The 72089-nt window shown below is 38.0% G+C and overlaps 2 protein-coding genes and 1 long non-coding RNA gene across 4 annotated transcripts; 1 reads left to right on the top strand and 2 right to left on the bottom strand.

Annotated features, from left to right (window-relative positions):
* Positions 1 to 13769: 13769 nt before the first annotated feature.
* LOC110915495 (thiosulfate sulfurtransferase 16, chloroplastic) lies at positions 13770 to 17374 on the top strand. Its single transcript, XM_022160209.2, has 7 exons — positions 13770 to 14015; positions 14090 to 14182; positions 15667 to 15783; positions 15896 to 15969; positions 16736 to 16806; positions 16890 to 16943; positions 17139 to 17374. The coding sequence occupies exons 1-7, from the start codon at positions 13945 to 13947 to the stop codon at positions 17211 to 17213; spliced, it is 555 nt and encodes a 184-aa protein (XP_022015901.1). The 5' UTR covers positions 13770 to 13944; the 3' UTR covers positions 17214 to 17374.
* A 24539-nt stretch (positions 17375 to 41913) lies between these two features.
* LOC110915496 (serine/threonine-protein kinase STY17) lies at positions 41914 to 48264 on the bottom strand. 2 transcript variants are annotated; one of them, XR_002579002.2, is made up of 16 exons: positions 47802 to 48264; positions 47022 to 47136; positions 46685 to 46782; positions 46347 to 46466; positions 45554 to 45608; positions 45359 to 45469; positions 45222 to 45272; positions 44962 to 45143; positions 44773 to 44880; positions 44583 to 44656; positions 43431 to 43606; positions 43270 to 43365; positions 43036 to 43132; positions 42672 to 42725; positions 42297 to 42431; positions 41914 to 42210 (listed from the first exon to the last, which is right to left on the bottom strand). XR_002579002.2 is itself a non-coding variant. In XM_022160210.2 (16 exons), exons 1-16 carry the CDS (start codon positions 47990 to 47992, stop codon positions 42133 to 42135), a joined length of 1725 nt encoding a protein of 574 aa, XP_022015902.1. In that variant the 5' UTR covers positions 47993 to 48264; the 3' UTR covers positions 41914 to 42132. The 2 variants fall into 2 exon arrangements, 1 of the variants encoding a protein (XP_022015902.1); XM_022160210.2 differs by having other exon boundaries at positions 43036 to 43116.
* Positions 48265 to 50135: 1871 nt separating this feature from the next.
* Positions 50136 to 53352, bottom strand: LOC110915497. Its single transcript, XR_002579003.2, has 4 exons — positions 52238 to 53352; positions 51473 to 51641; positions 50834 to 50957; positions 50136 to 50418 (listed from the first exon to the last, which is right to left on the bottom strand). It is a non-coding gene; the product is annotated as an uncharacterized LOC110915497 (long non-coding RNA).
* Between the last annotated feature and the right edge of the window lie 18737 nt (positions 53353 to 72089).

Below are 72089 nucleotides of genomic sequence, written 5' to 3'. Positions count from 1 at the left end.
TTTCCCCAATTTCCATTTGCTTAGGTTTTGGTTTCTCGAGAGGTAAAGCGTTGAATTTTATAGGTTCTTCTATGTCTGGTATATACCTATTGAAATCTCTGGAAACCTCTATTTTTACCGGATAGAGATTTAAATTCTGAAGGGCGTCAGACAAATCACTCATGCTGTTTAGCAAAATACACAGAATTACTAAGTTGAAATTTATAACAAAATTTAAATATTATTTTATACTGGGTAACTATCAAAACAACTGAAATTTAAATCATACTAGGTTTTATTTGTAAATTTATTTATTTACTGAATAGGGCTTCTAGACTGTAGATAATAAAGGTACTAAAACTTGGATCAAATTATTTAAGATTTTGCATTAATTGCTATATTGGCTAGCTTATAAAGATCTGCCCATACTGTTCACAATTAGTCAGATAATAAAACACATAATTACAAAATAGCAGTTAATAAAAATTGAGTATTTTCTAAATACTTAATTGGCTTAAATCAGTGGCTTGATCAGCGGCTCTGATACCACCTTTTTCTGTCGCAGCCCCCGGCCCGGTTTGACCCGTTCCAGGAGCCGCGGGACAGAAATCCCGTGGTATTTAATTTAGGCGACAACGGAAGTCTTTTTAAAACAGGATCTTTCAATATTTAAAACTTCACGTTTACATAATTTAGGGATAAAACCCTGTAATTTACAATAAGGTGATTTCACCGGGAAATCTTTATTTTTCAAAACATGTTTCTTTATTTATTTACATTAAGCCACTTCTCTAAGCTGGTAGTGCTCCACGACACTTTTCTTAGCTCACAACAGATCACCTGAAACATGTTTGAAAACGATTTTGTCAGCGGGAAATACTGAGTGAGTTCATTCCGTTTTATAAAATGACCCTTAGTTATAAATTACAGCATAAGAGCGATTACAATGGTTTATATCTTATTTTTATCTGGCACCGTGTCACAATGGTGACATGTCACAATGGTGACGATGGTCATACCACTATTAGGTCAATGAACCCAAATAGTGATGATTATCCCTAGTAGGTCAATGAACCTAACTGGGAGAAAATTAGTAATGTGCATAATACCCCACTAGCCAGTGATTCAAGATATCCATGACTTAGTCCCTGTAATTATAACATTTGAAAATAATTTGGAGTATTGTAAAACAGTTGATAAAAAGAGAATGACTCACTTTGCAGATTCAACGAGCAGTGTATAAGCCTACTGATTAGCCTTGATTAACCTAATTTAAATAATAGTGCACACACACAAACGGGTTAGTAACTAATACAGCAGTTACGACAATTCACGAGATTAAACCCTCACAACGATTTATAGGTGCAATACTTTAACAATTCAACGGATTCACAACGAATAACAGAGCATAGTCCGAATTCGAACAACACTCAAATATTCAAGTCGAAATCACGACGAATAACAAAGTATAAGCTCAATTTGAGCAGCACTCAAACAATCGTTGGATAGTTACAATCGATCGGACATTGTATCGTAATAGCGATCGAGTTATTACCCTGATTGCGGCAGCACTTCGTGAATTTGTGTGTGTTGTGGACTGATTCTACTATAACTCGACGTACACAGAGAATTTTTACGTCGTTTCAATCACAGATTTCAAGTGCCAATGTCTGCTATTTATACACGAATTTGGACATGCTTACGAACCGTAAGCCATATCCCTTACGGTCCGTAAGGGAAGCAGTCTATTTATAGGCTAGCTGGTTTTGGGACTAGCCTTGCTGACTTGATGATTTTAACAAATAAGATTTAAACAACGTTTTATGTTGATAATCGTTAGCTAGGGTTTACCCCCCTTGAGTTTTAGGGGCCCTGATCCTGATTCTGATTGTTCTGGAAATTTTAGGGTTTATGCAAAATCACTTGGGTGTCTCAATTATAGTTTTCTTAATAGATAATTACCATCCTACTTATTAATTTTCATGAGAGTTGTTACAGTTAAATAACGAGTAAAGGTACTAGCTTGTCATGACAATAGTTGGCTTTGGACAACCCTACATAGTTTAAGCGCAAGAATAAGTCCCATGCCTATACTAAAGTCAAGTCACCACCTAATGCCTACCCTGACTATGATCTAACACTACTCTAAATATTAGGCCGCATGGTATGTGTAACAACCCGACTTTTCGGGTCATTACCTGTTACTATCATTTCTCTCGTAATCGCTTGTACTCCCGAGATTTCGATTATCGCTATGGGTTAACTATTTTAAACTATGTTTTTAAACACATTTTACAACGCTTATTCAAAACGCAGTTATCGCATTTAAACGCAGTTTATAACGCTTACTAGTTAACGCATTTTATCGCATATCACATCGCTTCTTTAGACTAAATGCTATCACAACGCTATCGCAACGCAACGCAACACAAACTCGAAACGTGGATTTACTTTATGCCTTTACCTATGTTATGTGTGTTATTTGTGTGATTGCTTGTTTGATGTTACGTCGTTATCCCAACGCAACGCTTATACATTCAACGCTCACTCGCAAGTCGATTAAACGCAACGAAACGCTTAACACACGAAATGAAAGTTGGAAAACTAACAAAACGCAACTCGGCTGATCGAATGAGCAACCGATCGAATGGACTTCCGTCCGGATGACCATCCGCTCGGATGGCCATCTGACCGGGTGGCCATTTGACCGGGCACGCCATCCGACCGAACGCCACTCTCCACTGACTTAACCCTCCCTCTCACACTATAAATACCACTCGTGCACTCCGTTTCACTGATTTGGCACCTCCATCTGACCACACGCACTCAAGTCGCTCTCAGTCACTTTTTATCGAGATTCAAGGCTATTTCGTAAGTATTTTCTCCTCAAATCTTGTACAACCATCATCACTAATCACATCTACATCATCTTCTCCATCAAAATCACATACAAACACTCACTATTTCTCTGAAATCACTGATTTGGACCTCTTGAAGGTGGTCTCCACCCGTTTTGCTACAGTTAAGGATCATCTCTTCAACAAGATTGGTTCAGATCTAAAGGATTTCCACACATTTTAACTCGAATCTCAACAAGATCTCAACACTTTTCAACTGTTTTCAAACTTTTCTTCAATTTTCTTCACAATACCGATGGAATCTGAGCTCATTCTGACTCTCTACTCATTTTCTAGTTGAGAGCCGGCTTGAAAACGGACTTCCACCGGAGAAATTACCGATTAAATTGTTGAACATGAAATTCAATCACGAACAGTGAGTCTGACCGAATGAGCTGAGACCATTTGATCGAATGAGCCGGACTTGGTGTGTTTCCGTTGTTTGACACGTCGTCACACTATCTCCGTTAAACTCAAAACTTTTACTTAGAAGATTTTACAAGTTTATAAATAACAGATCACTCACTCGAATGATCATCCGATCGGATGACCATCCGATCGAATGACCATCCGTTTGGTGACCTGTCCCTTTTAACTTCCAATGTTTAAAATGTTTTGATTAAACTTCAAACTTTAACAATTTTTACAAACACCACACACTCATTCGAATGGCCATCCGTTCAAATGGCCATCCGCTCGGATGACTATCCGTCCGGATGACCACCCACTCGAATGGATGCCCATCCGTTCGAATCAGCATTCGAACACTTACCCATTCGACATTCCGTTTACGCACTGTTCAACGCTTATGGTACTGTTCTCATGCTCAGGCTAACTCCCTTGCGTTCCCTTCAATCCAATCAAGTCTGTGTTTACTAGCTAAACACGTACTGTTAGTATACTCGAACTCATTTTCTTTTAACACACTTTTGGGTGTTACATATGTTCTCTATCAAAACACAACAACACACAACGCAAACACTTTAAACGCTAATTGTTCCAGCATGCTATACGTGATCTATGAATGCTTGTACTATGTTTATACAGTGTTACACTATACCGCCTCTAGCAACGATAGTACTATAGTTTGGACTCAGCACCTGTCGTGGACAGGGGTTGCTAGGGATCACATCACTTTACTTCACGTGTTCGCTGAACATGTGTCGCGCATACTCTACAACGCAGTCTCGTGTTTAAGTTGTAATCATTGTGTGATAGTTACTTGCTTCGCCCATTATGTGATACATGCTGGTTATGCGTAAACGCTTTCTATACTATATGCTATGTAAACTTGTGTACTCACCTTTACATTTTATGTATTGACTTTATTTTAACGTATGTGACATGTTGATAGGATGCTATGCTGTGATGAAACAAGCTAGGAAGTCTAGGAACTCCACTAAATAAATATGAGTTGTCGGAATAGTATTTGTTTATGAGACTCGCTATCTGTAATGACTGTTATTGCTTTATATGTTAGTAGTATGGGATACTAACGTTAAACATATCGTCACTTAATAGTTGTTATGGATTCTCTTGAACAATCTGTTTCGCTCAGTGCCACGCCCCGATGATTCCGCCATCGGTTGGGGTCTGACAGATTGGTATCAGAGCCATAACTATAGGGAATTAGGTCGAGTCTTAGGAATGACCTAGTCAATAGTCTAAGTGCCAACAAACCTGCTTCGTGCAAACCCAGTAGGGGTTTTTGCGCAAACCTACTTTTAATACTCTCGCTCGAACTCGCAAAACTACATCTTTGTGCGAACACCGCATACTACAGCTTCACACAAAGGCAGCCTTTCCTAAGGCTAAAAACGCACTTTTGCCTTTACTAAGGCTAACATAATACAAACGTTTTCGAAAACACTCGCATAACACAAACGAGTGATTGCATCAAGATTAGGTGTGAAAACCAAGAACTCTCGATAAGATCGCTCATTCTATGCGTATTTTACTATCAGCATCAGGACTTTCGTTGAGTTAGGAGTGACATCCGCATCTCAATGGAAATATCCCTCTCCCTCTATCTATTGGAACTCTCAAATCCATTTGGTAAAGGAGTGTCTTGAGGCAAGTTGTTAAGTTAGGGGTGGAACCCGCACCTTAGTGACACGTTCCACTCTCTACCCTTATTTTTCAAACTCTCACCAAAGTCTCGACTGTTCCAATGATTCGAGTCACGTAGTAACTGGAAGGATGCGTGTCGTTCGTCGTGCATCGGCAAGAGCACAATCTACTAGGCCAAAGCGTGTACTCAAGGTCGTTATGAATGGTTGAATCACTTTGGGTAGTCGATGCCCAACACCCAGGGCACACTCTGTTTTGATTCTGAGCCCGCAGCCGCTGATTTTACGCGTTTATCGATTTTATGTGTTTATATGTTTCGATTTTGGAGATCTTACGCTTTATCGCTTTTTGCTTCCCGCTGAAATAAAAAGCACACTAACACGCCACTCCCGCAATCTCAAATGCTAACTAATCGCAAAACAAACTGAGAACTCTCGTACGTTATACTACACGTTGTACTACTCGCTATGATACTTGCTACGGTACTCGCTATCTCTCGCAACTCTCGAACGCGAACCGCGACCATGAAAGATAGGTGAATACGTGCAAAATATGTAGGTGAATACGTGCAAAATATGTGCTTATGTGGATTATGTGCTCCTACGTGCTTATGTGGATACGTGCCTATATGGTTTATGTGCCTATGTATTATGTGCCTACGTGTTCTTGAGCTTTACCTAATAATAATAAGTATGTTGGTTAAACGCTAAACTTTTCCAAACCCGATATAATCAAATCTCGTCTAAATCATATGACGATGTCTGTTGCAGACAATGTCGTCATTTGGTTCCCATACCCAACGCGCTGCTCGACGAAACCATGCTGACAAACGCATTGCTTCACTAGTAGCCAAGGAAATGACTAAGGTTATACCTCAGATCGTCAGTGAGATCAACGAGGTCAGCAGCAAGTCCTCTGTTGAATCGAAGAGCGACTCTCCAAAAGCTTCTTTCAGCTTTAAGCAATTCAAGGTCTGCGGTCCTGCTAACTTCACGGGTGAAGATGGACCCAACGCTATGTTCCATTGGTTTGACTCTATCGAAGTCACCTTCAAGCAAAGCGGATGCCCAGAAAATCTGCGTACTGTTAATGCTACTGGAGTTTTTCAGTCCGGGGCTCTGGACTGGTGGACTGCTGAGCGCAACAGGCACAACAATGATTCAGCTTATGGCCTTTCATGGGAAGAACTCAGAGAGCTTATGATGAAGGAGTTCTGTCCTCCTCATGAAGTTCAAAAGTTGGAGAATGAATTCTGACATATCAAACAAGATGGAGGTGACAACGTCGGTCTCACCACTCGCTTCAAGCAGCTTAGTATCATTTGTCCTAGTCAGGTGGCAATGCCTGATATGACAATCAAGAAGTACATCCGCGCTCTCCCAGACTGTGTAGCTGACTTTGTTCAAGCAGCTAAACCTGCTACTATTGAGGAGACTTACCAACTCGCAGCTGAGATCAACGACAAGCGAGTCTTGCCTGGGTATTTCAAAACCTCAACCAAGAGTCTCAATCAAGTCACCGCTACTCCCGCTACCGAAACTGCAGCATCACAAGTTTCAAAGTCTTCACGCCAGAATCGCAAACGCAAGGGTAACAACAACAAGAACTATGCTACTACCGCCGCTCCTCTAAACGATGTTCCCGTACAACCCAGCAACCAGAACCGACAAGTTGCAGCTCCTAACACCAACGCACCGCCTGCTAAGCGTGCGTATACTGGTGTTCATCCTCTCTGCCCTACTTGAACCGACCATCACCCTGTAGGGGTGAAATGTCGTTTCTGTGCAAACTGCAACGTCTATGGGCACTTTACTGCTCACTGCCGTTCAGGCCCGCGTCAACAAGTTGTTCAAGCTCCAGCACCACCAGCTCCACTCCCCGCACCTCAGGTCAACCATGCAGCTCCTGCACCCGCTGTTCATGCACGAGTATGCTACTCTTGTGGTGACTCAAATCACTTTGCTAACGTCTGCCCAAATCGAGTTGTGAAACAAGAACCATAGCCACAACCACCGTAGCAGCAACAACAACAGTAGCAGCAGAAGCCTCAGTAGCACCAGCAGCAACCACAACAAGCAGCCCGCAGAAGAACTTTCAACATCAACGTCCGCCAGACTCAAACTGACAACAATGTTGTCAATGGTACGTTCCTAGTTAACGGTATTTATGCTTCGTGTTTATTTGATACTAGAGCTGATAACTGTTTTGTGTCGTTTGAATTCAAAAAGCTCCTAAATCGTAAACGCGCTAATCTCCCAACGACTTTCGATGTAGAAATTGCCACCGAAAGAACCGTCACCGTCAGCTCTGTTCTTCGTGATTGTACTCTTGAACTCAACAATCATGTTTTCCCGATCGACCTCATTCCGATGCAACTTGTTAGTTTCGACATCATAGTAGGCATGGATTTTCTTCGTGAAAATCGTGCTGAAGTCGATTGTTTCGAAAAGATGATTTGTTTCTCTCTTCCTAATGGTGACCAACTCTGTGTCTATGGCGAAGTATCCTCGAAAGAATTGAAACTTATATCGTGCATTCAAGCAAGCAAGTATCTCCGTAAGGAATGCAAGGCTTTCTTGGCTCACCTCATAGTAGCGGAGAAGGAAAAGAAGCCGATGGAAAAGGTACTTGTGGTTCGTGATTTTCCTAATGTCTTTCCTGACGACTTACCCGGTCTACCCGCGACTCGTGATATCGACTTTCGTGTCGACCTCATTCCTGGAGCTAACCATGTCGCTAAAGCCCCTTATCGCCTTGCACCGTCCGAAATGTGTGAACTTTCTAGTCAAATCCAGGAATTACTTGATAAAGGCTTCATACGCCCTAGCACATCACCATGGGGTGCACCTGTCCTTTTTATGAAAAAAGAAGTATGGATCGTTCCGAATGTGCATCGACTATAGGGAACTCAACAAGCTTACTATCAAGAATCGCTATCCTCTACCTCGAATCGACGATTTATTTGATCAATTGCAAGGCGCTACGTGTTTCTCTAAAATTGATTTACGCTCTTGTTATCATCAACTGCGAACTCAGGAACAAGATATCTCAAAAACCGCTTTTCGTACTTGCTATGGCCATTATGAATTCGTGGTCATGCCTTTTGGTCTTACAAACCCACCCGCGGTTTTTATGGATTTGATGAATCGTGTGTGTAAACCCTTTCTTGATCGCTTCGTTATTGTGTTTATCGATGATATCCTCTTCTATTCGAAGTCGAGAGCCGAACACGCGCAACATCTCTGTTTAGTTCTCGAGCTTCTCCAAGGGGAATCGCCTCTACGCCAAGTTCTCCAAGTGTGAATTTTGGGACTGTGAGATACACTACCACCCAGGAAAAGCAAACATCGTTGCCGATGCTCTTAGCCGACGAAGATATTTACATAGTGTCCGTAATGTTCAAGCCCAACACGACCTCGAAGCCCTCATTCGCGACGCTCAACACGCCTATTTTCTCGAGAACACTTTGAAGGAAGAAAGAATTCTTGGAACTGAAAACCAATTAGTGAATAAACCAAATGGTATCTTTCACTATCTCGATCGCATTTGGATTCCTAGTTGCAATGATCTCCGAGAGATTTTGTTGAATGAAGCCCACAAATCTCGATATTCTATTCATCCCGGTGCCAACAAGATGTACCAGGACCTTCGTGCCAGGTATTGGTGGCCAGGAATGAAGAAGGATATCACTCTTTACGTTTAGAAGTGCCTAACTTGCTCCAAAGTTAAGGCCGAACATCAACGACCCTCTGGCTTACTCGAACAACCCGAGATCCTGATGTGGAAGTGGAAGAGTATAGCTATAGACTTCATTACGAAACTCCCTTGCACACCATCAGGTCACGATAGCATTTGGGTTATCGTTGATCGTCTTACGAAATCCGCGCACTTTTTACCGATACGAGAAGAATATAAAGTTGAACGATTAGCACGAATCTATACTGACAAAGTCATTTGTCGACATGGGACACCTCGTGACATCATCTCTACGCGCGGTGGTCATTTTACTTCGCGTCTTTGGGAGACATTCCAATCCGCTCTCGATACTACTCTTAATCTCAGTACCACATTCCATCCCCAGACCGACGGTCAGACTGAACGCACGATTCGCACCCTGGAAGACATGCTTCGTGCGTGGGTTATAGATTTTGGTGGTAATTGGGATTCGCATTTACCTTTAGTCGAATTCTCGTACAACAAGAGTTATCATGCTAGTATTCAAATGGCATCTTTTGAGGCATTATACGGTAGGAAATGTCGATCGCCTATTGTATGGCACGAGATCGGAGACGCTCAAATCACCGGTCCTGATTTATTACAAGAAACGACTGACAAGGTCCTCCAGATACGAGATAATCTCTTGAAAACTCGGAGTCGTCAAAAGAGTTACGCCAATAAATGCCACAAGCCCCTTGAGTTTGAAGTTGGTGATCACATACTCCTAAAGGTTTCACCTTGGAAGGGGGTGATCTGATTCGACAAGAAAGGAAAGCTAGCGCCACGATACGTGGGTCCCTTTAAGATTCTGGAAAGAATTGGCAAAGTAACCTACCGACTCGAATTACCGGAGGAACTCAGCAACGTACATCCGACTTTTCATGTCTCGAACCTCAAGAAATGTCTAGCTGAAGAAAATCTTCATGTTCCTCTTGAAGATTTGCAAGTTAACGAAACTCTACACTTTGTGGAAAATCCAGTAGAAATCATGGATCGAGAGACCAAGAAACTTCGACGCTCTCGCATTCCTATAGTGAAGGTCCGCTGGGAAGGCATACGCAGCGCCGAGTTCACTTGGGAACTCGAGAGTGATATGAAACTATGTTTTCAAACGCATTTTACAACGCTTAATCAAAACGCAGTTATCGCATTTAAATACAGTTTATAACGCTTACTACTTAACGCATTTTATCGCATATCACATCGCTTGTTTAGACTAAACGCTATCACAACGCTATTGCAACGCAACGCAACACAACCTCGAAACGCGGATTTACTTTATGCCTTTACCTATGTTATGTGTGTTATTTGTGTGATTGCTTGTTTGATGTTATGTGGTTATCCCAACGCAACGCTTATACACTCAACGCTCACTCGCAACTCGATTAAATGCAACGTAACGCTTAACACACGAAACGAAAGTTGGAAAACTAACAAAACACAACTCGGCTGATCTAATGAGCAACCGATCGAATGGACTTCCGTCCGGATGACCATCCGCTCGGATAGCCATTCGACCGAGTGGTCATTCGACCGGGCACGCCATCCGACTAAACGCCACTCTCCACCGACTTAACCCTCCATCTCACAATATAAATACCACCTGTACACTCCGTTTCACGGATTTGACACCTCCATCCGACCACATGCACTCAAGTCGCTCTCAGTAACTTTTTATCGAGATTCAAGGCTATTTCGTAAGTATTTCTCCTCAAATCTTGTACAACCATCATGACTAATCACATCTACATCATCTTTTCCATCAAAATCACACACAAACACTCACTATTTCTCTGAAATCACTGATTTGGACCTCTTGAAGGTGGTCTCCACCCGTTTTGCTACAGTTAAGGATCATCTCTTCATCAAGATTGGTTCAGATATTAAGGATATTCACACATTTTAACTCGAATCTCAACAAGATCTCAACATTTTTTAATTGTTTTCAAACTTTTCTTCAACTTTCTTCACAATACCGATGGAATCTGAGCTCATTCTGACTCTCTACTCGTTTCCTAGTTCAGAGCCGGCTTGAAAACGGACTTCCACCGGAGAAATGACCGATTAACGGGTTGAACATGAAATTCCATAAGAATAGTGAGTCTGACCGAATGGACTGAGACCATTCGATCGAATGAGCCGGACTTGGTGTGTTTACGTTGTTTGACACGTCGTCACGCTGTCTCCATTAAACTCAAAACTTTTACTTAGAAAATTTTACAAGTTTACAAATAACAGATCATTCACTCGAATGATCATCCGATCGGATGACCATCCGATCGAATGACCATCCGTTTGGTGACCTGTCCCTTTTAACTTCCAATGTTTAAAACGTTTTGATTAAATTTCAAACTTTAACAATTTTTACAAACAGCACTCGCTCATTCGAATGGCCTTCCGTTCGAATGGTTATCCGCTCGGATGACCATCCGTCCAGATGACCATCCGCTCGAATGGATACCCATCCGTTCGAATCACCATTCGAACACTTACCTATTCGACATTCCATTTACGCACTGTTCAACGCTTATGCCACTGTTCTCATGCTCAGGCTAACTCTTAATTATTTTAACACGATGTTTGTATGTGTTGTTTTTGTGGAGTTTTGTTTTTAATATACACGAAAATGTGTGTTTGCTTTACAAGATGTAGGGATGGTGGCTTCACTTTAATGGTTTGGTTTAGTTGAATCAATTCATGGTGGAGGTGATAGTGGTTAGTGGGGTCGATGGTGGATCGTATGTTAATATGCTAAAATTAAAGTAATTGGCCTATAAAAATCTTAATATCATTATTATAACATTTAATATTAATATACCAAATAAAAGACAGCAAAGGTGTAATTGTTAAATCATCAGATAATAAAAGTTAATTGGACTAATCAAAGCTTATTTTGCTGGCCATTAAAAAAAAGCACAAAGCTGCTTTTGGAAGGATCAACTACCAAAAAGTAATTATAAAAAGTCGGTGGTTATTCGTTAATCAATTAGTGGCGGACCCAGTAATTATTTGCTGAGAATGCGAATGAGTGGTTCAAGCATATTTTCAGAGGGTGCGGTCAGATTTTTTTGCCTAAAAAATACACTAATTTATTTTCAAGGAGTGTGTCCGCCCGCCATGGGCTTCACCTAGGTCCGCCCCTATAACCAATATATTATCTTCAATGATAATTAAAAACTGATATATGATATTTAAAATAACCTTTTTAACGGTAAATTTGGACCAATGACGGACTACTGGAGTATCATCGTGTCACCAGCGGAACCACTGATCATATCTATCTTCACTAGACAATAATGTCTGTGAACTAATTCTGGAAAAAAATCCAATAAATCTAAAAAAATCTTCTTGTAGGAATTAAACCAGAACCCAATAATCCCTAGTACTCATTCAACTCCTAAAATATCACTAAACTATTAATTAACTAATTCAAATGACGCCATATTCAATGATTCATAAGAAACTATTGTTGGGGGCTTTCAATATAATAATGATAAATGAGTAAATAAACAGGTTTGCAAGCTTCGGCGGCCCAGTCTCTATTTTTTTCTTTGGGCCACAGCCCAATGATCACAGTTACTGAAGCCCAACTTTGTAGGTTTTGGACTGCATTTTCTAACCTTTCCTCTGCACTAATTACCTAATTACCTAAATAGGTTTAAAGTAGATAACACAATGTGTGCAGATTCAATTAGTTTTGAGTATTTTCCATTAAGTGATATTTTCACTTCTTAACAATTAGTAATCACCAAGCAATTTGAATCAATTAGACCCCAAGATAAGATTGTACCTTCTGTTTTGTTCAAGATAAGATAAGATTTTCACTTCATACAAAGATTGAGCGGCGGCAATGGCTAGGGTTTCGTAAAGAACCGGTCCAGTTCCTCAAATTGAGTCTGATGAAGCGCCTTAAGGCTTCAATCGTCATCGCTTCGTCGCTCGTGTCATGAGGTTTATTATACGAAGTGGATGATGATGAAGAAGATGTTGCGTTGACTGATAATGGAGTTTTGAGGGGGATATGTTGTGGACGATGTGATTTAGGGTTTATGGAAATTGAATTGGGGGGATTAGGGTCTATGCAAATGTTCCAACTGGATAGAATGCCGCCATTGGAGATTTGGAGTGTATATGTGTTGAGCTTAATTCTGAAAGAATTTGAGTATGTTCCAACTGGTGAAAGCATTTCCATACAACCAAACTACAATATCTTATCCAATTATATATTAATAAATGAATTTTAGAAATTAATTAAATACATAAATATAGAATTACCATAATACCCTTACATTTAATAAACATTTTAGACAGAGTTAGAGACGGAGAGTGAAACGAAGATAAGTTAAATAGATCAGGAAGTAAACTGGCTATTTTTAAAGGTTTGGGGTAAAACCATTAAAGTGGCCAAACTACAGGAAGCAAAACCAAAGTTTACTTTAGTAGTAATAGTAATAGTAATAGTAATAGTAATAATGATAATAATGATAATGATAATAATGATAATAATAATGATAATAATAATAATAATAATAATAATAATAATAATAATAATAATAATAATAATAATAATAATAATAATAATAATAATAAGGAATAGCAGGAATTGTGTGGCAAATTGCAATGGATTTTTATTGTCGAAAATGAGTTGAAAGGAGCGTAGGAAATCCATGTTTGTAACACAATTCCGACGCAAAACTCCCGCCGTACCAAACCAATGGATATTGACCGAAACGTTGGTGCATAACGCGGATAGGTTTTTTGCATTTGTGAAAATTAGTGGAAAATTAATTGACACATTGCGAGAAAAACTTAAAAAAAAAAAAAAACTTCATTTTAATCAATTTAATTATTTAATAAAAGTTAATTTAACTTTATAAATAAAGTTAAATAAAAAAAGTCAACAATAGCTATTGAACAAATTTAAAGGACTAATCTAGAAATTTTACACCTTTCTTTTTATAAAATGTTAATTTTTACATGATGCAAAATAGAAAATAGAAATGTGGAATCCCAATGAGGATTAGAAGACACGTGTGAAAGAGTAGAAAAGAAGTGGCAAGGAGATCGTCTCTAGAACTTATCTACTCACAGACTCACCATCACCATGATGAGTCACTCCAATTATCCTAAATATCCTCCCATAATCACCCTCATGCGTCCCATACCTCATCATTCTCTCTATATATTCCTTCATTTCACACCACACAACACAATACTCCATTCTTCAATTATTCATATACATACATTATATTACATCTTTCAATTATTATAGATTGCGATCATGATGACTCATACTGCTCCGATCTCCTCAGTTCCTCGTCTATCTGCTTCTAAATGCGTCCCCAGCCAAAGGTAATTTGATTGGTTTGTATGAAGTTTCTTTACATTGAATCGATGATAATTCGATTGCATGTTGGTTTTTATAGAACTCAATTGGTTAATTCCTCCAAGGCTCAGTTGTCTGATCAACGCAGCCGGAGAATTGGGAACGGAATCCGCACCAGAAAGCTCAATTTCAGGTACGTTTAGAATTTTAGGTTCCCGCAAACACAACCGTAACCAGAATAACCAGACGTAACTAAACCGTAACCAAAATAACCGACGTAGTTACGAACTGAAATAACCTGAACCCAATGAAAAACAGACGGTTTGGGGTTTGGTTATGTTCTTTGGAGCATTCATATCCACTACAATTTAACTATAATCATAACATAATTTTTAAAATATTATTTCTTTTGTTTTTATACGAGAAAAAAGATTGATGGATAATGAACAGTGTGAAGTAGTGGGATGTAGTGAATTTTGACTAGCTTAAGAAATCTTTGAAATATTATATCAAGTAAATTGTCAAAATCGGTTTGGATACGTTTGTCAGTTTTATCCAAAATAACTATTTTTTGTATTATATTGTCTTTACTTTTGGGCTAATTTGTTATTTTTAACCAAACGTCAACTCTTTTGCGAAAATTGTCCATGAGGTTTGAGATTTTTTTGCCATTTTTATACAAATGTATGCCAGAAAATTAACTCAAATTAGACGTTCGGATGAAAATTGGAAAAAAAAAATCTCAAAAGTAAAGAAGGATAGGGTAAAAAAAAGTTGTTTTTGGATGAAACTGTCTAACATGCCTAACCTCACGATGATTTTGGTGATTTACTCTATTATGTTTTTTTTTAATTTTTAATACTTTTATACACAAAATAATTTGATAGATAATGAATGTGTAGGTATTTTTCAAAATATAGGGTAGGGTAGAGAAACTATAGATGTGAGAGCATTCACATCCATTCCATCAAATTTTGTGTGTGGACTTTTTATAATGTAAAGAGTATAAAAAGTGGTTGTGAGTAGAGAAGAGAGAAAATGTTAATGTTTATATGTATATTTGGAGGAAACTTTTCACCCCTATAATTTTTTAATATATTTTGAAAATGGTTGTGAGTGAAGGAGAGAAAATGTAATGATAAAGATATAAAAAAATGTTATTTAATTGAAAAGGAAAGAGAAAATGTAGTAATTTTTAGTGTAATTTAGGGTGAACATATGGTGGAATGGATGTGAATGCTCTGTAATGAGTTTTTAGTGGGTTTTTATAAAATTTTAAAAAATACGGGAGGGGTTGATGGATGGGATAGAATGTGAATCCGTTTTTTGCTATCAACCAAAAGCCGAAAAACCGAACCTAACCGAAAAAGCCTGAAAAAGCCCAAATTGGGCTTTTTTTTGTTTTTTTCTAAAACTTGAATACAGAAAAAGCCTGAAACCAGCGGATTCGTTTTTGCTATTAACCGAAAATACCGGAAAAGCCCCAATTCATTATTTTATTTTGGGTCCAAAATTTTCAAGCCCAAGTGGCAAAACCGGAAACTGACCCAAACCCATTTTTTTCCTAAAACCCAAAACCAATAGTTTTAGAAAAATACAAAAAAAAACGATTTGGTTCGAGTCCATTTATATGGACAATAAATTTACGAATATTTTGGGGATGGTGTTATGAAACAGTTGGATGGCTACAGTGGGGGAGAATGTCAAGCCAGCAACGCCAGTGACGCCGACATCGGTGCCAGTGCGTGTGGCGCATGAGCTTCATCTAGCGGGTCACCGTTATCTGGATGTCAGGTACTCGAATTGAAAGATCGATCTGTCAATTACATTGTGGGGGTCTATCATTCATTACTAGTGGTGAATTGTAATATGTTTGGTTTGTATGACATTGGCATTGTGTATATAGGACTCCTGAAGAGTTTGCTGCTGGACATGCAGTTGGGGCCATCAATGTTCCATATATGTTTAAACTTGGATCAGGTTTGAAATTTAGTACGTTTAAAATCTTAATTATTTAAGACTAAATTACAAAAATCGTCCTTTCGTTCTTTATGTATGTCACTTATTGCAAACTTTCTTTATGTATGTCACTTATTGCAAACTGTCTCCTTTTTCTTTAGTAATTACAGGAAACGTACTTGATGTTTGCAAACCCTTGCAAGTTATATTCTTTAGCCCTAACTCAGTTAATTTTTTGTGGTTAAATATGACCAAATGGACCCCACATGAGGGTATTTTGGTCATTTTACTCTCATGTGAGGTTCATTTGGTCAGATTTAACCACAAAAATACCCTCTTGTGGGATCTATTTGGTCAGATTTAATCACAAAAATTAACTTAGTTAGGGCTAAAGGACATAATTTGTAAGAGTTTGCAAACATTGAGTACGTTTTCTATATTTATTGAAGACAAAAGACAAAGTTTGCAATAAGTGACATACATATACATAAAGGACAATTTTTGTAATTTACTCTTTATTTAATAAAAAATTGTAACAAAGACATTATGGTTTAGAAAAATGATAAGGAATGATGTGATTTATTAATCTTGATACCTTTTGGTTCACGAAGGCTAGTTGAAATAATAGAGGACTTGAATTATTTTAAAACCTATGAAGCCATACAACCCCTAGCTAGCTACTTGCTTGTTATCAATGCACCACATGATATTTACCAAAAAAAAGTTCATGGTTACCTAATTCTGACCAAACTGGTCATAGGTTTATAACGAGTTGTTTTTTGGGCAGGGATGACAAGAAACCCGGATTTTGTGGAGCAAGTATTGTCCCATTTTGGAAAAGACGATGAAATCATCGTTGTAAGTAGTAAAACCCACCCTAATTCCACTTTGTAGTTATGAATCTTGTGATGACTTATAACATACACATGATGAATAAATAGGGATGCCAATTGGGAAAAAGATCTCTAATGGCTGCCACCGATCTTCTTTCTGCTGTAAGTAGAAATTTTCGTATATAGGGTTAGGTTTATTTGTGAACAACTCCTTGATTGTGAACACTAGTGAACTAATCCTAACCCTTGATTATCAATACACAAGTGTAAATCAATTGCCAAGATTTGATGATGAAAATACACGATTGATGAGATAAATACACAAGCGTAAATTAATTTGGAGTTGTGTTTGTGCAGGGTTTCACGGGTGTGACTGACATAGCGGGTGGATATGCCGCATGGAATCAGATTGGGCTTCCTATAGAGTCTTGATTAAAATTAAAATATATAAGTAATATGAATTGAATAAGAGGTTTTTGATGCAACTGTATTAAATTTGCATCAAAGATGGTTTGTAAATATGGTAAAATTTGGAACATAATCATGTACATAAAGCTAAGCTAATGAAACCATTGCGGTTGTAGTTCTTAGTATTAAGTTAAATATATATACTAGCCTATATCGAGTGGGGATTCTACGGAAAGTGTGTTTTTCCTAAAAAGTGTAAAAAGTCATAAAACACAATAATTTCAGGCATAAAACACACCTAAAACTCACAAATAATAGAATGAATATTACTAAAACACCGTATTCAAACTTTAATAGTTCATAAAAACTTCAAACACACCATCATAGAATTATGAATATAAAACACACAATGCTAAACAACATAAAACACAATAATATTTGTCATTCCATAATCAAAGCCTTAACATCTATAAGACAACACAAAACTCACATACATGATGTTTTAGTAATCTTCATCATATTATTTGTGGGTTTTTGATGTGTTTTATGGTTGACATTATGGTGTTTCATGACTTTTTACACTTTTTAGGAAATTTGGACTTTATGGCCAACTCCTAGCCTATATCTATCTATACTTTCTATAAAAGGGGAAATCTAAATGACATAAGAAAAGCTGATGTGTCAGCTATTCTTATGTCACTTTTATATCATAATGTCCAATATTAAAAGACTTTAAAATTCAAAGGTGACCCATTTTCACCTTTTGAAAGGCCTGCCCATCAAACTATTGCCATCAAACCACTGCCCATCTACAAATCTTTTTCTACTACTGATGATTCCAAAACACCTTTTTTACTCTTTGTTGAATTCTAAATGAGATGTTGATCAGAAGTCTAACAGATGTTTACCAAAAGTCAAACAGTTGTTAACTAAAAATCAAACAGATGTTGACCAACAGATAAACAGATGTTGACCAAAAGCGAAACAGATTTTGAACTACTAAGAATCATAGTTTTGCCAACAGTGGTTTGACTTTGGTCAAACAGAGTTTTTGAAAATAGTGGTTTCACTTTAAGCAATCATCAATGGAATTGGTCAACTTTATTTGCAAAAATTAGTTTTAACTTTATTTGAATTTAAATTACAAGTACCGTATATTTCTCATTCTTATTGCAAGAATTGTCTTCGATCTAAAGTTAATAAAATATAGTATCTCACATGGTTTTGAAAACAGTGGTTTCACTTTAAGCTATCCATCTGGTAAGCTCTGTTGGAGATAATGGATAACATTTTTTAGGAAAATCTGTTGGAAAACAACTGGAGTTTTTAACAGTTAATAGACAACAGTAGTTTGCTATCAACATAATGGAATTGCTGTTGAATAAATCTATTGACCATTAGTGTATATCTATTTTATAAGTCTGCACTAATTATTTTTTTATTCTCTGTCAATATGGGCTATGCATAGTTTTCTAAGAAACGACTCTGTTTGCACAGGGGTCTTACCGCTAGTACTATATAATAAAAGAAACCATTTTGAGGACACTTGTCATCATATTAGGCCATGTTTTATAGATAAATGTTATTTTAGTTTAATCTTTTCTAATTAATTATAGATAATCCTCCTACTAAATATTATTTAGTTTAATTTCTTATGGATAATTATTATTTAGTTTAATCTCCTTCTCATTTATAATATTATTTATTTAACTAATAGAGTAAATTACGATTTTAGCTCATGTAGTTATATCACTTTTACTCTTTTAGCCCAAAAAGAATTTTTAACATCTGAGCCCCCAACGTCTTTTTTTCCAATCTTTTTGGCCCCTAACGTCTTTTTTCTAACCTTTTTGGCCCCTAACATTTAATGGATGGGGGTTAGTGTTAGGGGCCAAAAGGGTTAGAAAAAAAGACGTTGGGGGCTCAGATGTTAAAAAATTCTTTTTGGGATAAAAGGGTAAAAGTGATATAACCACAGGGGCCAAAATCGTAATTTACTCTAACTAATATTATTTATCATTTATACATTTACGGAGTTTTAAATAATGGGATAAATTTATTGAGACTTCGTTAACAAATTTGCTACAACAAAATAATCTATTTATATCAATCTAAACTTTTATCTATACTATACTATATAATAAAACATTAATGTGTGACACATATCGTTCATTGTAGGTATTTATTTTATGATTTTCTCGCCTCACTTCCAAACTTATCTTATATTAAATAAATAAATAAATAAATAAATAATGAGCTAATATTAAATTTTATCCTACTTTAAATTTCGAATACCATTCTTCTATTTTTCTAATAAAATATTATCCGAAATTGTAAATTGTCAGTTTAAAACATTTGAAATAAAACAAATTATTTATCACAAAAACCAAACTTTGTATTAGTATATTAAATATTTTTATTTTCACTATACAAAATTACATTTACTAACTTTTTTATTATTTGGTATATAAAATCACATTTATTTAACTCGTGTAGTAAATGAGGTTTTTAAAGATGTATTATTTTATTATTTGGTAAACAATATTACATTTATTCAACCCGTGTAATCGATGTGGTTTTAAAGATATAATTTTTTTCTTTGGTATATAAAATTACATTAATTCAACCCGTACAATATGGTTCTTATATATATAACTTTTTATTATTTAATATATAAAATTATATTTATTCAACCCGTGCAATAAAGAAAGTTTTTAAATATATAATGTTTTATTATTTAGTATATAAATTTATTTACTCAACCTGTGTAACATACGGGGTTATAACCTAGTATAGAGATAAAGAGAAGTGTGTGAATCAAATACAAATACAAAAGCTAGGCTAATGAAACCATTGAATTTCTTCATATGTTCCCAACACTTAGGTAGTTTTTAGACCAAGTGTAGTGGTGAGTGTAGGGTTGTAAACGAATTGAACGAACACGAACAAAGCCTTGTTCATGTTCGTTCGTTAAGGATATAAATGTGTTCATGAACGGTTCATGAACACTTACCGAACGAGATTTTATGTTCGTGTTCGTTCATTAAGGAAATGAGAGTGTTCACGAACGGTTCACGAACACAAATAAATTTGACCAACGCGACGAAGGATAAAGATGGCCCATAGAGTAGCACTGGAACTTGAATCCCTTATTGTGGAACGGGGGTCGATCGTATTCGTCGATGTAAATAACGAGAAAGGAAAAGGAAATGGCACATAAACAAAGTGAACTAAGGTTTCCTAGTTTAATTGTTATGGTAATAAAATAAATAAAAGTTTAATAATATAAAAAGTATAGATAAAATATATGAAAGTACAAAAATCTATAATTAAAACACAAACATACGAACATAATCGAACGCATATAAAATGAACGAAAGTTCACGAACACCTTACCGAACGTTCACGAACACAACTGAACGAACGAGACATCTGTTCATGTTCGTTCATTTAACTAATCGAACGAAATTTCTTGTTCATGTTCGTTCGTTTATTAAATGAACGAACATAAACGAACTTCCCGCCGAACGGTTCACGAACTGTTCGCTGAACGTTCGGTTCATTTACAGCCCTAGGTGAGTGAAATAAATGTCTCATCTTTGGGCATGAAATGATATATAGCTGCCTAGTTATCAAAGGGGCATTTGTTAAAAATGGGTGTAGTGGTATATTGTCCCATAATATCCCAACAATGATTACCAAATTATTATGCTTTTAGAAAAATAAAACAGATAAATGAGTTGGAAACGGCACATTGCTGCCTAGTCAGAAAAAGGGCCTTTGTTAAAAATGGGTGTAGTGGTATAATGCTCCATAATGCCCCAACAATGATTACCCAATTATTATACTTTTTAGAAAAATAAAACAAATAAACGAGTTGGAAATATGTTATTGGTCAAACTTTGGAACTTTTGAACAATCCGATGTTTTAATCAAAACGCCCAACAAAAAATGCAAAAAAACACTAAGGGGGTTGTGCGCAGGCGTGAAAGTGCGTGAATGGGAGAAAACGCCCAAAGTGTGTGAATGGGAAAAAACGGCCAAAGTGCGTGAATGGGAAAAAAACGCCCAGATTGGACGCCACTTTAGTATTGAATTAAATATTATATATATACAGAGAGAGTGGATCAACTAGAAGGTAGATTCAAGACGCTAATTAAATTGGTGGTCATCTAAATTCGCATTAAAAGTGAAAATATTATTGATTTTTTCATCAAAATACTAGTTTGTCAATACTTTTAAACAAAATTACCTATATATATTGGCAAAAAATCATTTTAAGTGAGAAAACTTGACAAACTTAAATACTTGGACCTTAAGCCTTCGCATCATCTGTTTCCTATTAAGTGTCAAATGACATTATAGACAATTTAAAATATCTTACTTTTCTCTTTCCTTACACGTATCACATCATTCTACCCACACTCCTTTGCTATCTCTCATTTCTCTCTCTTTCTCTATAGAAAACATCTATCAAGAACTAGATCTAGATCTTGCTTTCATTCCTTTCTATTTGGAAGCCACCAGATTTAAAAATCGAAGCCACCATCGAAGCCCTCAAAGAAACCACTATCGAAGCCACCACATCTGAAGATTGAAGCCCTCATACACTGGTGGTTAACGGTGGAGGGCAGTTGTTGTGTTTCGGTGGTTTTGTTGTTGTATTTTCGCTAGTGTGTTTGGGATAATCATGTATGTTTAGTATTAAGTTTTATTAAGTAATATTTTATTTATCCCTATTACCCTTTCTTCAGTAAGTTAATAGCGATAATCATGTATGTTTAGTATTAAGTTTGAAGAATTTTAGTCAATCAAAGGACTGCCTGGTTTGCCACATCCTTTTTAAACTCCTAGTGTGTTTGACACTTTTAACCTCCCAAACATACATGATTATCGAAACCACATCCTTTTAACTCCACTTCAGAATTTTAACAAGATCGTTCCGAATGTGCATCGACTATATGGATCGTTTGAAGAAAGGATGTGTCATTTATATGGCACAGGTGACTATCGGTGAGGAGAAACCCAGAATTGAAGACATCCCAGTCATCTCTGACTATCCTGAAGTTTTCCCGGAAGAACTGCCTGGTTTGCCACCAGATAGGCAAGTGGAATTCAGTATCGACATCATTCCGGGAGCCGCGCCTATTGCAAGAGCACCTTATAGATTGGCACCCACGGAAATGAAAGAATTTAGGACGCAGCTAGATGATCTGCTAGCCAAAGGATTCGTTAGACCAAGTTCATCTCCTTGGGGAGCACCAATCTTGTTCGTCAAGAAGAAAGATGGTTCGATGCGTCTATGCATCGATTACCGTCAGCTGAATAAAGTTACAATCAAGAATAGGTATCCTTTGCCCAGGATCGACGATCTGTTCGATCAGTTGCAAGGAGCGAGCTACTTTTCCAAGATTGACCGAAGGTCAGGGTACCATCAATTAAAGGTCAAGGACGAAGATGTGCACAAGACTGCATTCAGGACTCGATACGGTCATTTCGAGTTCCTAGTGATGCCTTTTGGGCTCACTAATGCACCTGCCGCATTCATGGATCTCATGAATCGCGTTTGCAAGCCTTATTTGGATAAATTTGTCATTGTCTTCATCGATGACATCCTCATCTATTCAAAAAGTCAAGCTGACCATGAGAAACATCTTCGATGTATTCTCAAACTGCTCCATCAAGAAAAGCTTTATGCCAAATTCTCTAAATGTGAATTTTGGCTACGAGAAGTTCAGTTCCTTGGACATGTAGTCAGCGAGCGTGGTATCCAAGTGGATCCCGCCAAAGTTGAAGCCGTCATGAATTGGCAGGAGCCGAAGACACCTACGGAGATTCGCAGTTTCCTAGGTCTAGCAGGATACTACAGACACTTCATCGAAAAATTCTCAAGAATTGTTGCACCCCTAACTTCTTTAATTGGGGCCCTAAGCAGCAAGAAGCTTTTGATATCCTCAAACAGAAGCTGAGCAATGCTCCAGTGTTGACATTGCCGGAAGGAATGGAAGAATTTGTCGTATATTGTGATGCATCGCACACCGGTATGGGTTGTGTGCTTATGCAGAGGGGCAAGGTGATTGCCTATGCTTCGCGACAATTGAAAGTGCATGAAAAGAACTACACCACCCATGACTTGGAGTTGGGTGCCGTTGTATTTGCACTAATGCTTTGGAGGCATTACCTTTATGGCATTAAATTTGTGATCTATTCTGACCACAAAAGCCTTCAGCATCTGTTCAATCAGAAAGATCTGAATATGAGGCAGCGACGTTGGATGGAAACTCTGAACGACTATGACTGTGAAATAAGATACCATCCAGGCAAGGCCAACGTAGTCGCAGATGCCTTGAGCAGGAAAGAAAGAGTGAAACCAATAAGGATCAATGCCAAGAGCATTGAAATCAAGAACAGTCTGAATGAGAGATTGTTAGCTGCACAGAAAGAAGCTGTGTTAGAAGCTAACTATCCAAACGAAAAGTTAGGAATAACTGAAGAGCAGTTATCCTATGGCAAAGACGGAATTCTGAGATTGAACGGAAGGATATGGGTTCCTGTTTATGGAGGTCTTCGTGACGTTATCCTCCAGGAAGCCCACATGTTCCCGATATTCCGTTCATCCTGGTGCTAATAAAATGTACCGGGACTTGAAGGCAAATTTCTGGTGGATAGGCTTGAAGAAGTCTATAGCCACCTACGTAGCAAAGTGTTTGACTTGTGCGCAAGTGAAAGCTGAACACCAAAAGCCGTCAGGCTTGCTACAACAGCCTGAACTTCCCGAGTGGAAATGGGAAATGGTGACGATGGATTTCATCACCAAGTTACCAAAGACAAAGAAGGGAAACGATACAATATGGGTAATAGTTGACAAACTGACTAAGTCAGCACATTTCCTACCCATAAAAGAGACTCATAGCTCCGATATATTAGCCCAGTTTTTTGTAGACAAGATTGTAGCCCTTCATGGCGTGCCTGTGTCTATCATCTCCGATAGAGATACCAGATACACGTCACACTTTTGGAAAAGCTTCCAGCAATCTTTGGGTACACGTTTGAATTTTAGTACGGCTTACCACCCTCAGACAGATGGACAGAGTGAGCGTAAAATCCAAACGCTAGAAGACATGCTTCGTGCATGTGCGATCGACTTAGGTGGCAGTTGGGATAACCACCTACCATTAGTCGAATTCTCCTATAACAACAGCTACCATACAAGCATCAAGGCTGCACCTTTTGAAGCCCTATATGGTAGAAAGTGTAGAACGCCCGTTTGTTGGGAAGAAGTGGGAGATGTCCAGATGACAGGACCTGATATAATATTTGAAACAACAGACAAGATTGTCCAAATTCGCGATCGATTGAAAGCTGCCCGAGACAGGCAGAAGAGCTACGCAGATCTGAAGCGTAAGCCTTTCAATTTCGAAGTAGGCGACAAGGTTTTGCTTAAGGTATCACCCTGGAAGGGGGTGATGCGATTCGGTAAGAAAGGCAAGCTAAGCCCGAGATATATTGGACCCTTCGAGGTAATCGAACGTGTCGGATCGGTTGCCTACAAATTAAACTTACCGGAAGAGCTCAGTGGTATCCACAACGTGTTCCACATCTGTAACCTGAAGAAGTGTTTCGCTGATGAATCACTGGGTATACCGCATACAGATGTACACATCGACGAGAGCTTAAAGTTCGTTGAAAAACCTGTGTCGATCGAGGATCGACAGGTCAAGAAGCTTCGCAGGAAGTATATACCGATAGTGAAGGTAAAATGGGATGCCCGTATAGGTCCCCAATACACGTGGGAGGTAGAATCCACGATGAAAGAGAAGTACCCTCAGGTATTTCAATAAATCTTGAGGTCGAGATTTCTTTTAAGGGGGTGAGGATGTAACACCTCGAAATTTTGCGTCAAATAAATAAACGATACGTGTCTCTTGCGACAAAAGTATTGTAAACCCGGATCTAATTAAAAGATGTGTGGTAGGATTTTTGACATGTCGACATGTTAATTTATATCTCTGAACGACTTCTTCAATATAAATCCCAAGACCCTAACATGATTAACAAACAACTATACCTTAATCCAGTGCTTACTAATGATAAAGGATGTCCAAGTTTACTAATTTGAATCCTAAGAAAAAGAGGCCATTTAAACCTTGTTCATGAATCTCATCTTTATGCAAGCCAATAATCTTCATGATGGGTTGGCACACACCTGATCAAGCATGGGTTAAAAGGGCCTCATACTGACATTTTCCAGACTCAAAATCATGCATTGCAAGTTGTCCGTTCAAACCATGAAAGGTTTTTTTTTTTTTTTTTTGCTTCTGACAAAGGCTTACGGACCGCAAGGGTCCTGCCTTACGGTCCGTAAGGGGCGAAAGGTTAAAATTTTTCTCTGTCAAAGGCTTACGGACCGCAAGGGCCTTGCCTTACGGTCCGTAAGGGGTGTCCAGCGACAGCAGCTTGGCTGTTGGCTGTTGTAAACGGTAAAACAAGCATGGTAAGATATTTTCAGAGACATGGGCGACCCCTAACCCATCCTAAACATTAGGAGACACTTGTAAATGATCTGGACATAATCATAGACCTAGTTGTCATGATCTCAATGGATTAAATTCTCTATAAAAGGCCAATGAGTTGCACATTGTGTTCACTCATCACTTCTGCATTCCTGGAGCTTTTCTGGAGCACAAGTGCCATTCCTAAGCCTTCCTAATCTTGCATTAGACTTCTGTAAGTATGCTCCACCCTTCCTTGGTTAAGTTTTGCTTAGTTTTAGCCTAAAAGTCAAACCCTCGTAATTAACGATTGACTTAACGATAAATCACAAATGGTCCAGTGGTTTGTCGAATCAAAGGTAGTTATATGTTGGTAATCATGTGGGCATTACACCCCTAAAAGGGCACCCTCTGATTCCCTCTCTAACTAGTCCGAATGACGAGTCAAACTTGCTTAGAAAAAGTCAACAGAATGCTAAATTGCGATTTTATGCATAATCAGTAATGTAGATGGTGTATAACCTATTTTAACACTCATACAACATGATAATAAGTATATTATCTAGTCTAAGCTTGTTTGATCCGTTTATCTACTGTTTTGACCCGGTTCGGAACCGAAAGTCGCAAAACTTTGACTTTTGCTTTGACTTCAGTTCTGACCCGTTTTGGTATGATTTAGAAATGCCTTAGGACTCTCTTAGGACCAGGTTACATGATGGTATAACCCTCTGTGACCGGTTCATTGTTTGTCCGAGTCTTTAGCACATTTCCGTTAAACGCCTAAAAGTTGACCATAACGCCCTTTTTACTTTAAAATGAGAATTTTGGACATGTGAAAGGACAATAACCTTAGTTGCTGATTTCTAAGCATGTCCCTAAAATTTCACGTCAATCTGAGGTCTAGAATAGGAGTTATGCTAAATAGCGCAATTACGGAAACTTTAGTAATTAAACGGCGCATTTAGCATAAAGCCTATCTAAACCCAAATTTCGACACCAAACCTTCTACACACTGATGTAAAATAATATTTTGAGATTTTTAAAGATTTTTAATCATTTTTAACCTGCTCATAACCGGCGGTTATGGCATCGGTTCTGTAAATACCGAATATACCCTTTTGGACATAACTTGAGTTCTACAAGGTATTTCGACCCGATTCCAGTTGCTACTGATTTTAAATAATAAATAGAGTATTTTGACTTTATAAACTGTTCGGAAAACTCAGATTTCCTGTAGAACTCATAAACCTCTTTTGTAATCTTTAAAGTGACCGAAATACCCCTACGGGGCATTTATTGGATTTAAACTCATTACGGGCATTATGGAAGGTATCCTAATGATACCACAACCTCTTTAGAGCATATTAACTTAGAAAACCTGTGTAGGACTCTTACGGTTACCCGTTACGCCTTTTACGCGCACGGTTCGGTTTATGTAACTAGTTTACATAAACTAGCCGAAACGGGTCAAACCTTATCGTTTTCTCTTCAAAATCCAGAGTGTGGTTATTTTACCCATATAAAACAGGTCTTCAAACTTGATGGGTCCAAACCATATTCCATTCCCGGTTTTCGCCTTTTACGCGACTAAACCGTATACATCCTTTGAAACTGACCGGTCCAAGCTTAAGCTAAATTAAAGACCCGTTAGGATTTTAATAGGTTATTTAAACCTTCGTTCCAGAGTAGGAGACCAGTAAAAGAAACTTGCATTTGTTTAATTGAGGATTATTACTTGCTCAGGTAAATACTTTTAACTTATTTTCCGTTATACGGGCTTGGGTTACGGTATTTAAAATACCGCTTGGTCGGGCAATTGACCCCAACTCATTAGTAGTTGGGTATTATCAATGCGACCCGTTTAAAAAAATTGGTTTTGTTGGCTTTACGCCTTTGGGAGCTTAATGACCATGTCCCGGATATCCTTGGCATCATTTTACGAAATGGCCACGACCTCGACACGCGGGTGTAGGCGTACACCCGGAAATGTGTCTATATTAATTAAAGGTATAACCGTTGGTTTTCCCGCCACGGCTTTATGCTTTGTGGCGTGTCTATTAACCTTAAACCCGGCACGACCCGGGCGACCGAACGCATAGTGAACATGTAATTCTTTTACAAGATTTAATTGATAAATTATCCCAAGTTATAAAGAGTTTGTGCCTTGTGCATTCAAATCAATTTTATTAAACATTTTACGAAAGTGTCGGTTGAATGTATTTACCAGTGTAAACTGACGTATTTTCCCCAAAAGATTAAATGCAGGTTCTGTACGAAATAGGCTGGCCACTCCTTAAGCATCGTTAGAGTCTCGCAAGCTTGGGATGCCATATCTGTTGAACAATATTTATATTTTTTATTTTGATCCCCTGTGGATTTGTTTTCGACTATTCGTAATACTTGGATATTACAATCGATGGTTGAAATATAATCTATTATTATGCTTCCGCTGTGCATTTGAATATTGTGGTTTGACTATATTGTTGCCAACTATGTCACGGTAATCCCCCACCGGGCCCAGCGGTGAAACACGTGGAAATCGAGGTGTGACAGGACCCATGAAAGATCTTCGGTATAAGATCCCATTTGACAACTAGTAGTGCAAAGCCTTGTGTGGAATCTTTCTTGCCTCAGTTTTGTCTTGCGGAAGGGTACATGATTGGAAATAAGCTATGATGGGGTCATCTAGGACGGTGACCCCATTTCAATGACGTTCACTTGGCGTAAAGTAACCGAGGGATTTTTAGGACCTTAATGTGTACGTCCTTTACCAAGTGTTGGAAACTTGTTGATGCAAGCTTGCTCATGGCATCATCCGGATTGTTCTCGTTTCGATTAATGTGTATGACTTTGAAAAATTCGAACTTCTGGATGAGTTCCTTGGCTTGATCCAAGTATAAAGCGATTGTTTCACCCTTAGTATTATACAACTTGTTTATCTGACCTACCACGAGTAGTGAATCTACGTGAGCTTCTAAATTCTATACCCCATATTGACTTCTAAATGCACCCTGACGAGGAAAGCTTTGTACTCCGCCTTATTTCTAGTGCTTTTAAAATCCAGGAGGATTGCGTATGTGAATTCTTGCTTTTCTAGGTTGACTAACCGGAGGCCTATGCCTGTGTCATCTTTGTTTGAGGCCCCGTCAATGTAGAAGGACCAAACGTCAGTAGATGGCACAACATGCGTGAATTCTTGCTCAGCTTCACATTCCTTTTCTTTTCTTTTTTTTTTCCGGCTACTTCAACGATAAAATCTATGAGAACATTACCTTTATTAATGGGTTGTGGCTTATAGATCAGGTTATGACCCCCTAATTCTATAACCTATTTTGCTAGGTGACCCGAAATCTCTGGCCTTGCCAAGATTTGTCCTATCTTGTAGTTCGTGAGGATGTTGATAACATGACCAGTGAAGTATCGGCGCAAGCGCCTGGATGCATATACGAGTGCTAGGACCAGCTTTTCCATGATTGAGTATCGCATTTCAGGGTTAGTGAGCATTATGTTGACATAGTAAATTGGTGTCTGAACTCCTTCCACGTCGACAAGGAGCATTGCGCCTACTGCTCTCTCTGATGCGGATAGGTACAAGATCAATGGCTCCTTATCGCGTAGAGAAGTAAGGGTTGGGAGCTTGACCAGACATTGCTTCATCACTTGGAATGCGCATTCCGCTTCAGACGTCTATTTGAATTGATTGTTCTTCACGCAATTGCGAACAATGCTGATAAACTAGAGTGGCCTGGCAGCGTGGTTAGCGAGGAACTCGTTTAATGCTACAAGACGTCCTACGAGGGTTTGCATTTCCTTGATAGTGGATGGAGAAGGCATGCACTCTATGGCTTAGACTTTCTCTGGGTTGACCCGAAATCCATATTTGGTGACTATAAACCCCACGAATTTGCCTTCTTCCATTCCGAAGGAACACTTGCTCGGGATGAGCTTCATGTTGATGTTGCACAGCCTCTAGAATGTCTTTTCGATATCTTGAAGCATCAAATCCTCTTCCATGCTCATGATTACCAGGTCATCCATGTATATTATATATCTACATACTTGCTGATGTCATCTCCGAACATCTTGTCCATTAACCTCTGGTAGGTTGCCCCGCATTCCGCAACCCAAAAGGAATTTTTGTATAACAGAAAATACCAAATTAGGTGCAGAAAGCATTTTTGTCTTCGTCCTCGAGGGCCATCTGGACTTGGTGGTAACCGTTATAACAATCGAGGAAACATTTCCACCTGAAGGGCACGAGAGAATCCACTATCTTGACGATGTCAGGATGAGAGTAGCAGTCTCTGGCACACACTTTGTTCTGATCTTTATAATCGACGCACATGCGCCAGCTGCCGTTTGACTTTCGGACCATTATAGGATTGGCGACCCATGTTTTATATCTGACATTGCGAATTGTGTTTGCCTTGAGGAGGTCGTTGACTTGCTCGTTCATTGCGCGGGTTTTCTCTGCGCCGAGGCTTCTTTTTCCTTGTACTATTGGTTTGACGGAAGGGAAAGTTTTAAGCAATGCTCTGCAATGTCCCTTAGGACCCCCACCATATCCGCATGAGTCCATGCGAAAATATCCATGTTTCTAACAAAAGCTTTTTTAGGTGTGCGCGAATGCTTTCAAATATGGCGTGACCGAGAGTGACCGTCTGCTCTGGGTACTTGCGATGGAGGACCCACTGTTTCGGCTTCATTCGAGGCATGGACTTTGTTACTTTGGTTGGAAGTGCCTCTCCAAAGCCGAGGACTTCCTTCTTCACATAGATGATCACCACCCCTGTTTCCGTCGGGAAACCTATAGCAGTGTGGGCTGTTGACGTTATTATGTTAAAATCACATGATGACCCCCAAGCTAACATGATGTCATGGCGGGAGTGCACAGCCAGGAGCATGAAGTTTATGTCTTCCGTTCTTAAGTGCTTCCCATCTGTTATTGTGTTCGGGTAAGAAATCTTCCCCAAAGGTAAAATCGGTTCAGTGTTGAATCCTGTGAGCGGATAGTAAATCGGTTCAAGGCGTGCCATGTCTTCAGGACCGAACTGGTTAAAACTATAACAATCTTCAATGAAACCAACCCCCGCGTAAGGTCACACTTAACCTTTACGCGGGCCGCGACAGCTTGATGATCAGGCGAGCCACGGTGCAGCCACGTGTCAGCATCGTGTCAAGCCTATACGCTGACCCAGCTAAGCTATCGCGTTGAGCGAGTTTGACGCGGTCCGCGTAAGCCTTAGCATACTTTTACGTGGGCCGCGAGAAAGTCCAGTATCAGCACTATAAATAGAAGGCACCAGCTTTCGTTTTCCGTCGCTCACAATTTCAATCTCAAATCCCAATTTCTGTAGGAAGTTATTATACTCGGGTATTATACCCCCTAAATAGCGAGGTTCTGCTACGATGTAAGTATTATAACCCCTGGAGACGTATTAGAGACTCTGCCCGATTGATCTAGGGTTCCGTAACGCCTGTCGTGGTTCTGCCCGACGTAGTCATTGGAATGCCGTCTCGGGGAGGGTATTACTAATGTTAAAATGGGTTATTATACTAACACACGTGCATTTGTGTGATTTATAGATTATTCCCAGGAAATCCTTACTAAAAACCCTAAAACAGCAATGTGAGTTGATCCACTTTTTGTTTACTGCTTTTACAAAACCTTAAATATCTTTCCATGCGAATAACAGTTATTGAGTATTTGTAAGAATACAATTACAGTCGGTAAATTTGGGGTTTTGTATACAAAATTTGTTACCACCTGGTAAAGGAGTAACATGACCATAAGTCGGAACGACATTACCGTGTGGTGGTAATTGATATAACTTGGAAACAAATGTAATTGCGGATGCGCCCTCAATACTGTTCACTGTGACTTTTTATTTAAACTTGATTAAACTGGGATTCACTCACCAGTATTTCCCACTGACAAAATGTTTTTAAAACGCGTTTCAGGTAACAAAATGTGAAAGCCAAATAGAAGCCAGCTGGACAGCACTGAAGGCTTGGAAAAGTGGCAATAAAGTTACCTAAAAAGAAATAGATGTTTTTCTTAAATAAAATAGGGTGTACCCCTATGAAATTATATGTACTGAAAACTTGGGTTTTACCCATGTGTTTAATGTTATAAAATGTGGTGGTTTACTCTGATAACATATTTCCTAACTACGGTCCTGATAAAAATTTCCGCTGCCAAATTAGTTAATAACGTGATACCACCGAAACTGGCTCGCGGCCGCCCGTTCTCGGGGATTTGGGATCGGGGGCTGTGACAGAAGGTGGTATCGGAGCTATGCCACTGATTCAGCCACAGAAGTGTTCTGCTGACATCAAAATTCAAAGTGTTAGGAAATAAATTACGAGAATACGTGCATAATTGTATTTTCTTGTTATGTGTTATCTGACTATCTGTTAGTTTACGGTATGAGCGACCAAGGACCATCTGACGCGTATCTTCAATTGTCTGGTTCGCCTAGGAGCGAAGGCACCTCCTCTTCTCAGCCTGCCCTCTCAGGGTACTCTGCTGATACGGAAGAAGGAATCTTTGTGTTTAAGGCTCAGTCTGAAGAGCCATTTCCTCAGAAAAAGAGGGGATGGTTCAGTAGGAGAGCACATGAGCGTAGAAAGCGTATGAAAAAGTTGCAGGAACAGCAAATGTTAGCCGCAGCTAAAAGAGAAACTGATGCCTATGCCCAGGATATGCTCAATAGGGGTATAGCCAATATCCACATTTTAGCAACCACTGCAGCTGACCCAAACCTGGAACAAATGCTAGCACCCCAACCACAACCACAAATTCCTGATCAACCCATGGAAATAGAAAACCTTGGAAATCAAGTAGAAATGCATGATTTCAACCCGGAGGAGATACCTAGGGTACCTGCACCAAATCCACTAGACCCAAACGATTACGACCCATGGTGGGACGATGTTAGGGACTATGTGCAACAAAACCCGATACAGGAAAATGTGCCAATACCCAACTTAGGAGCCTACCCAGGGTTAGATCCTCAAGATCCCTATAACGTTAGTGATGCATATCTTAGAGAGATCTTAGAAAATCCCTACCCATACCAGGCCCCGTACCAGGAAGTCGCACCCCAGATTCCAAACCCAGTCCTAAAACCTGCACCCCCAATGAATGCAGAAAACGTACAAGAACTTAGGACTTTCGGTGAGGAAATTTTAGAAAGCAGTGAGAGAATGCGGCAGGTGGGAGAGCGTCTCATATGGAAATACGATGAGCGCAATATGGATTTTTGGATGAATCCACATCCGTGAATGTGATGGGAGGAACGGTAGTAATAATATAATATAATAATATATGTGTGTACGTGTTAGAAAAAAAAACACTACGAATGCATACTACTAGTATTGTAGCTTTACATTTCAGTTGGTATTGTAATTTTAATTTCAGTACTGGTGTGTAATAGATGCATAATATATGAATAGAGTAAAAGTCGCAATGCTCGACGCTTTTGACTAAAAGTGTGTGTCATGTGATTGGCTATATTCAAATATTATTTGTGATATTAATATTTGGTAAATGTTTAAAATTCAGATGGCCGACGAGGGAAATCAAGATAATCTGAATAACGATAACCAGAGTAACAATAACGTGGTTAATGAGAATCCAAACAACAATGACCAAATGGATAATAGTGCCGTTCAACACATAGTGGCACAAGGAATTATAGAGGCAATGTCATTTATTATTCAAAATGTTCAAGAAGCGAATAATAAAAGTAAGCATAGTAGTAAGCGACCAAGTGAACCAGAACACAGCGTGAACAATGAACCCATACTTCAAGCGCCCATTCCCAAAAGAAGAAGAACCATGCCATATGGTTGTTCTTATAAAGAATTCTGGTCCTGTAAACCAATAGAATTCTCGGGCAATGAAGGACCCATTGCAGCTCTACGCTGGATAGAGAAAACTGAGGCTGTTCTGAAAATAAGCAAGTGTGCTGAAGAAGATAAGATAATGTTTGCTTCGAATCTGTTTAAAAATGCAGCCCTAGAATGGTGGAACACTATCCTCCAGTCAAGAGGAAGTGATAGGATTTATAACATGGAATGGGAAGAATTCAAAAATATGGTAGAAAGGAAATTCTGCCCTCCCAATGAAAAGGAACAGATAGCAAATAAGTTCCTGAATCTTAGAATGACCGGGGTAGATAGTAAGGGATATACTACCACATTCTTTGAATATGCTAGGATAGTACCAACCCTTGCATCACCTGAACCGGTATTAATTTCCCGTTACATCTGGGGATTAATTGAGGAGATTAGACATGTAATCAAGGCAGCTAGACCTCAAACCATAAAAGAAGCTGTAGAACTAGCCAATACCTTGACTGATGAACTAGTGCGAACTAGAGAAGAAGACCAGAGAAGAAACCTATCCCAAAGGCTTACTCAAGAATTCCGTTCTAGGAATTACAACCGTAGAAATGTAGGTTCTACCTCTGCACCATACTGCAAAGCCTACAGAACGAAGCATTCAGGAAGATGCTCTACTTACTGCAATTTCTGCAAAGCACCAGGAGATAAGGAAGAAACCTGCAGAAGGAAACCAACAAATGGATTGTGCTTCAACTGTGGAGAAAAAGGTCATATCAAGCCAAACTGTCCAAAGTTAGCTCCAGCTGCAAACAACAAGAACACTAAAAATGCTAGAGCATTCGTTCTAACTGCAGATGAAGCCAGGATGATTCTGGACGTCATAGCTGGTACGTTTTTAGTTAATGATATTTTTGCTAAAGTATTATTTGACTCTGGTGCAAACCAAAGTTTTATTAATACTTCGTTTTGCAAACTTCTAAATCAATCATTAACTAAACTACCACAAGAATGTCTAGTAGAGACAACAAATGGAGAAACCGCTAGGATCTCTGAAATCTTGCAGGGAGCAAGAATAGAAATTTTTAATCAAAAATTTATTGCAAACCTTTACCCAATGAATCTGGCTGAATTCGATGTCATGTTAGGAATGGATTGGTTAATAGCCAATAAAGCCAATATTTTATGTGATCAAAAGTCAATTCAAGTCAATTCACCAAGGGGTGAAAAGATCACAATTAAAGGAGATAAACCATCTAGATCCACTAAATTCATCTCTGTGATGAAAACTGCAAGTTATATAAGAAAAGGATCTATAGTGTATTTGATTTCTATAATCACTAACACTAAAGGAAAAGAATTAAACGACATTCCAGTAGTGTCCCAGTTTTCAGATGTCTTTCCAGAGGAATTGCCAGGACTACCGCCAGACAGGGAAGTTGAATTCAGAATCCACCTGCTAGCAGGAACAGCACTGATTGCCAAAGCACCTTACCGTTTGGCACCCGTCGAAATGCAGGAACTGAAGAAACAATTAGATGAATTGCTAGAAAAGGGATTCATACAGCCCAGCTCATCGCCATGGGGAGCGCCGATTTTATTTGTTAAAAAGAAGGACGGATCAATGCGTATGTGCATTGACTACCGTGAATTGAACAAGGTCACGATTAAAAATCGGTATCCATTACCAAGGATCGATGATCTGTTCGATCAACTTCAAGGAGCTCGATTTTTCTCTAAAATTGATTTAAGATCAGGATATCATCAATTAAAGGTACAGGAAGAGGATATTCCTAAAACCGCATTTAGAACAAGGTATGGTCATTATGAATTTACTGTCATGCCATTTGGTTTAACCAATGCCCCAGCCGCATTTATGGACATGATGAACCGAATATGTAAGCCATATTTGGATAAATTCATAATTGTCTTCATAGATGATATTCTAATTTACTCAAAAAGTAAAGAGGAGCATGCAAAGCACTTGCACTTACTTTTAAGTCTATTAAGAAAGGAAAAGCTTTATGCTAAGTTTTCAAAGTGCGAGTTTTGGTTAGAGCAAGTACAATTTCTTGGACATTTAGTTAATCATGAAGGAATTCATGTGGATCCAACAAAGATCGAGGCAATTACCAAATGGAAAACCCCTGAGTCACCAACCGAGGTTAGAAGTTTCTTAGGACTGGCCGGTTATTATAGAAGATTTATTCGAGATTTTTCTAGAATAGCCATTCCCTTAACCAAGTTAACCTGTAGATCTGTTAAGTTTGAATGGGGACCAAAACAAGAAGAAGCATTTAGAATCCTTAAGCAAAGATTAACCCATGCACCCATACTAGCATTACCAGAAGGAACTGAAGACTTTGTAGTCTATTGTGATGCTTCTAAGTTAGGTTATGGATGTGTGTTGATGCAACATCAAAAGGTTATAGCTTACGCATCTAGACAGCTTAAGAATCATGAAGAAAATTATTCAACCCATGATTTGGAATTAGGAGCCATAATTTTTGCCCTTAAGATTTGGAGACATTATCTTTATGGTAGTAAGTTTACCATATTCACAGATCATAAGAGCTTAAGGCATGTTTTTGGGCAAAAAGAGTTGAATATGAGACAAAGACGCTGGATGGAAATGCTTAGTGATTATGATTGTGATATCCAGTATCATGGAGGAAAAGCAAATGTAGTGGCTGATGCTTTAAGTCGAAAGTATCACGAAAAGCCAAAAAGGGTACGTTCTCTTAAATTAAATCTACAAGTAGATTTAAACAATCAGATTAGAAAAGCACAAGAATCAGTAATCAAGGAGGATACTGAAAAATTAAAAGGAATGATTAAGGAATTAGAACAAGGAACAGACGGAATTTGGAGGTTCCATAAAAAGAGAATATGGATACCTAAATTAGGAAATTTACGTCACCGTATATTAGAAGAAGCCCATAAATCTAAATATACGATGCATCCAGGAAGTGATAAGATGTACCAGGATTTAAGGAAATATTTCTGGTGGATAGGAATGAAAAAGGATATAGCAGCATATATTTCTAAGTGTTTAACTTGTTTACAAGTCAAAGCTGAACATCAAAAACCCTCAGGTTTGTTACAACAATTAGAAATGCCAGTTTGGAAATGGGAATTGATAACAATGGATTTTGTTACCAAGTTACCCAAAAAAAGAAAAGGTAATGATACAATCTGGGTGATTGTAGATAGGCTAACCAAGTCAGCTCATTTCTTACCAATGAAGGAAACTTTCAGTATGGAACAATTAGCCAAGTTATATGTAAATGAAATTGTTTCATTACATGGAATACCTTTATCAATTGTTTCTGATAGGGATAGCCGTTTTACTTCTCAATTTTGGTCAAGTTTCCAAAAAGCAATGGGAACCAAATTGAACCTAAGCACAGCTTATCATCCTCAAACGGACGGGCAAAGTGAAAGGACAATTCAGACCATGGAAGACATGCTTAGAGCTTGTGTAATTGATTTCGGAGGTAATTGGGACGAACACTTACCTTTAATATAATTTTCTTATAATAACAGTTATCACACAAGTATTAATGCTGCACCATTCGAAGCACTTTATGGACGAAAGTGCAGAACCCCAGTCTATTGGGCAGAAATTGGGGAAAAGCAACTATCTGGACCCGAGATAGTACAAGAAACAACTGTCAAAATCATTCAAGTCAAGGAACGACTGAAAGCAGCACATGATCGACAGAAGAGCTACGTTGATAACAGACGAAAGCCGTTAGAATTCCAAGTAGGTGACAAAGTATTGTTAAAAGTCTCTCCTTGGAAAGGAGTGGTAAGATTCATCAAAAGAGGAAAGCTAAGTCCCAGGTACATTGGACCTTTCAAGATTACTAGAAGAATAGGACCTGTAGCCTATCAGCTACAACTGCCAGAGGAAATGGCAGGAATACATGATGTATTTCATGTATCTAATCTCAAAAAGTGCCTAGCTGATGAATCACTCATAATACCTCTCAAGGATATAAAGGTAAATGAACAACTCAAATTTGTAGAGAGGCCTCTACAGATTGAAGATAGGAAAATTAAGAATCTCAAGCATAAGAGATTAGTTCTGGTCAAAGTGAAGTGGGACTCCAAAAGAGGACCTGAGTACACATGGGAGCTTGAATCAGAAATGCAAAAGAAATATCCACACTTGTTTCAGTAGATCTCGAGGACGAGCTCTAAAACAAGGTGGGGAGAATATAACAATCCTCAATGAAACCGACCCCCTCATAATTTTTCCGACACCCTCAAAATATTTAAAATGTTCCAATATGTCTTATATTACACCTCGTATGTGAAAACCGAGCCCAAAATACAATATAACATTAAAAATAATATAAAAATCAGAATTTTTAAGTTTAGGCGGGCCGCGTAAGGTCACACTTAACCTTTACGCGGGCCGCGACAGCTTGATGATCAAGCGAGCCCCGGTGCAGCCACGTGTCAGCATCGTGTCAAGCCTATACACTGACCCAGCTAAGCTATCGCATTGACCGAGTTTGACGCGGGCCGCGTAAGCCTTAGCTTACTTTTACGCGGGCCGCGAGAAAGTCCAGTATCAGCACTATAAATAGAAGGCACCAGCTTTCGTTTTCCGTCCCTCACAATTTCAATCTCAAATCACAATTTCTGTAGGATGTTATTATACTCGGGTATTATACCCCCTAAATAGCGAGATTCTGCTACGATGTAAGTATTATAACCCCTGGAGACGTATTAGAGACTCTGCCCGATTGATCTAGGGTTCCGTAACGGCTGTCGTGGTTCTGCCCGACGTAGTCGTTGGAATGCCGTCTCGGGGAGGGTATTACTAATGTTAAAATGGGTTATTATACTAACACACGTGCATTTTTGTAATTTATAGATTATTCCCAGGAAATCCTTACTGAAAACCCTAAAACAGCAATGTGAGTTGATCCACTTTTTGTTTACTGTTTTTACAAAACCTTAAATATCTTTCCATGCGAATAACAGTTATTGAGTATTTGTAAGAATACAATTACAGTTGGTAAATTTGGGGTTTTGTATACAAAATTTGTTACCACCTGGTAAAGGAGTAACATGACCATAAGTCGGAACGACATTACCGTGTGGTGGTAATTGATATAACTTGGAAACAAATGTAATTGCGGATGCGCCCTCAATACTGTTCACTGTGACTTTTTATTTAAACTTGATTAAACTGGGATTCACTCACCAGTATTTCCCACTGACAAAATGTTTTTAAAACGCGTTTCAGGTAACAAAATGTGAAAGCCAAATAGAAGCCAGCTGGATAGCACCGAAGGCTTGGAAAAGTGGCAATAAAGTTACCTAAAAAGAAATAGATGTTTTTCTTAAATAAAATAGGGTGTACCCCTATGAAATTATATGTACTGAAAACTTGGGTTTTACCCATGTGTTTAATATTATAAAATGTGGTGGTTTACTCTGATAACATATTTCCTAACTACGGTCCTGATGAAAATTTCCGCTGCCAAAATAGTTAATAACGTGATACCACCGAAACCGGCTCGCAGCCGCCCGTTCCCGGGGATTTGGGATCGGGGGCTGTGACAAAAACATTGCTCATAAATTATAACAGTCATGCTTCTGCCATCAAGGATGACGTAACCAATCCGGTAATGGCCTATGACCCCTGTGATGACTATTGGATGTTTGTCTCGTGGACCATCGTACACCATATGGAAGGCGACATGGGCTTCGCGCCAGCTGAGGTCCTCTTAGCGTCTATTGTTCTTGTATTTGTTATTCCTTCTGGGCTTCCTTGGTTCGCCTTGGATCATGTGAGTATCTATCTAGCGGGTCTTGTTATCTGGACCCACATCTGTATGTTGGATTTGGCGTGACTTTTCCGAACATTTTGCACGATGTGTGTGAGTTTCCCAATATTTAGAGCCTTCTCAATTTCCTTTCACACACTGATGCAATTTTCAGTTGTATGACACGTGTCCTTATGATATTCGCATTACTGATTAGGGTCTTGGACCTTCTTGCTCCACGTAGGCTGCGCAAGCTTGAACTGATGATTTTCAGTATTAAGGATTTCCATTAGACTTTTTTGTGAGTGGGGTCTAGTTAATCTGTCTATTTTCTTGTTTGACAATATTTATGTAACTGATTTGGTTGATCGTTGCGTGTGCATCATATATCGAGCTAGGCTTTTCTTCTTCATAATTAGAAGATTAGGCGCATTTCTAAGCAGAGTTCCTGCCTTTCGGTCTGGGCCTAGAGCTTTGCAACCATCATGATTTTGTCCCAATCTTTGGGTACGCCTTCTCTTCCCTAAATTGTCCGAAAAAGTTCGTCACAATGCATCGCCTTGCAAAAGTGTGCGCGCATCAGATCTTCGCTTACGTTACCTATATCTAGGTATTCTTTGTTGAATCTTGTAATGTAATCTTTGATCCCTTCATTATCTCTACGTCATATGTTCATGACGTCAGTTGAATCTCTTGTATGACGACGTTATTGGATGAAGTGTTATAATTTCGCTTGAAAGTTTGCAAAAGACTCTATCTTGCCAATGGGTAAACTATAAAACCATGTGAGGGCCACGCCGGTAAGGGTTTGGACGAAGAGATGACACCACATGGGGTGTGTCTAGCAGCCGACCATTCCTACACAGGTAAATAGCCGGATATGATCGTCTAGATTTGACAAGCCTGTAGACTTTCTGGCGTTGGGTGGAAGTTTTGCTTTTTTAAGGGAGCCAGAGTAATTTTTGGAATAAACTTCGATTGTTTTGCAGTTGTCGCTAGTCTGTACACCAAGGAGTAGTCATCTTCAGTCTCCAGGTTGTACGCTACGCGAGTGCGCGGTTTGTAGTTGCGTGATTGCCCTGCGCTCTGTTAGTGTAAACATTTGTGTTGTCTTCTTCTTGGTATGTAGGGTCGAACTCTTCTGTCTGTGTGTTCCACTCGTCAAGGATTGGGCGGGGACCTAGACGATTTTGAATGGGAGTACGCATACGAAGATGCTCATATTGGGCATCATCATGTCTTCCAGTCTCAGTATGTGTGTTACGCGCAGTGCTCACACTGTAATAAGAGTCTTTATTTCTATGTTGTCGATTCCCAACTCCATGTCCGTCCGTCGCGTGTGACGGTGCGCGGTCATGGGGATGTGAGCTATAGGTTAACTCTCGAGCAGTATGCTCGTTTTGTTGCATCGTTGTTTGCGCTTGTGCGCACAGTTGTGCGTACACAACGTTTAGTGCTGCCTGAGACTTTATGTACAAAGAGGTGGGGCTTTCCCCCTCTGGTAGCAAAGTTGAAAGTTGTGCGGCTGTACCAGGAACTTGGATGTTCAGATTCTAGTTCGTCCATGCGGCACTACTTTCTACTTGATGCAAAGTGTCGGTATTGTACTCCGTACGCTCATACGTTGTCATCCGTTTCAGGGTCGTGCGAGGTGACCCCTGCAATCGCAGACTTAGAGTTCGAGCTAAAGATTGAAGGTGTTGGAATCTGGTCAGCCATTTGATCGAAATGAAGAGAAAAGATGAAAGTTCTAGAAAAGCGCATGGCACCCATGAAGAAATACTGGTTCTATCTGCGCGGAGTTGGAACCAAGGAAGTCGTCTCTACAAGGGGTTAATCCTTAACTCTTCTAATCAATGACCGGTGATGTCTTAAGAGAGAATCTACAAAACAAATAACACCGTGAAACTCGTTACGAGGAGGAGAGTAACCATCATCCGACGTGAGAATAAGTATTCATTTAGAGAGGATAAATGGGTGTGTGTTAATTGTGAGAGAGTGAGAGAGTCAATCCTTAAACATGTGTTTGAAGGTTGCTATTTATAGCCGAAGAGTGTGGAGGAGATGGGTTGATGGGCCTTAGACCGGACGTCGTCAACAAGGAATATCTAGTTTGTCCTCTCTGACACGACAAGTAGTGTCTGCAGGTGTAAAGGGATGTTGGCGCACGGTGTTTGTTGCCACATAGCCTGCCGAGTGTACTTGTTGTCCAGTCTGTCATCAATCGTTAGTGGGGATCGTAGAGTAGTGAATGACGCACGCTGATTGGCTACATGTCACTGTCCTTGTGTACTTTTCCCCTGCACGATTGATCATTGTAGTAATTGTATGGATAGAGCCTAACGCACGCTGATTGGCTGCAGGTCCGGCCATTTATACCATCCATACTTGCACTAGCTGTGATTCGGTTGCAAATGTTTTGAATCCATACACAAACCCCATCTTTCAAATGCAATCAATGCTCGTTTTCATACATCAAGCTCGTTTTCCATTCTTGGAATATTCAAAGGGAACGACCAAAGACTAGTCTAAACGAGAACGACTACTCGTTACGTTCATAGCCACATGGCAACCACGACCTCCCTCTATGAGCAATGCTTCATATAAAAACAAACCGAGTAAAATGATCAAATCGTTCAATATGTATGCATCTAAAAGACCAATGCAACTAATCACTCGTCTTAAATTAGTCCGGTCCGTCTTAGACTGCGTCTAATTTAATTTATGTATCCAACTCAGGAACACAAGTCATCATCAGGAACAAGTAAATATTTCTTGGAAAAAACAACAATCACTGGAATTTGTACTGCATCTATTTTAGTGATGCCCCTTCTTAAAACTCGAGAAAAATCCGCCAAGTGATTTGTCCTTCTGCCCCTCCCCTCCGTTACCAACCTGTTCACATCATTACATTTCGTTCATACTACTTTTTATTTGATAATTGAAAAATAAAGGTGTATCTGTGTTCAAGATGTTCATACCTCTTTTGCTAAATGCTTTAATTTGTCTAGAATTTCAGTGAAGTTGGGTCTCAGTGTCGGGTCATGTCGCCAGCAACACTCGAGCAGTTCTGCCAGCTTGGGATGAGTCTGCTTCGGGATTGTAGGCCGTAAACCCTGCAGGTTTCGTTTAACGAAAATTGTTGGAAAACATATACTCTTGTTGAATAGATGCTTTAGTCCTGATTTGTTTTTCCATAATGAAAGTCCCATAAATTATTAAAAAAATAAAAAATGAACCCGTTTGTTCAAGATATAGATTTTGATCCTAGAGATCCTCTGTGTTACTTAAGAATCTTTTAACCATGTGAACAACGGTTGGTGATTTCAGTTAAACAAAGAGAGTTAAAAGATTACCTGTTGTACCACACCAACTGCTGCTTGTAATGGTGTTAAGTATGAATAGGGAACCTAAAAAATTGAGAAACATAATAAAAATGAGAACTAAAAATGTGAACACGTTTTACGTTAATTACAAAAATGTTGCCACGTTAATATACTGTAATGTTTAACACATCGGTGTTTATTTGTATTCGGCGATTAATACACTATATGTTCACATATAGTGTATTCACCTGTGATAACAATCTGTATTTGCTTTAATTACGAAAATGCCACTGCGTAAAGTTTGTTTTCATCAAATAGATCTGATAGATAAAAAGTACTTCTAAGTTTTAATGATTGTATATAAACTTGCTGGGGTGTTTAGGAAGTCACTAACTTCGCCTGTTAGAAGCTCCCATAGCACTATCGCGAAACTGAACACATCAGCTTTATGATCATACGGTTTGTGCTCGATAACCTTCAATTCATAACAACTGTTAATAAAACAAGCCCACAAATGAAAAACTTTATAAAAGATAAACGAGCAGGACGTCATGAACACAGTGATGTAATAACGGAGCATTCAAAATTCATAAACAGCGCATATGTAAAGTTATAAACATAGTCATACCTCGGGTGCCATCCACCTGTATGTTCCGGTTTCTGCCGTCATTACTCCAGATTCAGTCTGCACCCTTGCAACTCCGAAATCAGCAACTTTCACAACCTGTCCAATAAGATTAATTAAAACAAAAGGACGGCAATATAAAGAGAAAATAAGGTAACTCTTACGTCGTGCTCATCCATTAGAAGATTGGCGGTTTTCAAGTCTCTGTGGATAATATTGTTTTGATGCAGGTAACTCATGCCTTTGGATATATCGATTGCTATCTTCAGTAACAAAGGAAGCTTAAATGAACCATTTTGCTTGTGCAGAAAGTTATATATGCTCCCTTGTGCCATGAACTCTGATGAGAAAAAGAAACATTAGCGCTATTCTCACTAAATTAAATACAAAATAATAAAAATAATGATGATGACCTGTCACCTAGAAAAAAAATGTATGAATTCACAGTAATCTTGCATAATAAAATGCAAGTGATCAGGTCCCATTGAAAAGAGCCATATACCCTTTTCAGATATTATTTACATTTTTAACTAGGGGTGTGAACGGTTCGGTTCGGTTTAGTTTACGATTTTTTAAAACCGTCCAGTTTCGGTTTTTTCAGTTATAGCAACGGTTCGGTTCGGTTCGGTTTTTGGAAAATTACGTATGATTCAAAACTAAAAGGCATAATCCAGTATTTAAGAATCTTTCTTAGATGTTTACATTTAAGTTATTATATTTAACCTTTTTAATTAATATTGTTCACATAAACCTACCCTTCTAATCTATTTTTATGTTTCTCCAAAGTTTTTATCAAGACATTTTCTTATATAATACTTAGAAAATCATTTAACTTTTATGTAAAATTTTGTTATTTCTTGTAGGCAAGGGATAAATCATTTCAAAGATAAATAAACATGTTGATGTTTTTCTTATAAATACTTAACATTCAAGAATAAAATTAATATTAATAATTCCTAAATCAATATATAACAAACATTAAAAAATGATTTTTTAGGTTATCCGGTTTGATTTGGTTCGGTTTTCATAAAATACAAAACCAAACCATAAATTTCGGGTTGGTTTTTTTCAGTTTTTTTTTGGTTTTTTGTGCGGTTTGGTTATTTTGGTTCGGTTATTTCGGTTTTCTGCTCACCCCTATTTTTAACCATAACATTTTTTACGGATTTATCAATGTACAGTGTATAACATAACAGCAACAAAATTAAATGCAACTCAAAACATGTAAATTGAATATGGTTCAGTGATGTCATCACAAACTAGCCTCCGACTCAACTGCCAATATATGAGAAAGCCTTTAAAACTAATCTTGTTACCAGTTACTATGCAGAGTTTTGTAGGTTCTGTACATGCTCCAATAAATTGAACAACATTCTTATGTCTTATCTTCCTGCCAAGAAATGAAAAACAGAGAAAATATAAATAAATTGTCAACAAATCCAGAATCTTATGGCATTATAAATGAATAAAATTGGCAATTACTTGAATGATAAAATAAAATCAAACCTCATAATAAATACTTCCTGAGAGAATTCTCTTAGCATATCTGCATCTATTCGTTCTGGTTTAAGAACTTTAATAGCCACTTCTTGACTACAATATGTGCCTTTATACCTAATAAAAATACAAAATATTAAAGCCAAGATTTTTCTCAGGTCCGGAACTAAGTTTAGCTTTTGAGTTTCGACCACCTACAGATCGCCAAAGGTGCCAGATGCGACTTTATTTTCGAATTTCAGCAGCTTTGCATCAATTTCCCATACATCAGTTCCATCAGTAGGTATTTTTACATGATCATTTGACACCATGGGTTCACTTGATGTTGGAATATTTTTGCAACTAGTGGATGAAGATTTTTTGTCGTTATGAGCTTCCCCCTGCAGAGAAGATGTAAACTACTTAACTACATAAATGTTAATGTTGCAAAACACCACGGAATGTTGAAAAGTAACTACCTTAGCCTTCATTATCTCCTTTGCTATTGCATTTTTGAGCTGTTCCGTTTCCTAAAATTTGCCTAAACAAATCAGCACACAAATGTGTTTTGATATTCAAACATATTGCTCGAGAGTCGAGATGGATAAGATCGTACCTCGTGCGGCCATCCGTCAACAACAAAGACATCCAATGAGAAGCCATCAGCAGTGGAGAAAGCGTGTGCTTCTTGAATGTTTAATCCAGCCTCGGAAAGTAAAGAAGTCAACTGCAGAATTTTTGTATCAAATTTCAATATTATTGAACATAATACTGTAGTTTTAGTTATTGAAAAGACTGAGACTTTCAATACCTGACTCAGGAGTTTTGGTCTGTCGATCGTTGAAAAAGTGATCTCATGCATAGGCCTGTGTCAATCCGATTTTGAATGTACAATTAGCAGGTCATTGTTTTATAATAACTTAAAAAGACTCGTTACACAATTTGGTAAATAAGTTGACAAGCAGTAGGCAAAATCAGTAGAAAATAAATTGGTGAAATATCATCTTGAATAAATAAATACAAATCAGCAACAAAAGGCAAGTGAGTAGTGACATGATTATAAGAACAATTGCTTAAATTTACACCACTTGGTATGTAAGACCTATATGACGACGCTGTAATACATAACTCATAAAATCATACTATTTATGAAATTAGAGTTGTTCAATAAAAACTGAAAGCAGGGGTCAATGAAACCATAGTTGTCAATAGCGAATAGCGGACGATAGCGACAAGCTACCTATACGCTACGTAGCGATAGCGATCAAATAGAGGACGCTATTTCAGGTTTAGCGACACATGAGCGCTACGCTATTTACCGCTATTTGTCGCTACCAGCTATATAGCGACACATGAGCGCTACGCTACGCTATTTGCTATAGCGGGCGCTATGCTCGCTATTAACAACTATGAATGAAACATGCGGTTTAGTAATAATGTTTTAGACCAATAAGAAGTAGAAAGGGTCAAAGATAGCATATATGAATGGCACTTTAATAAATTGTGAACAATTAAACAATATGGTGTTACAAGCTCTATTGTTTCTTGAGTACTATAGCTGGTATTTGCAAGTTTGAAAAGTTCAAGAGTTAGAAACAGATTACCTAGAAGACACTGAAGTTGTATTCAGATCATCAGCGGTATAACCATCTGAATGTCTAGTGGCTTTACTTGCACGCTCTTCAAGATTTTGTGCTGAACCAAAAGATGGTGGGGGATGCAATCTAAAGAAAGCATAAATCAATGGAGAGATGGAGAATAGCACAAGGAAGAACAATAAGTTAGAAACGAAACCTAATGGAAATCTAGCATATATAAATAACAATGAGATCCATCTTTTCAGAAATCAAACAGCCTTTAAACTATCAAGTAAAAAGAGAAACAACCACAGAAATAAACAGTAAGGCAAACAAGAACACAAATATTTGTCTTGTAACGATACCCGCTTCTATTGTAAGTCGAAGTACTTTGAGCATCTTCTTTTATTGACAAATCCACACTGTCCACATCAGGTGTATTCCCATCTGAGGTAGGATGAACCTATATAAAATATTCCTTGCATAAGACAGAAGTAACAATATACATCAAAAGATAATCAAGAAAGCAACCTGCAAACTTTTAACACAGAAGTAACATTAAACTTATAACCACCCTTCACCAGAGTACTGTAAAACCACATACGTTTTCTTTGGCTATCATTTCACCAATTATAAACTCCCTAAAACTCAAAACAGAAGCCATAACAGATATAAAAACAAACTTCACACTTAAACTTTTACCTGCACTAATCTGACTTCAAATGCAGGTCTATTAACAGGGTCTTCAGCCATCTGCAAAACTCTTTTATGCGTGATCACATCCTCCGCTCTCTCCACGTTCACATCCAACGCATATCTGTCACCAACAACCACACACACTCTTCAAAAATCACTCACATCACATAAACAATAGGTTAAACAACATTCCGTACGCCACAATCACATCATTTAACAACACCAATTCGCAAAACCTAATTTCGCTTACTACTCATCCCTCGTTTCATTTCTAACAAAAACACAATCAAATTACATGTTGCATTGAAACAGATTGATAACCACAAGCTCTTCAAAAATCAGTCAACTCAGAGAAACATAAAACTAATAACATTACGTATGCCGCATCATTAAACAACACCAATTCGCAAAACCTGATATCACTTACTACTCATCACTTGTCTCATTTCTAATAAAAACACAATCAAATTACATATTACATAATAAACACTGAATTGAAACAGATTGATTAAACAAGTACACACATCAATAGTACCAACACTACTTACGTCTTGTCAATTCACAAAACCTAATTTCACTCACTACTTATCACTCGTCTCATTTCAACACGATCATATTACAAATTGCAAATTACAAATTAAACACTGAATTGAAACAGATTGATTAAACAAGTACACACATCGATTCACAAAACCTAATATCACTTGCTACATATCACTCGTCTCATTACTAACAAAATTATGATCAAATTACAAAATAAATACTGAATTGAAAGAGATTGAATACCTAGGAGGAAGGCGATTGAAGTGATTCCATAGCTGATCTTCGAAATCAGCCTGTTGAGTATCTTCATAATTCATATCGTACAATCGAGTGAGAACGTCGTTAAACACCTCCAGTTTCTGGCGTCGTTGTTTGCTCTTTTTCGGCGATTCCACCGCTCTGCTGCCGCAGCTTTCGTTGTCTTCCATCGCCATCGACGGTGTTGCCAGAATCGGAATTTTGCGGTGAGAGATCTGCTGGTTAAAAGTTTGTTATTAATTGAAGTAAGGTAACGGTTGTTGAGCGTGTGACCTAGCGGCGATACGGCGGAGCTAGTTGAGGTGGTGGGGCCCGCCCCGGTTTATGATTCGGATTCTCGTTTCTAGCTGACTAGTTTAATGCTTATCTTGGCATAAGGATTATGGACCACCTCAATTCGACTATAAATAAATGTGTTGGTTTTAAATTGGTAAATGGATTATGGACCACCTCAATTCGACTATAAATAAATGTGTTCGTTTTAAATTAGATTTTTTTAATGGCTCAGCGGAAAGCACCTTTAACGAAATACGTCCACCTTTCGAGTTCGATCCTTGGACCCCCCTAAGGTCCAGCCCCCCATTTCGAACAAACTACTCTGGGTGGAGTCGAACCCTGCATTTCTCACAGAAGAAATCACTTAGGGAAAACTCTTGACCACCCTACCAAAGTGGTAATGGCTTTTTATATATCTCTTTCATATTCTAAGACCATGTGTAGTGGTAAATGAAGATAATGCCTCATCTTTGGGCATGATCTGTTATGTGGTGGTCAAATCAGCAATGGGACATTTGTTTAAAATGGGTGTTATGGTATAATGCCCATCAAATGATTACTGAATTTTTTTTTAATTAAAAACTGATAGGGCGTTTTTTTGGGAAAAACGTCAAAAAAACCTCCACTACGGATAGTCTAAGATTTTATAAGCTATGTGGATTTTTATAGTAAGTTTTAAAATAGTGCATTATGTTTTAGAGATTTGTTTTTTTATGAATAAGAGGTTTATCGTGATGCTCTTTTAAGTTGACAGTTATTTTTAGATAATTTTAACATTGCGTAATAACTTTTTTTAATGTGAAATTTAAAAGAAAAGTAGATAAAACTAGGTCTAAAGGCGTTTTAGTTTCAAATTTGAATGGTTTGTTTCCATATTATAAGGAAGAAAAACGTAGCATTTTTAACATTTTTGGGTGAGTGGAGGCATCTTTCCCTACATTATTAGAAATTAAGAGTCTGTTTGGTAGTCTCTTAATAACCATTCAGATGCTACCTAATGGTTTAAAACCTTTGAATGAATAAGAGGTAACCTCAAGTCTGAATGGTCAAGAGGTAACATCTGAATGGTAAATCATGACATGTTACATTCTTCTACATTCTCATTGGTAAAATTCTTAATAGTTCCTTTAAGAGGTAGCCTCTTAATGACCATTCAGATGCTACCGAACAGCCCCTAAATTTATATGTTTCGAGAACCTTAAGAAAAAATAAAAAAGAAACCGTGATTGTTTTTGTTATCACGTTTCTCGCATTATTTAACATTCTCAAAATAATCATCCCCATGTATTTTATATCCAAACAGCTCACTTCTTTTGTCGTAATGCCTTATTTTCAAAAGAAATTCATTGTACTTGGTGGAGTATGTTGGACTGTATATTTATTCTCTCAATATATGTATATATTATTATCCAATTGTACTTGGTGGTATAAGTTTATTCACTATAATTCAAAAGTATGATGATCTAATCAATGACCTTTTCTGGCTCTAGTGATATTTTTAAATATAACAAATATTTTGCTTTAAATACGCATAGGCGTAGAAAAAATACGTATTAATAAAGTCCCAATGTGGTAATATATGTATATATTTAATGACTGTTCTTTTCTATACCAAATGTTATGAAAGAAACTATCGGTATTGTATTTTACAAAAACTACAAGACTAACAATCCAAGGGAGGTTCAAACGATAAAATAAATATGAATCATTTGAGCTAATTTTATCCCGTGAATTATAGTTTAATGCAAGTTCTTTTTACGGCAAATTTGTTTTATTCATGTCATCACTAAGACTTGAACCCAAGACATCCTCCTTATAATCTTAGGTGTTTAAAGGTTTTGCATTTACTAATGGAACACCTTGTTACTCTTGATGAGAGTTGATATCTTCTTTCCTTATTACTCTTTCACACTATAAATCGCAATCCTTTTCTCTTAATTTATATATACTAGTAATCCATGACCCATCTCATATTTCCATACATCTTAGCCTAAACTAGAAAAGTAACCCGCGCGCGTTGCGCTGCGGGCAACGAAATTGACGTGCAAGCCAGTTGTGTTTAAGCTTATCATAATTCGTTATCAAAATCCGAGTAACAACTATAACTACAACGTTATATAAATAATTGTGTACACTAATACACACAGGTTGATAATACGATGTCGGGTTCCTTGGAACCCGGTCTTGGCACGTTTTTTTTTCTGTTGGAATCAAAAGGTGACACACTGCCTCTTGGCTGCATACTATGGAGTATGCCATCGAAGGTTATTGTTTAGAATAGCCAACTCTCTCAACTATAGCCTTTTGTACGATCCTGAGATTCATCCTGTAATTCAAAGTAGTGTGTTTATAAATAGTTGAAACCAAACAAATCATCTTTATGGGTTGGTCAGCCGGCAGGATATCTATACGGTACCATCCACGATTTAAGGTTGGTTTGGCAGGTACGACTGACCCAACAAACCCAACCGTTTTCCTCTGCCAGTTTTTTTCCAAAAAAAAGTAAAAACTTTTTTTTTTTTTGCAAAAGATGGAAAAACTTTTGTTAAAAGTAAAAAAGTCAAAGGGTTTAAAATGCAAAAGATTAAAATCTTTGGGTTAAAAGTGAAAATGCAAATTTTTTTACCCAACCATTTGCCATATTCCAAAACCTTAGTTATGCAAAAGATTAAAATCTTAGGTATGGATAGGCTATAGTTTATGCACAAGGTAAAAGATATGTAGTATGAAAGAAAACATACCACATGTTTGAGCAACTTTTTCCCCCTACAAGCTCGCGTCTCTCGTCTGCCACATTTACTATATAAAGTGTGATGTTTTCTCCGGGTAATTGAGATCAACGACAGTAGAGATTGTTGTCAACAGCTGCGGTGGCAAGAGATCAATATTCTATCAATAAATATTTGTTTAAATCAAAACAAAATATAATAATATGTACTAATAAAAATACTTTAATCTGGTTCAATGCAAAAAGCTTTAGGCCACTAATATCTAAAACCTTCACAGTTGCCGATACATCATCCTACAAAACCTATAAAAATTAAAAAAGTCACTAATAGTCTAATATCACTTGATCAATGATCAATCAACAAATTTTTTTAGTTAACCTATTTTTTCATGTATCAAATCCCTAAAATAGAAGAAAAGATTATTAAAGAAATCATCTCAAACCTTGCACATCTGGTTGCTAATCAAGAAAGTTACAACACACAAATATTAATTAATTCAAGGCAGCTTCACCATTAGACCAATAAAAAGCCAGATGGCCATCAAAGTCTATAAATGGGTTTAGATATAACAACAACAACAAAGTGTACTTGTGAAACAAAGTGTGTTGTTACTTCAAATTGAAAGTAAAAAAAATAAACTGGTCAACATACCTGGTGATTTTTTTATATTATGAGCAACATCTGTGTGCTAAATATGATATATAAATTCTTCAAACATCAGACTTTTTATAATTCTCACGTCTGGCACCTTGGCTTTCGAGACCTATACGCAGCTCTCGCTTATTGAAACCAGGCTTGACAGGTTTCTTTTCTTCAATATCTAAGAACATGTATTGATTTTAGATGATAACAAAAAAAATAAATAAATAAATAAATCAAAACCAGCCACTTGATTTCAAAAGCCAAACCATAAACATCATCCATTCAAATAGACCCATTTCTTATCTCAAATTCTAATATAAATTTCAGATTAATGCATCAAAAAAGTTAGATAGAAAAAGCTTTGCAATCTCATGAACATAATTTAAATCGACAAAAACTAAATAGAAACCCTTCAAGATCCTTCTCTAGTGGAAAACATACAGTAAATACAATCTTAAGAAAACAAAGTACCTAAGCTTTTATGGCAAAAGTCTTGGAAATAATTGAACATCCAACTCTACTTCTAATATTAAATGGAATAAGGTCTAAACTCTCTTTCATATATGAAGGCAAGATATATAGTGGAGAGTTTTATAACTAAGGTTGTATATAGGACTTCCCATAATAAAAGTTGCTTTCAAAGTAGTATATATGGCCAAACGTTTATTCATACAATCTCACATCACATCAAGCAATATTCTTTTCTGCATAATAATAAATAATAAGAGCAATATTATCTGAAATCAACTAAAAGCAGGTGATATTATTTCTTACATGTCCATATGACGTGCAGATGCCAACAACAACCTTCCAATCCCACAAATTCGGAATCACAACCAGATTCCTCTGCTGATCTATGAATCAAAAATATAGATAGAATACATATACAAATGTGCTTATACTTTGTTATTTAGAACCCTTCTCTTCTCAATGTGGTGTATTGAGTATTATAACAGAGTTCAACAAAATGAGCAAACCAATTAACTGAATAAGTAATTTGAAATCGAAAGGTAGTTCAATTAAGGTACCTAACTGAATAAGTAATTTGAAATCGAAAGGTAGTTCGATTAAGGTACCTTGCCGCGTATTAGAATATAAACTGAGGCAACAATTTTGGTTAGCAGAGGGCGATGGTTACGAAATGGTCACGGTGTCTGTCAATGTGGTCGGAATGGAATTAGGGTCTAACATAAGCAACGTGATATCCGCATCAAGATCAGCAGCTACAAATTCAGCCTAGGTGTTAGCCGCACCGGCTTTCGCCAACTATCGGAGGATAGTAATAAGTTTCTTAAACATGGTATGGTCTCGTTGAGCAACAGCTAGAGGAGCAGGACTATGGGAATACTTGGAATAATCATCCATTAATTCTTTATGTTCTTAATTTTACCAAGTAACATAAATAATTCACCAATTTTCTATACACCATCAGAAATTCAAAATCCTTAATTGTCAAAAGCTAATAAAACCCAAATTTGAATAAAACTCTAAACAACTATTTAACTAAATTACAGCATCAACATGTTTAGAACTCAATGAAGGCAGTAGATCCATGTTGCTATATGAGATTTTGAATTTAATATGTGAATTTAAACAAAGACAAGAAGAAATAGAGCAAGAAGCTACCTGAATTGATGCAAACAGTTGATTAAGAAAGATAATGTTCATGTTGTGAATGAATCATCTTGCTAGTGTAGTTGTTGTTACCAACAAAACCCTAGACACCACTTGGATTACGGCGGTTAACCGCCAGTGCGATGACCCGACTTCGCATCGGGCAGCCTCCATCGCCGGTTGACGGTGACTTCCTGATCTCGCTTTGTCTTCTCCCTTTTTCTCTGTTCTCTTCCTCTGTCTTCTTTGAAAGTGGGGAATGAAAAGACGTGTGTGTACCAAATAAGCTCATACACCAATAAAGGATGTTGTACAACCACACAATTCAAAAAAAACCAAATAAGCACAACTTACAACTCTTATTGCACAAGAATGTTGAAAATTAGAGTATATATAAATGGTTTAGTAAAGAATTTAAATACTAATATCCAAGATATCAATATCTACTTTTTTATTAACATATTTTACGCAACATTGTACTTAAATAAGTATAAAAATAACAACGATGGCCCTTCGCCACATAAATGAGTAATCCTATTAGACTTTTGACTTGACTTTAAACTTTAGAAACGAGAGAATCTATAGGCTATAAATAACGAAACATTAATTAATTATTTATTTGGTTACTTTAGAAACAAGAGAATCTATAGGCTATAAATAACGAAACAATAATTACATTTACTTTGTTACAACATTCAATTACTAATCTTATAGATTGACCCAAAGTAACATTACACTTAAATATATTCAAAAAATTCTTTGATTGGGTTAAATTGTTAATCAGTTATTTATCAAACACAATAGAAACAAGAATATAGAACTTATGTAGTTGATTAGAACATAAAGTTCAAGACATCATCATTACTTTGTCACGCTTTGGTTGTTGTGGATTTGGTTATATTTACTTAGTTAGTAAGTTGTAGTCGTGTCCTTGTCAAACTATCAAAAAGTCTCGTTAGACTAGTCTTGAGAAATTTCGTGTAAGTTTTGTTTGTGTCATTAATCATGATTCGAATAACGATGTGGATGGAAGTTTGGTACACACATGGTGTATACGTCGCTGGTACTTCCTATATATAAGTGTCTTTGTCAAATTATTAAAAGCATTGTTAAAATAGCCATGAGAGATTTTAAGTTAGTTTAGTTTGTTTATGTGTTCAGTGATTCAAAGCTATGATATTGCGGGCTCAACTCTATCAATGTGGCGTTTTAGGAGATTTTTTTAATTCCAAGTTGTGACACGGAATTCAGTTTAGGCATCATGAGTGTAGCTTACGACTCAATTTACAAACTCTCTCGTGTTACAAGTCATCTTCGAGACATGATTTTCTCTTAATTCGCAATCAATCTACGAGACACGTGTATGGGATTCACGATGTAATGTTCGTACTGCTTACGACAGCTATCTCATACTTTACCATTAACACTCTGCATGTTTGCAAATCTGGCATTAAAACGGATTCCTCTATCTGGGTACTCAGTCCTACCAGGAACGTTACCGCCTTAATCAGATCTAAACCCTGCTTTTGATACATCCTACCTAGCTTGAACATACCTTTTGTATCTTTAAGACTCATATTTAACACTTATAACACCCCGCACTCTCGTTGTCAAGAGAAGGGCATTTTGGTAAAAACGTGCGCCTAATAATTACTATTATTATTGTCATTATTATTATTATTAGTATTATATTTGTTATTACTATTATTATTTCGAAAATAATAATCCATGACGAGGATCCTATTATTTACGTATTAGTTAACAAGACCGGACCAGTCCGTTTATGCGAGATGCGGTGCAAAAACGGATCCACGCATACTTGGGTTAGGCCCAAGCCCACTTACCTAAACCCCCCCTAAAACCCTACACTATATAAACTACTTATCCTCCCCTACCTCTCATTTTAAAAACCCTAACAAAGAACTCAGCCGCACAAATTCCCTGTCTTCTCCCTCTCTAAAACTCCGGTTACCGGAGATGGATATTCCGGCGAGCCCCGGCTCCTGCTCCGACCGCACACCCACACTCCCTACCCCCCCCCCTCATTCTCATGCTGTTTGATCGCACACGTGAAACCCCAACCCCATTTCAAATCTCCTCAGCTCACACACCCCACTACGGCTTGTTGCACAGTTGAGAGAGAGAGACGACCTGGAGAGTTAGAGAGGAGAACCAGCGGTGACATGGGAGGCGAAGCCGTTACTCCGACGACTGGATTGCCGACAAAGCTCCGGTAATAGTGACTGTGGTTCAGCCCAGGCGGAATAACGACATGGCAACGGCGCAGTGGCAACGGCAGCAGCCGGAGTTCTGGTTCACTTTCGTGGTGGCGACAACAAAGGTTCACAACCCCTCAGTCAGGGTGAGTCTTGCATTTCTTTCTTTTGGTGATTTTGTGTTAACTAATTTATTGTTAAGGAAGTGTTGCACATACATGAGTTGAAGATTGGTGCATAAATAGTGCATCATGTTCATTTAAGTGGGTAAATGATTGAGTTTGGTGATAAATGGCTACATTCCTTTGTAAACATTTAAAGATCGAGTGACTGACTGTTTGTTTAGACTCACAAAAATTGGTTAGTGTCATTTGTTTAATTTAGGGCTTCATATATATAACATCTAATGATTTAATATGTTAAGGTGGACTTTTGCTATATGAAATTGATAAGGATGATTTCAAACTACATGAGTAGCATAGATAGTCTGATGGTGATACGAGGGTTTGACTGATTCATGCTTATTGTAAAGATTTATAATGACATTTTGATGCTAGATGTAAATCAATGATTGGTGATGTAGAATAATGATTAGACATGTTTTGTGATATCAAGAATTTAAATGCTGGATTGAGTTGATGGAATCATGATGTGGTGTTATAATATAGAGAGTTAGACCTGCTTTCATGATAAAAACCTGATGAACTATTTGAAGATGCTATGAACATTTGAATTATGCAATTCTAATCCATTTTTGTAGTGTACAGTAGGATAAAACATGTTAATGAAATCTGATTGGATAGTACCAAATTGAATAAGAGGTCTAGAAGCATCGGTGGTGGTTGTGAGTCGAGACTGTAGGGTTGCGACTCGAGACCGTTATGATGACAACACGAAGCAAGGCACTTCACATGTAAGGACTCGAGATCGGCACGGTTGCGACTCGAGATCTCATGATCTCGACTCAAGCCTGACTCGAGACCTCTACGGTTGCGACTCCAATATTCACAACTCGAGACCAACTGTTGCGACTTAGAATTTAGTGGTTGCGACTCGAGACCTCATAGTCTCGAGTCGAGACTATCCGGTTTCGACTGGGCTACTAAATTCGTTATTGGGCTACGCAATGTGATGTCATGCTTTGGACTATGTGTTATTGTTAACTGTTTAACTGCTCATATGTTAGGATAGGCCCAATAACATATATGCCAGTATGACTTACGTGCTTTGTGTTAGATACGTGTAGCTTGTGCGTGACACGAGTAAATTGTCAACCGAGCCAAGCAAAGGTGAGTTCACTACTTTCTACTTAAAGCATGCGTTCCCGGTGGTTGGGAAACAGAACGAAACAACTTTTCCTGGTTTGGAATTGCTTACTATCTCCTTGTACGGGAGGCGGTATTTCTATCTCCTTGTGTGGGATACGGGTAACAACACTATCCCTTGTGAGGGATACAAACCTACTTTTCTCCCCTTGTGCGGGACTCTTAGTTAATTACTGTTTATACGGAAATGCAACGAGCAACACTAAACGAAACTCTATCACTCAAGTCCCTACTACTTAATACCGATTAGTCGCCGGGGCCAGGCGAACGGGTTATTAGTTGATAGCGCTATTTAGGTTCGACCAGCCTCACACCGACCCTTGTTACTGGGAACGGGCGTGAACTAATAGACTCTGGCAACCGTCAATGATCATAGAACATTGACAAACGGGGCACTGCGGAAACGTGGGGTTAATTAGTATGCGGTATTGGGAAAACAGTTTAGTCGCTTACTTATGGGGTAGCTCCCCATGGCATGTATAAACGGATAAATTAACTGGTTAAAACAAGTTTTTGGAATTAAAACTGAAAAACTACAAACACGTGAACTCGCCAATGTTATGTTGACACTCTACTGCATGCTTTGCAGGTTGCTCGATACAGCTCTGGACGGACGTTGCAATCGAATGGAGTGCGTGGATCGTAAGTAGCACGATAACAAACTTGTGGTTTTCAATTATGATGCGTTTTCTTTCCCTTTCCGCTGTGAACTTAAACCATGTTTTGAAAAATTTAAATTAGGTCACTAATTATGCTAATGTTTATAACAATAACTAATCTGTTCAAAATAATTAGTGGCTAGGATCCTGGTCGTCACACGCCTCGCGGTAATACTCCGCGTGTGGATTTTGAGGGTGTGACAGATTGGTATCAGAGCCATTGGTTATAGCGAACTAGGTTTTAAATATAAAATATTTTTGGTTTGGGAAATAAAATATTTTTATATGAAAACCAGATTATAACCGTTCTTTAATGAAAACCACAATGACACCACACTCCGGATTGCAAGGTTCGTCAACCTCAGATGCTCACCTGGTAATGGTAGGCTAACGACATTTACTTGTGCATAACTTATGTGTGTAAACCCACATGTGTGTATGTGTGTCATTAGCATATGTATGTGTTAGTACGTGTGCGTATATTTAGTAATTAACACAGTGGATCATACGAAGGCTAGGCTAGCATGTTACGCGTTAAGCAGAAGCGAGTCCTCCTAAACCTGATTCGAAACCACTATACACTAAAGGCAAGGAACCAGTTATTCCAAGCCTTTGTCCACGTATTTCATGATATCATCCATGGATTTCGAATCGATGCGAAGGGCGTTTACTCGACAGACCCGCTCAGGAAAGGCCTGCTACGAACTACACAGGGAAGTTACAAGAACGAATCGACAAGGGGGAGCCACCCCTATATCATGGGATATTAGAAGAAGCGACGACGCCATTCGCATTCTTTTTACTCGTATATTTCTTTTCCCGAATTAAGCGGCGAGACTTGTTCCCTCACCCGACTAATCACTCGGATTCTTGAGGCATTCTAGTAAGGCTACACTTTTCGGGTTTCTGTCTGCACGTCTCGAACACGAAAAGAATGCGTGGTGATGCTTCTCATTGCAGTGCCAGCAATCGTATCACCTTTCCCTCGACCACGAAGTTATTTCCCCTAATTCCTTGTTACACGATTAATCCTTATTCAAGTTCTACCTTATACCTTAGCACGCCTCCAAACCCAGCAAAGTGATATCTTTCTTACAAACCGGCGTATTTAAAGGCGTGTCAAGACGAAGATACGAGCCCGTCAACCCACCGATGAGTATGATGACCTAGATGCTTACCTTATCCTTCAGAACCGTTATCCTTTGACGACTTTTCTGATTCCGTGAATCCTTTCGCTAGCTTTCGTACGAATTCGTGTTTGTTGCTCAGATGGTATCCCCGCTTCTATCTTTTCTTTATCACGACGTCCACATGTCTTCATATAGAAACCTTGACCAGATATCTCTCTAGTTTTGTGAATTCAGCGAGATCAGCTTTTAGTCGACAAATTTCATAAACCCTGAAATTTGGCAACATTTACCTCGATCATGCTTTTTCGAAAGCCTGTTTCAGCAGTTTCACATCAAAGCCCCCCCCCCACCCCGACGACGCAAGCGCTACTTCAAACTCATTCGCACGACTCAGACCAATCCACTCGAACTTGATTCCCTACCAATTTGAGAAATCACATCCTGCCAGACGTCTCAGTAGACCTTGAAGCCTACAGACCCGCACGACGACCATCCCCCTCTAACTACTTTTGTGCTAACCCCATCGACGTAATATCCCCTATCGGCCAGCGACATTCTTTATTCTAACCGCCACGGCTTTTGTATGTCCCGCTACCTCATCGACGCCGTATAGATCCTTATTGCCGACCTTAAAGCCTTTTGTGTATTGTCTCAGGTTGAACGCATCAATTTTGACTATCCTTCTTGCAAGTTCTCGCTACTTGCGCTATGTTTCATGGACTCCATGATCCTTATCCTACACTACTTTGCACAAATCTCCGTTTGGACAAATTACTTCCTACGAATGTTACTCGTTGGAGCAACGAGCCAAGGATACCCTGGGGGTAACGGGTATCGCAAGCATTTTTCTTCGAACTTGATACGAACAACACCTAGTTACGACACTCGAATTTATTCCATCATGTCAAAATTCGACACTTGTTTCTGTCGACGACGTCCAAACCTATTCCGAAAACCAGTGGGAATCAGGACGACTCCTACGCTCTACTATGGTACTTCTACTACAAAAACCACCTGCGTTAAGTTTCCAACGCGCGACTTTTAATGTCGGAAGGCCCGCTTTTCTCGATAGCATACGCAACCCCTCACGGTTTAGACACGAAAGAGTATCACCTGACACTACAGAGATGCTCAGTGATCCGCAACTCCAGCAATTGGAAGATAATCTATGTGGCGCTTCTATCTTATTCTATCCTGTCTAAGGCATTGCTGAAATGTCTACTAGTAATGGCATACGACCAAAGGAACCAACAAGATTTCGAACTTACAACCGTCCACTTGATGGAAGTAGATGCTGGGCACGGAGAGCCAACTTCTATCACTTTTGATCGAAACACACGTTTTGCATCTGATTCGCCGCAGGGTGTGCACAAAAACCTTTGGCTCACAGTTAGGCATGAGCATTGCTTATCGCCCGCAAACTGATGGTCAGGCCAAATGCACCATCCAAACACCTAAAGGCATGTTGAGAACATGTGTTATCAACCTTGGATACGAGTGACACTTCCCTTTTGTAGAATTCTCTTCCAACAACTGCTACCGCACTGACATTCAGGCAGCACCCTTTGAGGCATTGCACGGGCGCAGATACCGGTCACCTCTGTGCTGGGCGGAAGTCAATTTACCGGCCCATATCTTGCACTTGACACAACGGGTAGGATTGCCCAGAATAGACCACGCATGGCGGCAGCTCCAGACCGTCAGAAAGGCTACGCGGATAAGCGTAGGAAACCTCTAGAATTCCTAGTCGGAGACTGGGTTCTACTTAAAGTTTCACCCTGGAAGGGTGTGGTACGTTTTGGCTAACGGGATGAACTTAATCCGCGATATGTTGGACCGTACGAAATTACCGAGAGGATCGGTAAGGTTGCTTATAGACTAAACCTGCCTGAAGAACTGAATGCGGTACACAACGTCTTTCACGTGCCTAATCTGAAGAAGTGTCTGTCAGATGAAACATTCGTTGTTCCTTTTTAGGAACCCGTGATCAGCAACAAACTACGCCCCGTTGAGAAACCAGTTGAGATCAAGGATCGATAAATCAATACCCTCGAGCGTAGTGTAACCAACAGACCGAGTTCGATGGAACTCACGCCGTGGCCTAGAGTTTACCTGGTAATGGGAAAACCAGATGATTCGCATGTATCCCCAGTTGTTTACAAAAACTACTTCCAGCACTGAAGCTACCGCTAAATTTCGAGAAGAAATTTCAAATCAACAGGGGGTGATGTGACGCCCTATGAAAACATTTAAACACACTAGCTTGTCAGTGGCTGCGCGCTAAATTTCGGGACGAAATTTCTGAAACTTGGGGATAATGTGACACTTCGGGTTTTCCTGTACGTTTCTTGGATGCTATACTTAAGTTTGTGAAAATCTGTACTATTTGAGATACGTAGGACTCTGTGAATCTAAGGCTATCTGATTTTACGTGCTATTTGACCGTATGTGCTATGTGGCTTGCATGTTCGTTTTGTGGACTTTTGTGAAACTGTTTGTATTTACGTATGGTAATGGAGTCTATGTATACAAATAGAGCGAATCATTGAATTTTACTTAAATTTCGAGGACGAAATTCCTGTAACATGAGGAGAATGTAACACCCCACACTCTCGTTGTCAAGAGAAGGGCATTTTGGTAAAAACGTGCGCCTAATAATTACTATTATTATTGTCATTATTATTATTATTAGTATTATATTTGTTATTACTATTATAATTTCGAAAATAATAATCCATGACGAGGATCCTATTATTTACGTATTAGTTAACAAGACCGTACCAGTCCGTTTATGCGAGATGCGGTGCAAAAACGGATCCACGCACACTTGGGTTAGGCCCAAGCCCACTTATCTAAACCCTCCCTAAAACACTACACTATATAAACTACTTATCCTCCCCTACCTCTCATTTTAAAAACCCTAACAAAGAACTCAGCCGCACAAATTCCCTGTCTTCTCCCTCTCTAAAACTCCGGTCACCGGAGATGGATATTCCGGCGAGCACCGGCTCCTGCTCCGACCGCACACCCACACTCCCTACCCCCCCTCATTCTCATGCTGTTTGATCGCACACGTGAAATCCCAACCCGATTTCAAATCCCCTCGGCTCACACACCCCACTACGGCTTGTTGCACAGTTGAGAGAGAGACGACCTGGAGAGTTAGAGAGGAGAACCAGCGGTGACATAGGAGGCGAAGCCGCTGCTCCGAAGACCGGATTGCCGACAAAGCTCCGGTAATAGTGACTGTGGTTCAGCCCAGGCGGAATGACGACATGGCAACGGCGCAGTGGCAACGGCAGCAGCCGGAGTTCTGGTTCACTTTCGTGGTGGCGACAACAGAGGTTCACAGCCCCTCAGTCAGGGTGAGTCTTGCATTTCTTTCTTTTGGTGATTTTGTGTTAACTAATTTATTGTTAAGGAAGTGTTGCACATACATGAGTTGAAGATTGGTGCATAAATAGTTCATCATGTTCGTTTAAGTGGGTAAATGATTGAGTTTGGTGATAAATGGCTGCATTCCTTTGTAAACATTTAAAGATCGAGTGACTGACTGTTTGTTTAGACTCACAAAAATTGGTTAGTGTCATTTGTTTAATTTAGGGCTTCATATATATAACATCTAGTGATTTAATATGTTAAGGTGGACTTTTGCTATATGAAATTGATAAGGATGATTTCAAACTACATGAGTAGCATAGATAGTCTGATGGTGGTACGAGGATTTGACTGATTCATGCTTATTGTAAAGATTTATAATGACATTTTGATGCTAGATGTAAATCAATGATTGGTGATGTAGAATAATATGATTAGACATGTTTTGTGATATCAAGAATTTAAATGCTGGATTGAGTTGATGGAATCATGATGTGGTGTTATAATATAGAGGGTTAGACCTGCTTTCATGATAAAAACCTGATGAACTATTTGAAGATGCTATGAACATTTGAATTATGCAATTCTAATCCATTTTTGTAGTGTACAGTAGGATAAAACATGTTAATGAAATCTGATTGGATAGTACCAAATTGGATAAGGGGTCTAGAAGCATCGGTGGTGGTTGCGAGTCGAGACCGTAGGGTTGTGACTCGAGACCTTTATGATGACAACTCGAAGCAAGGCACTTCACATGTAAGGACTCGAGACCTTTACGGTTGCGACTCCAATATTCACAACTCGAGACCAACTGTTGCGACTTAGAATTTAGTGGCTGCGACTCGAGACCTCATAGTCTCGAGTCGAGACTATCCGGTTTCGACTGGGCTACTAAATTCTTTATTGGGCTACGCAATGTGATGTCATGTTTTGGACTATGTGTTATTGTTAACTGTTTAACTGCTCATATGTTAGGATAGGCCCAATAACATATATGCTAGTATGACTTACGTGCTTTGTGTTAGATACGTGTAGCTTGTGCGTGACATTTTCTTGCATGAGAACCTAATAAATATTTAATAACCACAATAGGGTATGGTTGACCAACGTAACATGAGTAAATTGTCAACCGAGCAAAGCAAAGGTGAGTTCACTACTTTCTACTTAAAACATGCGTTCCCGGTGGTTGGGAAACGGAACGAAACAACTTTTCCTGGTTTGGAATTGCTTACTATCCCCTTGTGCGGGATGCGGTATTTCTATCTCCTTGTGTGGGATACGGGTAACAACACTATCCCCTGTGAGGGATACAAACCTACTTTTCTCCCCTTGTGCGGGACTCTTTGTTAATTACTGTTTATACGGAAATGCAACGAGCAACACTAAACGAAACTCTATCACTCAAGTCCCTACTACTTAATACCGATTAGTCGCTGGGGCCAGGCGAACGGGTTATTAGTTGATAGCGCTATTTAGGTTCGACCAGCCTCACACCGACCCTTGTTACTGGGAACGAGCGTGAACTAATAGACTCTGGCAACCGTCAATGATGATAGAACAGTAACAAACGAGGCACTGCGGAAACGTGGGGTTAATTAGTATTCGGTATTGGAAAAACAGTTTAGTCGCTTACTTATGGGGTAGCTCCCCATGGCATGTATAAACGGAGAAATTAACTGGTTAAAACAAGTTTTTGGAATTAAAACTGAAAAACTACAAACATGTGAACTCGCCAACGTTATGTTGACACTCTACTGCATGCTTTGCAGGTTGCTCGATACAGCTCTGGACGGACGTTGCAATCGGATGGAGTGCGTGGATCGTAAGTAGCACGATAACAAACTTGTGGTTTTCAATTATGATGCGTTTTCTTTCCCTTTCCGCTGTGAACTTAAACTATGTTTTGAAAAATTTAAATTAGGTCACTAATTATGCTAATGTTTATAACAATAACTAATCCGTTCAAAATAATTAGTGGCTAGGATCCTGGTCGTCACACGCCTCGCGGTAATACTCCGCGTGTGGATTTTGAGGACGTGACAACACTTGGTATCTGATATTCTTAAGAAGCAATCTGATTCCAAGATTAGGGTTCCTAGTGATATTACCTAGTCTAACCGATATCACTTACGCCTGTGAAAAACCCACGCACCATCCTACACGAACGATTTCCTCCTAGTTTCGGGATGAAATTCCCAAAAGTAGGGGAGACAATAACATCCGTAGAAAACGGATCTTAGAAAACCGACTCGTTTGTAAACTGGATCTTATGCGTAATAAATAAAAATGGAAATTTTACTATTATTTTTAATTATTGAATATAATGTTATGTTATAACAAATCAAATAATATAATTATTTTAGGGTTAAATTATTAATTTTTATAAACAAAACTCAGTTAGTATAGTTAGTAATTATAAAAGGGAAATAAACTAAGCTAGAAATTTAAGTTTAAATGTAACGTTTCGCTTTTTAGTACTTTCCTTAATTAGAAAGTATGTTTATATTTCTATTTTTGATAATTTGTAATCTTATTATACTCGTATTTTCCTTTCCAAGCATTGTAATCCGAGACTTTGATCATAATAAAACTTGATTATTTTTATACATACTTGTTATACGTTACAAACATTGATACATACTCATATACGCAAACTCATACTTGGAATACTTGCAACATTAGTTTATACGTGCATTTTATTTATATACATGCACATCACAGTTGTATGCTTGAAATACCTAAAACCAGCTAAAATACACGATAACGGTCAAACTTAACCCCTTCGAGCGACTGGATACTCTTTGTGCGAGTGGCCAAGTCTCTTCGTGTGACTGGCCCTTTCGTCCCAATCTCACTCGCACCAATTCTCCAATCGTCCTAATCCATTCGCACCAAACACTGTTTCGCCCTATAAATACGAACCTCCACCCTCAGTTTACACCTTCCATTCACTCCGAATTCTCTCTAACACCTTGAACTCACACACTTCAACAAGATATCTCAGAAGCTCCTAAGTGAGTCTTAGCTCACTAACTTCACTTTGCTACTTGATTTCTTCTACTTTTTTCTACTATTCTTCAAATCTTTACAACTTGGGTATCCTCTAGGATAATTTCACAGACTTGCCTTGGCAGTCTAATGGTGAAATTCCCCACATTGAGGTCCAAGATAAAGATTGAAGTTTTGTTTGCATTCAGACTTTTATAACATACTTTTTCAGTTCTGAGACTTGGCGAAATCTTGAACCCGCCGAGCTCACAGCTAAGTGTATAGCTGTGGGTTAGTGTTAAGGTTGATTTCGGCCAAGTAACGAGTCTGTTCAAACAAAACAGAACCCACTCATACAACGAAACCCATTCGCACGATTGAGCCGTCCACTCGCGCGAAGCGACTTTCTGTTGATTTCGTTCCTGCAATACCCTAAGTGTTGAATGTTATCTCAGATTCCCATCTTCAATATGGACGAATCTGTGTTTAACAAAAGTGTGAACTGTAGAAGCCTTGACTTTCCAATCTAGTTCCACTGCCTCACTTGGACTTGCAAACGAACACCCAAACAGTCTCCTAGGCTAAGAATAAGTTAACCCCGCTGCGCCTCCAACACTTGCCAGGTTGGGAATTACACGCCCGGGTTGTCCTTATTCGGTTTTTTGGTATATGTGTATTTATTTATTTTCTGTTATAATCGTGACCAACCGGGTTTGTTAACGATGTTAATAAACTTTATGCTTTGGTGAAACATATAATGAGGTGTTATGCCTCCATACGTGACTTCTATGAACTTCGTGATTATACTAGACTGTCATTATAGACTATATAATATAATATAATTTCTAAAACATAACCGAAATCAGAACGTTAGCCGATTAATGGTTAAAGTGTCTCGAACAGGCCCCTTCGCACAAACAGGTCTCTTCGCACGAACAGGTCTCTTCGCACGACTGGGATTTTCCCACTCGCACGAACTAACTCTGTTCGCACGAATTGAACTTCCATTCGCACGAACAGTGTTGTGAGCTTCGGTTATCCATTTATCTCAGTTCTGAGTTCCTCATCACTGATTCTAATGGGCAAATCAAGACCCATGAAATCACAGTATCTTAGTGTCACAACGAGTCCCTAGACGGGATATACTTTCGTGTTTGTATATATACTTTTTATACTTTAATCCCAATCCGAATTCTTCGTTCAACTCCAAATGACTCACACCTTCGCTTACCCCATGTAGGGTAACCTCGGTGTTCCAACGCTCTCAACCTTCGACTAGCGGATCTAACAAAGGAAGCTTTGCAAAACCGTGAGTATACACGACACCCTTTTTACGTTTTACACCTTTGGGTGCAACATGATTACATTGTAAAAACTTACACAATCACACATACTTTATGCAATCACAAGCAAACAATCAAATCATGCAGGCTTAATACGTTATACTTGATTCGTACGTGCTGGAACATTTTTATGTGGTATATTTGTCATTAACTTCGTACAAACCTCCCTTAACATGTATAACGCTATAGGAGTAATGCACCGCCCGTATTCTTGAGGTCATGTTAAGTTAAAACAGAACGGTCCTATCGTTGCTATGGTAGGATTACGATAACGGTAATCTTTGGGTTGACATTTATAGTTGCATGCCAGTCATACGTTAATCTTAGATAACAAGTTTTGCCATGTGGATTTGTTTAAACGATTTATACTTATGCTATTTATCAAACTTGTATACTCGCCAATACTTGTTGTATTGAACTATACTTTGAACATGTTGTAGGACGATGACGATAATGATTATGGAATCTAGTATAAATGACTAGAAACACACTTAGAAATCTAGATTATGTTGTAGTATTTGTTTCACGTAATTTTGCTGTATTGTTTCTTGACTTGTTGTATTTTCTGATTTCCATGTTGTACTTAACAAATTGTTCAATGAAACGAAATTCGATTTTGATTAAATATTGTCGCAAATAGTGTTATGAAGTCTGGAGCAATCTCGTCCTCGTCCCGCCCGATGTTTCTGCCATCAGTTGGGGTGTGACATTAAATGCGTTAGAACTTGAGAGGATTGGTTTGTCATGCTTTAAAAGTTGAAATAAAAGAAGAAAAAACCAGTTGAGCTATGACGCTCCTGGTGACTAAGCTCGGTTCGCATTATTCTTAAACACAACCTGCTACATTTCCTCTTCACCCAAAAACGCGACCTAGCCCCACTGATACCCAACCCGGTGACAAACGAAACCAAACGCTATGTTATACATTCTGTTCGATTGCAAACGACATAGGGGAAGTGGAACAATGGAGTATATGTCATTTGATCGATGTGTTTCATGCCTTAATTGTTCCAATTAAACACCAATTAACACCATTAAAGAGCACCATGAACACCGAATCATTTTCATCGAATTTGTTAACCTTGAGCCTCGAAACTTATACCATTCGACTCCTCAAACAATTTCACACCTTTCCCACTCTCAAATTCCATTAACAACCTCACAAACTCTCGGTTTCAAATGAAGAACAAGGCAGTGCTCATAACTTCTTCACGCGCCATCTCCTTCAATCCAAGGCTAAATTAGGTAATTCTTGAGTCCACTGTGTTTAAATTTTTATGCACTACAAATCCCTACTATTGATTTTTGTGATAGAAAAAAATGAATTTGAATTAGATTATTATTGAAATTAAGGTTCTTAGTTCTTAGATTTTGGGGCTTTTGATTTTAGACTTGCGTTTTGGTAAAATTGTATATGATTCTTTTATATATCATGTTAGATTAACTTGTATAATTTTTAAGAAATTTTGAATATCATATGGATTTATTTGAATTTCACATGCTTATATCATTTAGAAAATCAAATAAAGTACAAATTTATCAAAATAAAATCATATAAATATTGTTTCTGTTTTTTACTGAATATATACATTGAGACAACCCTCATAATTACAGGTATCCGTACAATTAATTGATATTAATTTTTGTGCTTAATGACTGTGCTTGATTACAACTGATGACGTAAACTGCTTTCTGATTTCTGTATCATACATACATGTGCATCACATTTCATATTGTCACATCATTTATCACATACAAACTTTAGTGACATACATGATGCACAAAGCACAATTAGCACGGTTAGCGGATAATTCAGAAACATACTGACAGTGCCACTACATAGACATACAGTGATTTGAGACCAGTATAAGCCAGAGACAAGGTACTACAATAGTATGGAGTGTAGGGAAGTAAGGACCATGAAACTGCGTCACTAGGTGATAGTTTAAGTGCCGGAAAGTGCCTAAAACCCACTCAAAGTGCAGAATTCTGCATTAATCAGCATTTTAACATGCTAGTAATGTGCAAAAATATGGCAAAATGGTCCTGTATGCTTTCCTAAGTGCCGGGAATTAAAAGTGTCACAAAAAGTTACATAAAGGACACTATGTGGTATAACTTGACACTTTAACGAACCAGTATCTAACTGAACAACCGGACATTACCCGGAACACCAAAATATTGCTAGAAGCATTGTTTTACTTTTTCTGAGCAAGTTATGGTTCCCGAACACCCTAACATACTACATAATGCAAGATACACATAAAACACTAGCTTTTACACTTAACTTCCACTAATTATCTAACTTATCATCAAATTTACACATGGGCCCCCTCCCCCATATGATTTACGGCCCAAGTGGCCCACACACTCAAGATTTTCTAATCTTACTAAATTCCCTTAAATCTTCCATAATCTTGTGTAAGATATGTCATGTACTATTAGGACATAGAAACCTTTGGACAATAGATCAAGATTGGTTATAAGTATCCAACACTTCATCATTTTCACATCACAAACTCTCTCACCCTTTCCCTCACTCTCGGCCGACCTCCTCCCACACACCACCACCATTATCAAACTTGTTCCATCCATTTGAAGGTTAACTCAAGGTGTAAGAAGGTGATATAGGAAGCTTGCTGTTTGCGGATCATCAAGGACCTCTTTCGTTAGCTTTTATCCATCACTTTTGTCTTCACCAACAACTAGTGATCTTCCCTAGCTTAAAGCTAGTAGTAAGACCCTCCTGATCCTTGTCTACTTCTATTTTTGCTTGGTTAAAAGACATATTGTGTTGTAAATCACATGAACACTAAAAGACATACACTTGAATCTTGAACATAAAGCTTTCATATGATGAAATCTTGTTGAAATGGTGTTGTTTAGTATATGTATGATGATTGCTTGTTGATTACTAGAGATATGATGTTGATCACTACATGGAGCTTGCTAATTGTGATTAAACACATGATCTAGCAAGTTAGAGGATGATTATGTGTTAACACAAGAAGATCATCCTCATACATAGACATGAACTTGAAAACAAAATGATTTCTTGAAAAGTAATAAACAAAGTGAGCTAGTAAACTTATAGATCCAAGATTTGTGAATGATTTTTCTAAAAGAACCAAGTTTAAAAAGGTGATTTTTGAAAGATCATGGTTTTTACTAAACTTACACTATTTTTGGTGATGAAATAAGTGTAGAAACACTAGAAAAACAAGGAGGTTTAATAAAGAAACGTTTTTGTGAAATATGTTTACAAATTGTAAACATCTAAAACTTCCAAGAATGAGGTTTATCAAGAAGTAAATATATTTTGGAGGGTAACTAAACCCACTAAACACTTTACCAAGTTACCACAAGTTTTTACGAAAACTCAAGTTCATGATCTTTGTGTGATAGCTTGTTTTTACACTTGGTAAGTGTAATATTGTTTAGTGTTGAATGTTGATCATTGTGTGATGATTTTTAAAAAGAAAATGATATGCTAAATAGCATGGACACCTCCATTTTCAAAGGAAACTATGGCGAAATTTTCTAAAAATGCAAACACTTAGAAAATATTTTCTAGACAAGTATTTACAAGTATGTTTTAAACTATGGTTTTCAATATAGACTTTGCCATAATTTTTGTAACAAAAATACAAAGTATCGGAGGTTGATTTTATAAACAAAATTGGGTAAATATATATTTAGAATATATATTTATATTAAAGACACTTGTGTGAATATTTGTATACTTTGTGGAATAGTTATATTATTTTAGGGTAAAATAATATAACTTACAAATACTGTTACAATATACTTTTGGTAAATATTATTTTGGAAACGAAAGGAGTGAAAATATGATTCTTGTACATATTGACAAGTTATATCATATTTTCGACAAAAAGAAAATATATTATTTTTGGGAGATAAAAATATATTTTCCTAGTATATTTAGAAAATATATGATTTTTGGGAAGAATATATATTTTCTTGAAAGACATTATTTTTGGAGAAGATGAGTTTAAATATATTTTCTAACTTAGACTTAAAAATATATTATTTCGGAACTACAATATACATGTATAAAATACCCCCATCCTTGGGAAGGAAATACGGAAATAAATACTTGAAAAGTATTGTTACAGAAAATATTGATTTAACAATTATTCCAAACATTAAATATAATTTAAAGTTAAAATAATTATTATTTTAACAAATAATTATAACTTGGAATAACTTATGAAACGCAACTCAAAACGTTAAACTCTAAGCCAAGGCACGGCCCGTTCGTCTAATAGACTTTAGTACACTGTAGGTAGTCGTGTTTGCTGCCGAGACTTGAGTTGCTAGTTCTGAAGACGCAATACAGTGAGTTTATGTCCCCCTTTTCTTTTAACTGTTTTCAATTTTATACTTCGGGGGTGAAATACATGTTACGATTATTACAAACGTTTTATACATGGTATGGATAGCTTAAGGAGGGTTTACTGCTTGATCATGTGAAAGGTGGGTACAACACTAAAGGCCATTAATCCTCGTTGTAGAACCGAGGGACATGAGTGATAGATCTATTTGGGTGTAGCGAGCCCACATCCATAGGGACCAGGGTGGCCCATAGGGTGACTATGTCTTCCAGCCGGAGGCCCGGTAACAAATCTGCTAGGTTTGAGTCTTCCTGCACCATTTCACACATACCATTGGCTTTGCAACCCATTGGTGATCTGTTTTTCCTTAATTGCTACATACCAGGGACATACATTCATAGAGACATACTTTAAAGGTTTATACACACAGACATACACATGAACTCGCTCAACTTTTGTTGATGTTTTCAAACTACATGTATTTCAGGGAACTAGTGGATCTGGCAGGGGTATGCATGTGTCTTCAAGCTGCGTCGTGAATAAAAGATGTTATCCTTGGTTGTCGAGTTTAGGGGGTGTATCCTATTCCTGGACGGGATACATGTTTCTAAACTCAGGTTTTATTTAATGTCTTTTGTGGAGTCTTTATGAACTCAGTTGAACATGTCATGGGTTGTAACTTAATTTGGTATCGTTATTTCCAAGACAAGTATGTTGTGGTATTTTTTAAACTTTATTAATGGATAAACATCTCGTGTTTTTATCATATAGTGTTGTTATGATTAAATGCTATGGTATTAAGAAGTCACACCAAATAACCACGCTTCCGCAAAAGTCAGGGTGTGACATACATGTCATGGAATTTTTATAAATTTTTATGATATTTGGTGATTTATTTTGTAATAAGATGATTTAATCAAATTATAAAACAAATAAATTCCTTTACAAATTTTATTTATTTTAAATAAAAATACAAGATAACTATAAATTCTTGATGTATAAACTTATTGGATGAATTTTACTTATATGTCAACATATTAAACATTTTAAGCATTTACAAAATATGTACATATAACATAATTAATTTTGTGTTATTATCTTAATTCGTATATATCGAGCCGGGGTCTCACTGGAAGCAGCATCTCTATTCCTAAAGGGTAGAAGTAAGGTTGTCTACATCATACTCTCCTCAGACCCTACCTTAGCTTTGCTAGTAGTAGGATTTACCGAGTATGATGATGATGATCATAATTCGCATATATATTTCTACAAATATAAATTTATTAGATGATTTATTAACAAATTGACTAGACTTAGTTTAAATAAAAATATATAAATAACAACATAAATATTCTTATGATATTATTACGAATATGTCATTTTAATTACAAATACCAAATTACTGTTTATGATGGAAATTAATTTTATGTATTTAAGTTTATACAAAATCCCCAAATTTTAGTATTGATTTTATATGTTTCGTTATATTGTTGGGTTTGTTCGGTATTTTTGTTATTATTCTATATAAAATTCAGGTAGATTGTTAGTTACAGTAAATAGTTTACCCCTTATTTGTTACTTAATTACAAAATTACTATTTTTTTACTTTTTATTTGAA

Source organism: Helianthus annuus, chromosome 16, assembly GCF_002127325.2.
Source record: "Helianthus annuus cultivar XRQ/B chromosome 16, HanXRQr2.0-SUNRISE, whole genome shotgun sequence".
NCBI lineage: Eukaryota > Viridiplantae > Streptophyta > Magnoliopsida > Asterales > Asteraceae > Helianthus > Helianthus annuus.
This window is presented reverse-complemented; position numbering and strand designations above follow the sequence as displayed.

Coding starts and splice junctions, on each gene's coding strand:
- LOC110915495 (XM_022160209.2), top strand. CDS start 13,945: ATGATGACTCATACTGCTCCGATCTCCTCAGTTCCTCGTCTATCTGCT. Junction 14,183..15,666: donor ACCAGAAAGCTCAATTTCAG/GTACGTTTAGAA, acceptor GTTATGAAACAG/TTGGATGGCTACAGTGGGGG. Junction 15,970..16,735: donor TATGTTTAAACTTGGATCAG/GTTTGAAATTTA, acceptor TTTTTTGGGCAG/GGATGACAAGAAACCCGGAT.
- LOC110915496 (XM_022160210.2), bottom strand. CDS start 47,992: ATGGCGATGGAAGACAACGAAAGCTGCGGCAGCAGAGCGGTGGAATCG. Junction 47,137..47,801: donor TTCAATCGCCTTCCTCCTAG/GTATTCAATCTC, acceptor TGTTGGTGACAG/ATATGCGTTGGATGTGAACG. Junction 43,366..43,430: donor TTCTAATGGATGAGCACGAC/GTAAGAGTTACC, acceptor CTTATTGGACAG/GTTGTGAAAGTTGCTGATTT.